Below are 71,097 nucleotides of genomic sequence, written 5' to 3'. Positions count from 1 at the left end.
GCTCTGTTCCCATACTCATCTACTTTATTCTTCCCTTCCTCTCCATATACCTTCCAGATGGGCAAAACAGCTCTGTCAACAACATCTAACTGGGGCAATTACAGTCTCTGCCACTACAGAGAAATGGGTTCGATTTTCCAGACCCTAAATCCAAAGTCCTAGGAAAACTCCACATGTGAACTGGAAGCCCCCTTGGGCCAATCAGTTGTAAGAAAGGAAGAAAAGGCATGTTGTACAAAATGGCTTCCTAAGTAGATATGGCAGAAAACATCTGGAAACTTCCAGAAGAAAGGCCAATACTTGATTTGACGGTCAATTCTACCCTCTCTCTCTCTCATGGGCAGCCCTTCCCAGGGGTCCTCTGGAGGCTCTGTTTCCCTTCCTGAATCCCTCCATTCTTTCCTTGAGGCTCTCTACTTTCTGGACCACACACATTCACGGCATGTTCTAGTCTACAGAGTGTTTCAAGCTAATCTTAACTCCTATTATTACAACATTACGGAAGGCATGGTAGGTTCCTTATAAATCTCACTATTCCTGAAAATATACAGCATTCAGTGAGATCACCATGCTATTGTTTGACAACTACTAAGAGTCATGCATAATCTGACCCTGTTCCTTGTAGTTTGCATTTAACCTCATCATGGTCCAGAGATTTTTGGTAGGTCATTCAGAGTCAATTCCTCGAGTGCTGTTACAGCCCAAAGCAGGTGGAACTGATGAGGCCCAGGCTTAGCTTGGATTAGTGATTATACACAACCTTCCCCTGGACGTATGGAGGCAAGCAAGAAGAGGACTATGAGTGGATTTAAAGGAATCTGTCACCACTACTGACACCCTAACCTAGAACAGAGATTCAATAGCGTTACCTTTCAATCCAAATTGTACACAGTGATTGACAGGCAAACTCTGAGGTTAGTTCTTTTTATCTAATCAATGAAGAACAAAATCTAATATATTGAATGACTTGGTTATATACAGTCAAATTCCATGAGAATTTGGGAAATTTTCTCTAACTTCATTAATGATTTGATCAGTCAAGACAGACTGGTTTATGGCACTGCCATTAAAAAGTCCCTAGGATTTCCCTGGCTTTAAATAGTGCATCTCACCTATACCCACAACCATTGTGGGTTGGCTGAAAATACAGGTTAATAGACACTCTGCCATCTGGATGTCCCAGGTTGCAGTTACGAGGGGAACAGAAAGCAGCAAACAGCACTTCGGCGGGTAAGACAGTCCATCTGCTGGTGGTGGATACCTGTAACCCCAGAACCTAGGAGACAGAGACAGAGGACTGGGAGTCCAAGTCTAACTTGATCTACATGAGACCCTGTCTGAAAACAAAGGTTCTGCACCCTTCATTTCTGCTCACAATGCTTCAGCCAAATGAGCTATGTGGGTGCACCAAGGGGGCATGGAGAAGAAGCCTACCATGATGGGATACTGTCACAAAGCCCTGACGATAACTGCAGCCCACTGTCTGACCCTCCAGTATTCAGCTGTTTTCATTCATTCTCTCCCCAAGAGAAGGACTTCAAAATCCCCCACCTAGTCATAGGTCAGGAACCTCTGGGTGATGGTCTTCAAATCTCCATTAGGACCTCATTGTTTGCAGTTTAACAGAAAACCACAGAGTATGTGGGTTAAAAAACAGAGAGATATCTCACAATTCTGGATGCTGCCTGTCCAGGATCAAGGTCTCTTAGGCTTAAATTTTTTTTCCCCCGTGGCCTCTCTCCTTAGCTTACAGATAGTCATTTTCTCCTTGTGTTCTCATGTGATGTGTAGTCTTTCCTCTGTTGCTTTTATCTTCTTATAAAGCCACCAGTCTTCTTGGACTAAGACCTAGACTTATGACTTCATGTAACCCTAACTACCCTTTTAAAGTCCCTGTTTCTAAATATGATACCACTGGGGGTTAAGGCTTCAAATTAAATCCTGAAGGCTGCAAAGCAGTCCTTACCAAGAAATGATAGCAAGAACTGGACCTGGATAGTCACCTATTGTTCTGGAGGCCATGAGTTAAAAAGACAAGTTATCTACCTTCTATATGTCCAGTCTACAGAAGTAGACTAAAGAATACATACCTCTGAGAAGCATTTTAATTTGAGAAGAGGGGAAGAAAGGGGTAGACAGCAACACTGGCTGTAAGCTTCTCTGAAAGTCCCTGAACAAACAATGACCTGGGGAAGGTCATCTGTCCTTAAATGTGCACAGTGGGGGAAGCCATGTTACCAGTCCTATAGTCTCCGGCTTGCTTTCCCATTATGCTCTGCGGCACATGCAAACTAGGTATCAGAGAACGCCCTTGGCCCACAGCTGCACAGCTGCCTTATCTCACTTCCTGCTCCAAACTGTTTCTGGTTTGGGGTCATTTTCGGTCTCTTCCACTTAGCCTTTCTTCATTCTGTCTGCTGGTTCCTTTGTAGGACACCTCTTGCAATGACTCCATCTGCTTTGTATCAGATGATGACAGTTCCTTGTGCTAACAACCACACCTACGATCATCTTCAAAGACCTCCTTGGCCTCTACTCTGGTCCACTTCAGTCCTTCATAGGTTTTGATAGTGATGAGGCAGCAAATGAAACATAATCAGGTGAGTGGTGTTTGAAGGTAGATGAACAGGCTGTGTGCCCTTTGGGACAAGCTCGGCTTTAATGTATTTTTATTGCCAAGAGGCTCTCCCAATTTTATCCCCTACTGTTGGGCACCTGGAGTCAGTCAGCCTTTCTGAAGATGTGAAGCTTCACACTTTCCATTCATTCCTGCTTGGAGCCCAGCTAATTCTTTTGTGAACTTGTGTCTTACAAACACCATGTCAAAGGCAACCAACAGAGAGCAAAACACATCACGACCATTGCATTTCCTCCTCTTTCCCTATGGCTATCAATTCATGGCCTTCTGAGTCACTGCGGGCAACTGTTTAACCAAGGTTGTGCTGCTCAGTCACCGGTCATCCTCCCAAACTCGGCAATGCTCTCTCCACAGTCTGCAGCTTGTCTTTCAAACCCATGACAAATCATGCTCCTCTAATTATGTTAGTACCCTGCTCCAACTAGCACTTTATGAACTGGTCAGAATAAAACTAAGTTCTGGAAAAATAAATAATGCTTTCTTTCTCCAGTGACATCCTCCTTATGAATTAGCTTGAGGTAGAAGGGAGCCGTCTTGGCTCCACGTCATCTTCACTTAGGGGTACGACCTAACAAAGCCCCTACTATGGCATAGCCCCTGCTATGGCCAGAAAACATGGCTGTAATTGGTGCATTAGAGCTTTCAGACTTCTGATGACTCTTTATTGGCCAACCTGAGTCACATGACCAGGTCTAATTTTGATAGGAGAACACATTCTTGTCCCAGGAAAGTACGGTATCTGAACAGCAATAAACAACCCTATGTCTCGCATTCTTTTGGATGGTTTGTTTTAGATTGGGGTACTTTGGAATAAATTCCAAATAAACGCTCCACATGCCTGTATCCAAAAAGGCCCACCCACCTTTGCCCATGCTTCTACACACGCCATTTCCCAGCATGATTTTAACACTGAAGTCCCACTAGATTTTTATGAAGATGGATATGAAGCAGGATAGTTTTTTCACTATAGATCCACTATAGATCTTCACTATAGATCCACTCAGGAGCACCCATGTAGCATCAAACACACTGTGGGGGGAGGGAGGAGAATGGCTGTCATCTTTAGTAAGTGAGTTCACTCTTGGTTCTGTTAACCTTTATTGCTCAGGAAATAATTCTTAACCTGGTTATTTTGAAAGATACGACCTATAGTATCTAAAGAATTATCAGTATCTGGAGAGATCCACTCTGCTTCTGTATTCCAAACTGTCCAGTGTGTGCTTCCTTCTCTGACGAAGGGAGGCAGTTTACAGTTGGTACAAAAATGCCTGATGTTTTCGTGTATATGATTAACCCACTGTGGATTCTTTCCATTCTCTGTTTGACTCACATCAGTTATTTTTCCCTTCTGCACAATGCTAAGGGTGCACTTTCAGGAAACCATTTCTCCCAAATATCACCTTTGTAATATGTATGGAGAGCATTTTACTCATTTAATAATAGAACACCAAGCCTATATTCCTTAACACTCAGTGTATGGCCCAAGCTCAACAAATGAACCCTATATTCATTGATACTAGAATAGGGTAATTTTAGTGCCCTTCTTGGTATAATACTGTGTCCTGGTTTTCCCTGTAGAGTACAGGAAGCCCTGTACATACTTGTACCTGGGTTAACCCCGTATTCATGACTTAAGAAACACAAGGTGGTCTCAGCTCTGTTGCTAAATGCAATATGAAAACTCAGTGCTTGTTACATCGTCCAGAACAACTTTTCTGTCTTATTTACTTCAACGACATTGGGCGCACACTCAAGAAAGATAATGCTCTGTGGTTATGTCTTCTCTGGGAGCTGCAAACAAGACCCAGCCAGCCTGCTGAGCACATGTAGATGGGATTCCAATGCGAACAGAAGCTGCGCTGCTCACTGAACAGAATGAACCGCAGCTGCTGGTTTAGTTCTGGCTCAAATCACAATTTGTGACTTCTGCCATCTCCACGGGCTGGTTAAAGCTCTGATTCATGCAAGAACCACTCAGGCCATATGGGGTAGGCAACTCTGCTCAGTCTGCAGCTTTCTAGTCCAATTTCATCAAGTGCAAGAAAACAGGCTCCTGTTACCACATCTATTTTCTGATGATTAGTTAGCAGCTGCGCTTAAACTCAAGTAGTTTTAATCTTCCAAAATAGAATGTGACTTACTCAGAGTAAAAGTTATGGTTATTAAAAACTACCATTCCGGTCATAGGCCTTAGGGTAGACCTGATATTGTTACTTTGCTAAATGGTCAGCTGACAGAATTTCCTTCTAAATATTTATGTTTACACCACAGACCTGAGCTGTTCACAACTTTGTTTGCAGAAGCTTCTTTTTGCACTGGGCAGCAGTCAGTAGGGAGAGGGGTGCATGAGTGGCCAACGGGCTGAGTGCTCTAGGTCACTTCTCACACACACCGAAGGTGGGGTAACATCTGTGAAGTAGAGGCAGCAAATATGCAGAGCGGGAAGCTGAAAAGAGTGCTGTCTCCTGAACATGAATCATGAATTCACAGCAGGAGAGTAGCCTGCATAAGACCTGCAAAAGATCAAGCCAGTCAAAAATCCTTGCAAGGTGGGGTAGATGATCTTTAAGCCCTCCCCTTCCTGAGGAGATGTTGGCAGCTGATAGTTACTGGAGGAAGAAGAATGACCTCTCTCTCTCTCTCTCTCTCTCTCTCTCTCTCTCTCTCTCTCTCTCTCTCAATAATGTGGCCACTGGGCAGCTTCTCATGCCCAAGCAAACAGTGTCACATCTATGCGTATATGGGCATATCTAAGTATATGGACTTAGAGGGTAGTAAAAAAATAAGAATTTTTTAAAAAATGGGAAAAGGAATGTTGAAGGGGATGTGGGAGAAGGTGTAGTGGGGAAACAGAGGTAGATATGATTATACCCCGTTGTGTGTATGGATAAACTTCTCAAGAAAAAGGATTAAAGAAAACAACTTTTTAAATAGCCCTGCCTGGCCAATGAGATGACTCATTAGTAAAGATACTTACCAGCAAACCTTGAATGAGCTCAGTTCAATTCCTGGGACCCACAAGGTGGCAAGAGAAACCAGGTCTCTGGCATCCGCGGGCACACGTGGCACTCACACCCTTTAATCAAAGGCTTAGACAGTTCCCTGCCTTGCCTCATAGACTTCCAAGAACAAGCCCTGACTCTGTGCTCTCAAACCTTCCCTCGGCAGGGTCCTGACAGCAGCTGGTGGCAGTGTCCAGTGGCAGACAGGAAGCTCTGCCAAGCATGCCTGTTGCTCTTTCCATTCCTGTTCTCTGTCTTATGTAATAAGTTTTGGACACACTCTGCTGATCGATAATCAGGGCTCTAATAAGATGGTGAATATTGGCTCAAGTGGACGTGTGCCACCCAGATCAGCAACAAAGTGTGCCCATTAACAAAGAATCTAGTATGAAAAAATCACAGTCCTCCAATGTTGTTTGCCTTTGAAAGGCAGATAGTAACTAACACATCAGACCTAGGCAGCCGTAGTCAACAAGGCTAGTTCTAGACAAGTCGAGAAACTGCAGTATAAAGGCAAGCATTGCTTCAGAAAGATAAAAGCAGGAGTCACTGGTCTCCAGGGAGGAGGTGGGTCCTCCTGAAACAGGCTTGCAGCTTCTCTCCAGTGCACATATTGGCAGGATCTATGGGGAAGCAGCGGGCAGAGCAGCAAAGTGTGTGCAATCTGAGTGGGCAACACCAGCCTAAGCAGGGGAGGTTAGGGGGAGGGGGAGCTGGGAAGCAACACAGAGTAGCTACCACACTTCCTCTCTGCCCCAACGCAGTTCCAGTTGATGCTCTAGGGAAAAAACAAACAAACAAACAAACGGTCATGACTTTCATTCCCTGGCTTTATATGACCCCACCAAGCAATTTAGAGATTTGACCAGCCACAGGTCTTGTCTATAACCAGTCAGGGAGACAAGACGCAAACACTGGGACCACCGACTTTCCTGCGCCAACGCAGTTTTCTATGACCTTGGACACACCCCATTCTCAGGCACCTGTTATTTAACATGAAGAAATTGGATCAAATCTTCTTAAAACTCGTTCCAATCTGTAATTCTTAGAGATCAATACAGAGAAGTTCACCTGTTACCAACATTGTTTTGTTGGAGAGGGGATTAACACATGAGATGCTGAGATTCAGAAGAAACAAAGGCTGGGTCGTGAAAGGTCAAAAGACCTGACAAAGAAGACAGGAGAAAGAAACAAACGCTAGAATAGTGCCATAGTAGAGGCAAGCGGCTATGTCCAGCACTCTGGAGGCAGGGCAGACAGAGCTATGCATAGCTGAGGCTAGCCCAGTCTACATACAAAGTTCCAGATCAACCAAGGCTACATAGTAAGAACCTGTCTCACAAAAGAAAACAAGAAGAGGAGGAAGAGGAGGAAGAAAACAAAGACGAAGAGGAATAGGAGTAGGAGAAGGAAATGGAGAAGGAACAGGAAAAGGAACAGGAGGAGGGGAAGGAGGAAGTGTAATAGAAGAAATTCAAAGATGCCAGAGAAACTATGGGTGTTTACAGGGAGGAAGCACACAGCAGGAGCCTGCCTGGCATCTCCGTTATTCTGACCATGCGTGACGGCTCCTTAATGGCTTCTAGTGGCTGGGACTTGGAAGCTCTGTGTATACTATAATTCCTGCGTAGGCTGGAGACAGAATGGGTGCCAGCCCACTTCAAGGAAAGCCAGCCGTCTGTAGGAACGAACTGGAGTCCTGGTGCAGAAACCTAATCTTCTCTTCCCCTCAGGGCTGTAAAAATGGAAGATGAGAGGCCTGTGCATATTGCCATCTGCCACAAAGCATTTCTTGACATCCGACTCCCTTCATATAGATGAAATACTTGGTGCTTCTTGGCAGAATGGTGTTATTTCAATGTGTACGTATAACTCACTCCCACGCTGTGGGACGAATTGCTTCTGACTGAATCACAGAAAAGGCAGGTGACAGTGCTATGACTGGACTATGTTTGTAGGGAGGACATCAAAACACTATCCCCCATAATTCTCCCTTGACTACGGTTACAAATCACCTGATAATTAAATATCTTCTTCAAGGTACCGTGGCCAATTTAATGAGGGCCAAACCCATCATAACAGATTGTTAATCTGAGCTGGAGGGTCTTTTTTTTCTCTTTGTTTCATTTCCAAAGATTTTTATTGCTATAAGATATTTGGTTATACTCTTTATTAGGCTGATAAGTTTTGAATTGCTTTTCATTTTATTATCACATTAGTTCCTTCTTAATGGTTTTACTGGAACTCAGACGTCTCCTGGGTTTTAATAACCTCTCTTTTTTCAGCACTTATAGTCATGGAATTAATTGTATAGAATCATGATCCTTCAGTGAATGTGTCACTGGGCCAAAAAAAGGGAAATTCAGTAAGAAGAATTGGACCTTGAAGAGTGATTAACGATTCATCCTGCTGCAGATTTCTTGCTTGCAGACTTCCATTTGCTTTGCAGAGGCAGAATTCCCCCTCACTCTACCTTAAGAATTTCACTCAGACTAAGTACTTCAGAATTCTCTGAAGTGGGGAACAGGACAATCAACTGTTTAGGCATCAGCTAAATTGTTTTTAACCTATGAAAGGTCTTCTCTTACCTACCGAAGAGTAACCTCTTTGTCGATTGCAGTGTTTAGTGGATGATAACATTAATACGTATGAGAGGAAATCACCGCGTTATCAGTAACCAAAGTTCTTTGCATCTTATTTTCCTGCTAATTTTCCTTGTTCCATGGCGTTCATGATTCTCCTAAGAATAAATACCTACTAATTAGAATACTGAGGTCAAGTCTTCTTTACTAAGTCACAATTTAATTAATATGAATTAATATGGAAAGAACAAATGTCAGCTGCAAAAGGCTCTAAAATAACATATAATTTACATAATTTCTTGGATATTGTCAAACAATGAGAGTATCAAGTGGAAATAGTCAAGTTTTCCAAAAAGAACAAATAATTGAACACCAGATTATGGAAATAAGAGTTGGGCAAATTAAAATGATAGCTACCAAATAAAATACCATTAAGCAAATAAATATTTTTAAAGAAACCTTTATTTTTGCCAGTATATAACTAGATATACAGACAGATAGATGGATGGATGGATGATAAATAGGTACTTCAGTTCACACCTCTCCAGCAGCAATAACTGAGAATATTACCTCATGCTAAAACCTCCCTTCTAAATCTAACCCATAATGGATGCTCAATAAATGTCTACCAAACGAGTGGGTTTGTTCAATTAATGGATTTAATCAGATAAAGGAACTGAGCCCATCAAAAATAACTCCTTGGTCTGACAAAGCTAAAAGTTTTTCAGGCAGTCAATTATTAACGAAGTTTATCTTCCAGGATCCGAGTTATCCCTAAAGGTGAGTAAGGAAAGTATTAAAATGAGAACCAAATTAAAACAGGATTATTAACATCTTCAAAAGTACATATAACCACAGAGCCTCACCAGTGGACTTTACAAAATGCTTAAGGAATCATTCACTTGAATGCCCTAAAATTTCTACAAAATAAACACCAAGAGTATCACAAAGGCCAGGTAGGGTGGCTTATCCCTGTAACCCCAATCCTGGGGAGGCTAAAGGCTGCAAAACTGACAACATACTGAGTTCCAGGAAAGCATGGGAAAGCATGTGTTTCATTAAACAAAACACAAGTCTATCAAGGAAGAGGAACCCTTTCCAAGCTCATTCTGAGTCCAGCACTACCCTAATGCCAAAAGGAGAGTCATCCTGAGACCAGAAAACTACATAGCAACATCCTTTATGACTACAATCACAAATCCTCAACTAAGCACTAGAATACAGAAACATGCAAAAATGCTCACCATAACCAAGTAGCATCTATCCTAAGAGCACAAGACTGATTCAACACATGAAGAACTACCAAAGTAATACAGCATAGAGACAGAAGGGGGAAACACACACACACACACACACACACACACACACACACACACACACACACTTACTCCACACTTTATTCTATAAACAAAAATTAACCCAAAGTAGATTACAGACATAAATGCAAAGCTAAAGGTATAAAACTTCTCAAATTAAATATACCAGAAGCCATGACCTTGACAAAGGTTTCTTAGACATAACAAACCTCAGTTCAATTATTTCAAAGATTTAATTAAATTTAACTATCAAAATTTAAAACTCCTGCTCTACCAAAAGACGGTGTTAAGTGACAAAGAGAAATATGGCAAAACACAATGGGGAGAAATATTGGCAAAACACAAGCTTGGTAAAGAGTTTCTCTTCTAATTAAAGACCTATCAAAGCTCAATTAGAAATAAATAATCCAAAGATTTAAAGATGCAAAAGCTTTGCACAGCTATTTCACTCAGGGCTGCAAAAGCATTTGAGATCTTTGACCGTGTATGTCACATCATGAGGTGTTCTATAGTGTATGGCTGAGAAGATGTTCCCTGGCTTGCATCACGAGGAGGCAGTAGAATATACTAGAAGGACGAGTCAGGAGGGCTGAGGCGGGAGCACTGGCCACTTTCCCAAGCTGCTAGACATAGTCTGCTGCTTTCCTCTAAAGCTGGCGTGTCCTGAGCAACCTTGCTCCCAGTCCTTTTATTTGTAATCATCAAAAAAAGCAAAAGGAAGGAAAAGTGAATCTCTTTCTACTGATGAATAAATAGGTCAGCAAAAGGAGCACATCCACAGTGGACCCTCCTAGGTAGCATGAAGGAATCTCAGATGTATGAGCCTCAGAAGGAGCCAGTTCAGAGAGCTCATCTCCGTGACATCACTCACAGGCAACTCGGACAAGGCAAAGCACGGGCACAGAAAGTGGACAGTGATTGCCAGGCAGGACCTGGGGACAGGAGCCATCTTCAAAAGGATATAAAGGGACCTTGTGAATAATGGATCCGTTCTGGGTCTTAATTGGGGTGCTGATCACATGACTCTGAATTGTCAAAACTCACAGTGCTGTGAACTAAACGGTGTGAATTTTTCCACATTGATTACAGCTGCAATGTTAAAGTGTATGGCTTTTATATTTTACCACAAACGCCTTCACACAGGGTTACATTTCTGTAGTGTTTGGGTGTGTTACCACTATCGGGCCATGCACAGAAGATATTCCAATTTCTTAGAACAGACTATTAGTTTTTCTGTATAAAGGACTGAAGACTGACAGGAAAATATCAAGCTTGCTCTGAAACCTCCTCCTGCTGTGAGAAAAAAGAATGTTCCAAAATTGCAAATCACTGTCCCTCCTCTCCCTTCACATGCAAGCCCTTCTTTCTTGTTTGTGTTCTGGCGATAGTTCATTTGCTTTATCCTAGTTCATCTGACTTGTTTCGTGCTTCCTGGCAGTTTGCAGGATCTGGCCAGTAGTCATATGGACGACGTGAAGTCTCTGCGGATTGATATCAGTCTGGACACAATCTACTGTGTTTGATAGCAGAGCGATGCTTTCTGCGTGAAATAAAAAAGCAGAGCCATCTGTTTTCCTAGAAACACTCCCTGTGCAGGATCAAATTTCGTGTCTTAAGTGGCACCAAATTTTTAAAAAGAAAAAAGAATTACACGAAGAAGTAAACAGCAAACAACCGAAGAAAGCACTACATCCCCACACATGAGCCAACTGGCCGAGCGGAGTAAAGCATCAATCTACTGCACACTTATGTCATCTGAAGAAGCGCTGAGCGCCCGAGCCACTCCCCTTTGCTTCTGAACACTAATGGGGGAAATGTTTTCCTTTCATTTACTGCAAACAACGGAGATGCTGTATCAGCAGACAGGCCACCACACAAAACACACACCAAAAAATAACAAAAAAAAACCAAGATTCTGCCTAGCACGTCGTGAGCAAAACAAAGAGGTTTCCTTAGGGCCTGATTTTTGCAATCTGAAGTTGAATCCTGAAAAAGTAAACTGTGGGAAGAAAGGGCCTCCCTCGAGGACAGAAAGAGTGTGCAGACAGACAGAGGACCAGAGGTCTAAGACACACACACACACACACACACACACACACACACACACACACACACACACACTGAAGCAACACCAGGCTGAAGTCAGGGAGAGGAAGATCAAAGCAGCCCTGCTTTCCACGAGCTGAAAAACTGTTAAGTAGAAGAGAATTAGTTACGTATACATAGAAGCAGGAACACAGCAAATCTAAAACTCATCCCTCTCTTGGAATATACTACCCCAGAGTGCATATTTCAATTAACAAGACAAAGGAAAAACGGTTAGTAGAAAAATTCTCCTAGCTAATCATTTGCTAAAAGTAAATTTTAATATAAAAATTACAAATCTCAGGTCAGCATGCTGCTCAAGCTGCCAGCCTGAATGTGACTGGGATCTACACAATGAAAGGTGAGAACCAGCTCCTGTAAGTTGTCCTCTGGCCTCCACGTGCTGACATGTATACAACACATAATGAACTAATTAACGGAATGTAACAATTATACATTCCTGGGGCTGGAGAGATGGCTCAGCAGTTAAGAACACTGGCTGCTTTTCCAGAGGTCCTGAGTTCAAATCCCAGCCACCACATAGTGGCTCACAACCATTTGTAATGGGATCTTGGCGCCCTCTTCTGGTGTGTCTAAAGACAGCAGCAATGTACTCACATACGTTAAATAAATTACGCATTCCTAATTTGAGTCCATTATCTCAGGAAGAAGCTAATGCTGCTAAAACTCTGTCTCAGTTAGGGTTTTATTGCTGTGAACAGACACCATGACCAAGGCAACTCCTACAATATAGATAACATTTAATTGGGACTGGCTTACAGGTTGTCCATTATCACCAAGGCAGGATCATGGCAGCATCCAGGCAGGCATGGTGCAGTAGGAGCTGAGAGTTCTACATCTTCACCTGAAGGACACTGGAAGAAGACTGACTTCCAGGCAGTCAGGATGAGGGTATTAAATAAAGCCCATGCCCAAAATGATAAACCTATTCCAACAAGGCCACACCTCCTAATAGTGCCACTCCCTGGGCCAATCATATACAAACCATCACAAACTCCATGGTAAAAGAAACATTTAAAAAGCCAAACAAGTAGTAAAATGTATTCCAACTGGGGATTCTTAACCCACAGAGGGACAACGCTGCTGTTACCTGGCCATGTGGATAAGGGCTCCCAAGTTCTGCCCACAGCTTGAGATGTACCCTGATCCTCTGAGCTGCATCTGCCTGTCTTGGAGAGTTAACCTGGGGCAACACTACCCTAGGCAATTGTGTTTGAGCAAGGATCCTCTGCGGTGCCATTCTCAGCTCAGGTTCTCTCCATTCAAATGAATTTGTATCCTCCCAAGTTCTAGGCTCTGAAGGGCAGATTCTTGACAACAAGAGATTTCTCCTATTGGCCCAGTGCAAAGTGAACTAATGTTTTCTCATTAATGGTGCTGTACTGTTTCTCATTAACAGTGCACAAGCTTACCGTTTTTCTATTGTTGTGATAAAATCATGACCAAGGTAAGTTATGGAAGGGAGGCTGCAAAGGGGTTTATGGCTACAGAAGGGTAAGGGTCCATTCTTATGTGTGCCATAAGAATGAGCTCATGGTAGAGAAGTGGCGGGCATGGAAGGAGGTTGGCACAGGATTCTCAGCACCAGCATCTTGAATGGCAAGCAGGACGCAGAGGGCAAACTCGGAATGTTTAAATTCTCAAAGCACTCCAACAACGTGCTTCTCCCAGCTAGGTCATACCTTGCAAACCTCTCAGACAGTGCCACCAACTAGGGGCTAAGTGTTCAAATGTCCAATAATGTGGGGACATTCTCATTCAATGTGGTGCTAGTCTCTCCAACAATAGCAGCTGACTTCTTATTTACCTTGTCCACAACTGTAAGCTTACTCAAACTCCTTCCTCGCCAACCTACACATCTCTCATTTTCAGCTCCACTTGTTGCTCCTTCTCTGTCAACCTGGATAAAGAAGTGAGCAAGTCACTCTGGAGCCTGGATGCTCTCCTGCCCCAAGATTTCCTCTGCTGAAAGAACTAGTCCATTGCTTTTGAATTTAGCCTTAGTTGGTTTCTTGAGACACAGGCAGCATTCAGCCAGGTTCTTTGTTGGAACAGAGCACAAATGGCTTGTCACTCCTTCCTGATGAGAGTCCTTATTTTCCTCTGAAACCTCTGAAATAATCATTTATTATTACATTATATTCAAGGCTTAGTCCATTATCATTATGGCGGGAAGCATGGCAGCATCCAGGTAGACATGGGGCCGAAGAAGGAGCTGAGAGTTTTGCATCTTGAGTCAAAGGCAACCAGGAGAAACTGGCGTCCTCAGGCAGCTAGGAGGAAGCTCTCTTCTAAAAAGGGTGGAGCCAGAGCATAGGAGACCTCCAAAGCCCACCCCCACAGTGACACACTTCTTCCAACAACGCCACACCTTCTAACAGTACCACTCCCTGTGGGTTAAGTATATTCAGAACACCACGTAAGTTAAAGGTGAATAAGGACTGGGAAATGCTTAACATGCTCAAGGTACAGTGTTGCTAGGCAAGCACGGGGACATGAGTTTGGACTCCTAACATCCAGCCAAAGACTAGACATGAAAGCTAACAGCTATAGTATTAGTACCAGGGAGCATGGGGAGGCCAGAGACAGGAGGACACCTGGGACTTGCTGCCAAATCTAGTCAAATCTGTAACTTAGGTTCAGGGAGAAACTTTGTCTCAAGAAATAAGCTGGAAGAGAGCCATAGAGGAACACACTCAACATGTCCTCTGACTTCTACAGGAACATGCACCTACTAGCCATAGGCATGCATATCCCAACATGTACATAACCTGGACACGCAGACAGACAGGGACACACATACACACATACACACACACACACACACACACACACACACACACACACACACACAGGAGTAAATTTAAATGGGGTTATTAGAGTGCATCCTAATCCAATCTGTCTGGTTTATGAGAGCAAACTGGGGTGAGGACCCAAAGGTAATTATCATAGCCAAGGAGAGAAGCCTCTGGAGAGACCATTCCTGTCCGTGCTTGGACTTCCGGCTCCAGCCTCCAGAGGCGAGGAGTATGTCTCTGTTGTTTAATCCCCAGTCTGTGTATATTGTCATGGCAGCTCCAGCTCACAGAGACACGATGCTGATTTTCTAATATGGGTGGTGTGTTTGCACCAGGGTGTCTGAGAGCGAGGGAAAACTCTAAAGCAATTCTGTTCTTAGAAGACACCGCTCCGCTAACCTTCTTTAAAGTGGGGAGAAGAAATCTGTTAGATCTGCAGCCTTATCCTTCAGGCATACGCCTTCAATCAAGGATCACCCTTTGCCTACCAAAGAGAAGGCTGATTCAAAGAGGCTTAGAACCCAAGCTTCGGAGCTACTCAGACGCTGTTAATATCTGAGCTCATGCAGTCAAAGGGATGGGCTCATAACAGCCCCATGGCCTGGCCCAGAAGTGCAAATTAGGAAAACATGTGTGTCTTTACTGTCAGCCAGCATCAAGAGATTAAATACTGCACGTGCCTTGCCAAATGTGTCACTGACTTCATGACTTCGTTTATCCAAAAGAGAAATGTCATGTCTACACTGCAGATTTCACATAATTCTTTCCCTGTATTTCCGAAACAAGGTCTCGTGTAATATAGGCTATCCTTGAATTTACTATGTAGTTGAGTATGACCTTGAACTCCTGACCTTCTACCTCTATCTCCTCAGTGTGGAATTACAGCTGTGTACCACTACATCTGTGAAATCCCCCTGTGGTGGACAGTTGGCATATGTCAGCGATCATTGCCAGTTTCTCAGCTACAGATTTCTCATCACTAACATGTTCAGGAAGAGAAACCCCACATGGGCCTTCTTTGCCCTTCTAAGCTGCCATGGGTACGCAGTGTGGTAAGCGGGGATTGCAGAAGAATGTAACATTTCTCCATTACAAATTAACTTTGTTCAGTCTTACCAAGATCAAATCTACATTAAAGAGATTCTTTGACAAGATGCAAACACCTTAGAAGACAGCAGTAAGTAATCTAACACTTAAGTGGATATGTGAACAAGAAGCCGTGTGATAAAATGATCTGTAGCACACTAGGGACCAGGCAGAGGCAGGGGACAGAGGCAAGATGACAAACAAGCGAGCTTTGCCTGCCTTGTGAATTTGCCAACTGCAACTTACAGGGATTTAGTCTAAGCCTTCTGCCACACTGTCGTTCTGTTAACTGTCACATCACACACACAAGCACACTCACATTCACACTCAAATGTGTGTACACACACTACAGAGCTGAATTTAAAGCAAACCCCACAAGACCCCACTACCTAACGTATCCAGCAAAATTACAGAGATGTGTGTGGTTTTCTGAGGCTGTTTTGGAGCTTGGTGTTTCATAACAACTTGGACCTGCTGCTTGTTTTCTATCCTGCAGTATGAAAGAAGAGAACTAACTCATCGTCTCCCTTCCACCCTTGGATTAAACCCGGAGATCAATGAGCCACTGTTTGATCAATCCTTCCTGGATAATGTTCACACCATAATATTAAATTAGAAAAATAAGACATCTCATTTCCCCACCTATAAAAGTTATATGGTCCTTTTGCTCATGTTCAATTTGCATCAGTTCATTGAGTCACAAGTATGCCGCTTCCAGGAGACTCATAATGTGTCATTATTACAGAGCACTTCAATCTAAAGGAAGGGGTTCTGCCTAAGAGGACTCTCAAACCACCAGAGGTTTCTAAGTTGAGAGACATTATTGCGTTATTTAGACGCAGCTGCCCTTTCCTTTGTACAAATATCCACCTTCCTATTTAAGTATATGGTCCACCCTGTCTTTAGGAATAATAGGTTCCCTGTGCTTAATACCTGTTTGGGCAAGTGCTATTTTCATTGGTTCTAAAAATTACCTACTTTATAAATGGTGTCCTTCCAGGAAGAGTTCACTTAGTCTTAGCAAGTAAGGGCAGACTGGGCTCTGTTCCCAAGGGCCTCTGGTCCTGTGGGCTGGCTCCTCCTACTTGGGACCATGACATACTCAGAAGTCTGTTAACTTGTCCTTCCAATGAGCACTGAATTCCCTCTGACCTTGACCTCTAGCCCTTAACTCTGATGTCTGTGCCCAGTCTTCATGTTCCCTAAGCTAACATGGAGTCCAAGTAGCTCCTCGCCCCTTTCTGCTAACAAACAGTCCATCAGCCAACAGTATGCACAGATTCAGATACTCAGTCTTGTTCCCATTGACAGAGGTTTGTGAGGATGTTGGGTCTCTATAAGATTATTCTCTTCACAAGGTTGGGAATGGACACCATTCCTTAAGGGAGGAAAGGGAACCATTAGTGAACTATACTGACAAGAGGATTCAAAAGCTGTGTCTATGGGCCAGCAAAAGGCTCAGTGAGTAAAGGCCCTTGTCACCCAGCCTAATGATCTGAGTGTGATCCCAGGACCCACATGGTAGGAGAGAACTGACTCCTACAAATTGTCCTCTGTCTGCCTCGTGTGTGTAATTCCCGACTCCCCCTGGTGCGCATGCACACACACGCACACACACACACTCACACACACACTCACACACACACACTCATGCACACACACACTCACACACACACTCACGCACACACACACTCACACACACACTCACGCACACACACACTCACACACACTCACTCACACACACACTCACACACACTCACTCACACACACACTCTCACACACACACACACTCACACACACACTCACACACACACTCACACACACACTCACACACACACTCACACACACAGTCACACACACACACTCACACACACACTCACACACACTCACACACACACACTCACACACACACTCACACACACACTCACACACACTCACACACACACTCACACACACACTCACTCACACACTCACACTCACACTCACACTCACACACTCACACACACACACTCACACACACTCACACACACTCACACACTCACTCACACTCACACTCACACACACTCTCTCACACACACACACTCTCTCACACACACACACTCACACACACACACTCTCACACACACACACTCACACTCACACACACACACACACACACACACACACACACTAATGTAAAAGGTGTTTTCTAAGTGAGCTTTATCCATTGTAGTTAAACCACTTCCCAAAGTTTAGAGCCCAGCATTCCTGAGCTTCACAGTTCATGGCTGTTCTGGTATAATTTAACCTCATTCGTCAGCATCCCAACATTGTCATCACTGTACTTTACAAAAATTTTAGTAAAAAAGAAAAAGAAAAATGGTCTTGAGAAACTTGCATTTGTGGGGATGGGAGGTTTGGTCAGAATTACACTCTACCTTATACTGACCTAGAGGTTTGTTCAAATGATTCAGGAGGCCCTATGAAGAGTGGGAAAAAACATCATTTCAGTTCATCTTGTGACTCCTACATGCTGCAAAGATTACTTCTGCAACATCCCCACCAAGTGGCTGTCCAGCTTCTGCTTTCTGTCTACAGAAAGAATTTTGAAGTCTAACTTGAGGTGACTTCACAGAGCGCATTTCTTTTTGGGTCTGGCCTCTATCTTAGTCAGGGTTTCTATACCTGCACAAACATCATGACCAAGAAGCAAATTGGGAAGGAAAGGGTTTATTCAGCTTAGACTTGCTATTCATCACCAAAAGAAGTCAGGACTGGAACTCAAGCAGGTCAGGAAGCAGGAGCTGATGCAGAGGCCATGGAGGGATGCTGCTTATTGGCTTGTTTCCCCTGGCTTGCTCAGCTTGATCTCTTATAGAACCCAAGACTACAAGCCCAGGGACCGCACCACCCACAATGGGCCCTCCCCACTTGATCCCTAATTGAGAAAATGCCTTACAGCTGGGTCTCATGGCAGCATTTCTCTGTGATAACTTCAGCTTGTGTCAAAATGACACACAAAACCAGCCAGTACAGCCTCCTTGTCTACATCTGCCCCAGGATCCTCGTCACTCTCCAAAGCCAATCAGTATAACCTAACTCAAGGGGAAGTGGATGAGCTCAGGCTCATTAGCAAGAACCCCTTGGCCCAAAACGTGTAAGAGTGGGGGGGTGACACTGGGCCTTGCACATGCCAGGCCAGGGCTCTCCCAAGAGCTTTTAGTTTCTTGAGCTTTGAATTTTATCAAGTTGTCACTGGTCCTTGATCCCAATCTGTTTTAGACATGAACCATATTTCTGACATTTAACATAGTAGCTAGCTCTCATGAACAAAATCAACCAGTGTCCTTAACCTAGCAACTGATAGAGAGAAGCCATGCCTCCTAGTACGGAAGCTCCTTGTCGCATTGTTTACTTAACAAAGCACCATCTTAAAGACTAGTTCACGACTTCAAGGAAGCTGGGCAGTACACTTCTATGGATCTCTGAGGTCACAGGACCTAGCACCCAGTGATTCTCACCATAGTAAAGGGGGAAGGGGAAGTTATGACTGCAGTTTGATGCCTTTTACAAACCCATCAGACACATACATAGAAACCTGTGAAATACCTCCAAGGTCCCAAAGACCCTACATCTCCTCACCACACATGTGTGGCAAGGAGCAGGACTGGCCCCTCTCAGTGTGTCTGGATTATTACAGCAGTGGCTGGAGCAGGAGGTGAGAGCAAGAGTTGGACAACAAAGTCTGTGCTCCCACCAAGACTGCCCATCCACACAGAACTGACTTCCCAGGAAAACCCAAGGCCAGGAGAGCTAAGGGGAGCAGTAGTCAACAAATGATTTAACGCCCACGCCTTCCATGTGCTCCTCACAAACATTCAAAGCTTCTATTTCTTCAGAGAGTCTCGCACACACTAAAAATTGCTGTGTGTTTTATATTCTACAGAAGTGCTGGGGTACATGGTTTCTCATCATGAACCTCAACAGACATTACACGTCATGAATGACTGATGAAATGAATGTATTCCCGGTTGGTCCTCACTTACAAGGAAAATATCAAATGTTCCTGTTTTCATCGGTTTAGCGAAATATTCAACCATCTTTTAAAATTAAAGTCCCATTAGGACATGTGGGATTTAGGTCCCAGATGTAAGAGTGGAGCTCCATTTTTTTCTCTGACAAGAGCAGATAAGTTGAGCTGCCACCATTCAATATTCATTTTTCAGATCTATGAAGCCTGTCTACTCACACTCAAAGATTTTCCTTAACTTGTCTTCTATCTAAATCAGTCTTTTCTCATAAGTGAGAAATGCTAAATAAATGGCTGTTCTCATAAAATAAGAGAAGTGAATAGCAGAAATAATTTGTGACTTCCCTGCATAACGTTCCCAGAATGTTGGCAGACCAAAGAGTGTGTGGTTAGGTTCAAAAACTGATCCCCAGACCCATGTCTAGTATGTCACTGTCCTGGTGCCAGACACTAAGGCTCAGACACAGTAGGTAAGTCACTGTCCCAGGCCTCCTCGGGGAACAGGAACTCAGCTCACATCCAAAAGCTCACTCACTACTTACCCTTACTAACCGCTACACAGATCCCAGCCAGAGCCACAGTCACTCACTGTTAAACCTTACTCTCTGCTCCCTGAACCAAGGATGTTCTCAAAAAGCCTCATCAAATCTAAGATAGTACCACGTAGATTATAGTAACACAATGACACTAAAACTGCCAGCACTGCCAATTAAAGCCATGTGCAATTTATCACAACCCCAATGTTGAAACATGTGCGTGTTACATAGTCCATTTACATTTACACACAGTTGTACAGGTACATATTCAATCAATGGAGTATAGTACACCACCAGCCTTAGGGTAAAACATTCCTTGTAAGAATTATAAAATCTAAATGTCACTCTCTGAATCTTACAGAAAATTAATTTAACTGCAAACTACACAAAGGAGATAAATCTCAGTCATGAACAAAACTACAGGAAATGCAGATGTTTGCATAAGTGCCCCGTCCTCTTCACCCAAGCCATCAAACCATGCTGCTGAGATGACAGTCTTCTTACCCACAGACTGTCACTTACTTTTATGTTCATGCACCCTAGTATATGCAAAGGTAGTGAGCCCATCCAGAATGTTCCACTAAAAGCACATTTTACTGGGGAGGTAAAAGTGGAAGGATCAGAAGTTCAAGGTCATCAGCAAACTCAAGGCCAACCCAGGCTGTGTGAAACTGCCCTTTAAAAAGCAGCAGAGTTTAAACTTAAATGTTTCTCTGAGCTTCTGTTCATTTTCTCAAGGAGAGCAGCGGTGACTTGTCATTCAGTGTCAAGGAGCTGGCTCTGCGTCTCAGATGAGGAAGCCCACAGTCCACTGTCTCTGCCAAGTTCTACTGGCCGAGCTGATCACAATCAGGCCCTCTTTCCTTGTGTTCTACAAGCACTCATGTCGTAGGCCCACACAGTGTCGATACCCTCTCCAGTGGTGTGGTCTGGAGTCCAGTGTGGGAAAGGGAACCGACAGGCAATAACTCTAGCACCATCCTCAAGTTCAAACTCAAGTTTCTTCTCCAGCTGTGGCATCTGTGGAAAATAACAGCCATTAGGTTCCCTGAACACTGACAGAGAAGACTTCAAAATGCCTTTCTGCACTTCAAAGGCCCTGAAAATATGACAAAACACATCACCTCAGGCACAAACACTTATCAAGCAATCCATTAACACAAGAAGACGTATTACCAGCAGTAACAGGGACATTTTCTAGTACAATCATAAAATAACCTATTTCAGCAAATACGTATCATAAATTTTGCTTTTCTGACAAAAATCATGACATGGCAATAATTAGAATACTATTTTAAATGGCTTACCTACTTACCTACTGCAATACAGCATGTGCCAGGTAGTTAAGACACATTTGTCTACACTTTTACCATCTCTAAACTGACATTACCTTACAATTACCAGAGCTGGGGTTTTCCCTCAACTGTTAACAGTACATCATAGCACCAACATTTAGAGTCTGTGAAATATTGTTTAATTAGACCATGAGAAAGTATACACATTCTATCATTAGAAATAATGTTAGAATGTTTATAACACACTGATGATGCATGTCTTCCCTTAGGGGTTTTTAGTTCTACAAAGTGCAGCCAGGACCTCCCATATGCTGGGCACCCCTTTCCCACTAAGCTAACTCTACACCCATAAGAGTGAATTTCTGAACAATATAGATTATATCAATTTTGAATTAATTTTATTACCCAACCTACCAATAAAGTGCTTTTAATATTTGCTGAAAGTATTGACATTTTAATTACATCACAAATTAGCAACTATTTAAAATTACCTGTATTTGTAAAAGTGTACTAACACCTTCATATTCTAACATTGTTTGTTTCACTTTCTACTTTTAACTGATTTTGAGATGGTGTAAAATCGTAGACAAGCTACAAGAACTGGAAAAGGGACCCATGAGCAGTCCACCTCGGGCAGAGTTCTACCCAGGGCAGGTTCATTGTTCACCACAGGCTTTTCCTCCCTGAACTCTGCCTCTGTGCCTTCTGAGAAGAAGCTGCACACAGCAATCCTGTTCCTTACATGCTCCCCATGAGGCTCACCTCAGGAAGCATGTCACTCTACCCACAGTAAGCCCATAACAATTCAGTGATGACTGCACCACCCAAGGAGCCAGCAGTGAGTAATGCTCTTGCTTAGCCATATGGGTTTTTAGTCTCCTAATTTTATTTTTGATTTTGTTTTGTCTTGTGGAACTAGTTGATGAACCTACGGTCTTGTGCATGCTGGCTAGGGGGTGTTTACCACTCAGCTATATGCCCACTTCAGTCCCTTCTGACATGGAACAGTTCCTATCTTTCTTAGTCTTTCATGGCAATGGATCAAATGACGCTCACCTCAGGTTCTTCTGACATTTACTCCTGATGGCTCAGTGCTTGGCGTGTGGGTCTATGGCAATGGCCTTGCTGCAAGCCTATGAACTGACCAGAGCTCCAGAAGCCCAGGCGGCCCTTCTGCCTGAATGGCTCTATCAGGCATCTGTTCAGGGTGAACCCTGTATCTCCGTAATGTACTCACGGTCTTCCCTTTACCCTTAGCGACCTGCTGTAGAGTACTGTAAGCACCTTTACTCACAGGTCACCTCTGCCCTAGAAGCAGCATGCACTGAGGATTCTGACTGAACTCAACTTTTACCATAAAGACTCAAAGTGATGGTAGGACAGTAATCCTCCTTCTGTCCTCTAGACGGAGGTCATATTTTGTTGCAAGGAGGAGCTTTCCCTTCTTGTGTCCCCGTCTCCGTGCCTGTAACATCTATCTATGGCAAGTAGGAATGTCCATGTTCTAATGGCCCTCCCAACGACTCAGAATCACTGCTGGTCTTCCTACACTAATGTTCAAAATGTCCAAATCTGCCCAAGGAGCATCTCCTACACCCAGCTTCTTCATCCTTTGGAAATAGTCCCATTAAAAATTCTGAGTACTTCCTTATGTTTTGGTTCAACAAAAGGTTTCAAGCTTTTGTACCTTCCTTTCTGAAACCCTAGATCAGCAATTCTCAAGGATTCCTGTAATGAAAAATGATACTTCGAAATGAAGATCTAAGCAAAAACCACTCCCTCTGAAAGTAACTACAGCCAGACAGAGAAACCAACAGGGCTCTTATGAAGGTTTTATTCTTGACTAGCATCTTACAAAAATGGCTTGGAAAAACCTCCATGATATGGACGGAACAAACCCAAATGCTAATGCATCGTTAGACTTGGTAACAAGAGAAAAAGTCCCCTTAAGGAGAGGAGATTTCTATTCTTCCAGTGGCTGGCAAAGATGTTAAAAAGGAATTATTCCTTGAGGGAAAATTAAATACACAAAAATAAGACAACATACATTTTTCAAAATATCAGGTTTCTTATGGTAATTTTGTTCATAAAAAGATAATTGTAAGCGTATTCACATTACTATTCTTTTCTCTTTTATAGTTTCTTTTATTTCAGGGTGACTGTCATATGCTAAGTCAAGATAAACCTAAAAATGAAAGAAGCCATTTCAATCATAAGAAATTAACTGACTAAATTACACATAAATATGCATCAATCTGTCCCGATATCACACACGAAGAGAAGCAGTGATGTGTTATGCCTGCCTAATAGAATTCAAAATTATTCATACAATTATGGGTTTCAAAGTGACACAAACTCATCATACTCTAATCATTCTTTAGCTAAAGGCATAAGACAGGCCTATGGCTGACAATGTGACCTGAGACCTGGCAGCCTCCTCCTTCTTCTTGGCTCCAAGAGTGAGGACATCTTTACCAGGAGGATCTCCGGAAGCCTTGGCTGGGTATGCCTACTTCTAAGACAAATCTTCGGCCTCGGGTGGCTCCTCCCTAAGGTCTGCCTGTCCCTGCACCTGAGCTTTAGACTCTGCTTTACCCAACACTTCCAATGTGACTTCAGGAGCCCACACTGAGCTGACAGAGGGCTCATCCTGTACCTCTCTTCCCCAGCTCAGCTCCTGATGACTCAAACACCCAGGAAGCAGAAGACAAAAAGGAACTGGCCTTGACTCTTCTGTCTCACCAATGCTGGACATGCCCACTACTGCTGCTGAGTTTCTCTTTGTAGAGCAGCTGGAATTTGACATCTTCTCACCAGCTAACCTACACAAAACTGAGCCTCAGTTCTGTCACCTGTATACCCAAAAGAGCACATAATGTGTCTCCCAAATTCTACTGTCGTGGGTCTGACCTCCATGAAGTTGTGATGGTCTTTTCTACCCTAACCAGTTCCTATGCCTTCTGCTTACCCTCAACAACTCCTTCCCATAAAAGGACAAGCATCCTTCATGTACCAGCTCTGTCCCCTGACTCATCTCAAATCTACATCACCCTTTCACCTATCCTTACTTACTGTTCTCCAACCAACCATTCACCATTCCAACTAACAAACCAGCACACACTATTCAGCACTGTCACTGCAGGTTCTCAGCCTGGATGACAACTCACAGATAGTATCCTTCCAGAGATACTGACCTTGCCATACCCCTTCCCTGCCTCCAATAACCCCTCAGAACATTTTTCTCCTCAAGTATATGGTGTATTCTACATGGGTGTCTCATTCGACATATAATCTTTCTGCTAGTGTAGAGGTATAGGTTGATGTCGTTATGCAGGTGAAGGCAGGTACAGGATAGAACAAGGCCTGTCATTGGACAAGAAGGAAGGATGGACGGGAGAAAAGTTTTAGAGAGGAGAGGAGAACGGAGCAAAGAGAGGAGCAGTCAAGAGAACATGGAGGTGGATGTTAAGATTTCTCTCTGCACATTTAAAGGTTGTTATAACTATTCTTAAGGGATGGATGTGTACAGGATTTTGTGTGTCTAGATAAGCAAACTGTATCTTCTCTAGGTGGGTGGTTTATATCCTTATCATTTGGTTGTAAGTTAATTATATGGATGTATTGTACATTGCATAATTAACATATAAATCTGGTTGTTGGGTTATAGTTTGTTGAGTCATGGCTTCACTGGGTTGTTGGGAGTGTGAGCAGAGTCCATAGCAGGAAGCCGTGCTAGGCTATAGAATGCTTAGGGCTAGCATGTTGCAGGGCCATGCTAGCACGGCCCTCGGAACACAATGTCATGTGTCAGGCATAACAACCCGCCAAGGGGGCAATGTGTGAACTGAGAAACAGTGGATCCTCTCAGAGTGGGAACTCACGGGAACCAGGTCATGTGCTTTTTTCAATTATACTGCAACATAGAGGAGCTGTCAGAACATGGTCCTCACATGTTTTTGCTATGTGTGACTGGGTCTTGTGACTGCATGTAGTGTGAACTCATGGGCACTTTGCTCATGTGGCCCTTCTTAACCCTTCAGAGTGTAAACTGTCTGGGGCTCTGGATAAAGTTGACCACTGCATGAGACTTCAGCTCGCCTCATCTGTTGGCTCTGTTCTGCCAGGTCCCACTGCCTCTATAGCAGTGACAAGGTACCTCAGGGTGTTTGTATTACTGAGGTAGTCAAGTGATAAGGAGACCCTGTCTCCTGTGCAGCAGCCATCCTTATTATATGAGCAAAGCCTTCAGGCACAGAGGGGCCCAGTGTACAATATTCAGTGAAGGACAGGATCAAGGTGCTGCACAGTAGAAAGTCAGGAGCATTAAGACCCACTTCAAGGGACCACTATGGACAGCTTCACAGAAGAAGGGGCAGACAGTCACTAACTAGGCCCAGAGCAGAGTGGGCCTGAGGTCAACAAGAATGGATGGCCCCAGACTCTGGAAGAGAGCGCAGCCAAGTCCATGAACAACTAATAGAGAAATGGCTAAGACAAAGTCACAAGTGGGCAGGGCCGCTCGACACCAGTCTTAGAGTCCCTCAGCAGGTTTGGACTTGTCTCTAAGAGAACAGGAAATCACAGGGGTTGTTGTTTGGGGTTTTGCTTTGGGGGTGTTTATTTGAGAGAAGATCTTATGTAACCCATGCTAACCTCAAACACATGATGGAGCCAAAGATGACCTTGAACTTCTTTCTAATCCTATGCCTCTACCTCCCATGTGTTGGGTTTACAGGCATGTGCCAGCACAACTGTTTTCTGTAGTACTGGGGGCTAAACCCAAGGCTTCGTGCACACTAGGTACACACTCTACCACCTGAACTACATCTCCAGTCTCGCAGAGAGTTTTAAACAAAGGCCCAATCAACTTGTTCCATGTTTTGAAAAGAAGCTCTTGTTTCATAAGCTTATGCTATGGTATTTGCAAGCTTCGTAGTATTTAGCAGGTCCAAATGGCATTTGTCATGCTACTTTGATACATGCTACATATTGAAGTGTTAGCACTAATTTCCACTTATAAGTGCCCTGTGCCATTAGGAATAATCCAGTTAGCATCAAAGGCATGGCTGAGGATTTACAACGCCAGCTGTCCTCCTCTGCACTTCCCTAAGGATCCGCCGTATCTCCACGTGCCTGTCAGTGCATCGGCTGCCCTGAGACACTTTCCATGGCATGCTGCGTTTACTTTCCGTGGCAGGAGTACTACTGACCAGTGCCCAAGAGAATAGGATGCAGTTTAACAGCATCCTCACACAGACAAGCAAGGACTTTTTCAGGGCCACACAACTATGAGAGGGCAAAGCTGGTCTCCAACTTCCCAGCCAGCATTGTCGCCTGCCCCTCACTACTTCCACTTGAGTAAAGTTTGATGTGGGATGAAAGTGGGGGTTCCATACATGAGACTCAGCCTTCCAGCTCAACAAAAGCCAAATGAGCATCCTGTGCCCCTCACCAACCCACCACATGGAGAACACAAGCTAGCCCAATCTCTTTTTAAGGGACACACTGCTCTGTGAATTCCCACTGCTCCTCTCTTTCCCTGGGAACAGCGAAATACTCAAATTACTTGGTTGAAAGCTGTCTGTATGTAGGGGAATAAGCAATAATTGCAAATGTATTTTTCAAAATAACAAGACTCACGCTGCTCCTGAGGAAAACAGCCCCTGACATAATGTGCAAAACAGCCCTGACTCAGGCAGCAGAGCAGCCTCAACCCAGCATCATAAAGGCCACTGCTGCCCCCAGCTGGGACAAGGCAGCAGGGCTTCAGAGCCTACATGTCAGCCTAGCACCTCTCCAGTATAGGATTCCCAGTAAATCTACTCTCTACACTCCTACATCCAATATGCTAACTATTACATCTTAGAAGGAAAAGGCTGAGCATTATAAGTAGTAAATCACCATGACAAATCCCTATCTAGTCTATGATCAAAAATTATGTTTATTTGTGGGGTGGGAGAGTTGAGACAGGGTCTCACTCTGTAGCCTAGGCTGGCCTCAAACTCACCATAGCCCTTCCTCCCTTGGCCTGCTGAGTGCTGGGATTGCAGGTGTGAGCCCAGGCCTGACCCAAGAAAGTTTTTAAATGACCAGGGAGCAAGTCTTCACACCTGCCTTCACTTTTAGAACAGAAGTACTCTCGGGTACTGTAACAGACATATAAACAACCACTTCTGTAATAGTGTCATTGCTGGTTTGCAAAAAGCAAAGACTGCACCATTACACTGAAAGTTCCAATGTGGGGATAAACTTCTCAAGCAGTTAAACTCTGACTACCCAGAGATACTCTAGCTCAAAAAGCAACAACAAAAATCTAAGGCATAAATATAAAAACAAAACAACAAAAACTAAATTTCCTTTTCTTTAATTAAAAACTGGATCCTCCATTTAGCAAACATCTAATTCTGCCAAGATTATTATGACTACAATTACAACTTTGAGAAGTAAAAGAGGGTTGCTATCTCTGGTCTTTAAGCCAAGAGTGACATAAAGCATCCTACCCTGAACGTCTCTGAAAAGCCCATTTTCAGTACAATAGTGGGGTATTCTCACTTTGAACATACCTAATCAAAGTTCAATATTCAGTTCTTTGGCAAATCTGCAAATTGGAGAAAATTGAAACCAGTCAATGCTCATCCACCCTGAAAATTATCTTCCAGAAAAATTGAAGGAATGATCAATTCAAAGGGAACATCCATTAACTTCCCCAAGTGATTGCAGCAGGGTGTGGGTGAGCAGTCATGAAAATCACCGACTACACTCACTGCTGGAACCTCATGAGCAGTTTCAAACTGCGTTGTTAAGGCTTTGGGAGATCATTGAGATTTTTTTCTCTTTAACTGAAGTTTTTAAATGTAGCTGAATTCTTAAAGATTAAACTTTGAAGATCTGTAAGTATTTTATTAAACCAAAGAACTGAAATCCAATGTTCCCTAAAAGTCACCGGGAAGCTCTCACTGCCTGTGTGTGAGAGGTGATGTGTTGCATATAGCTGGTAGTGCCAGCAACAAGCAGGTCACAGGGAATGGGTGCAGACTCACCATCTGGGGCACACCAAAAATAACGACATTCGAGTACTGTGCAAAGGTGACCTGAACAAGATGGAAAACAAAGGTGGGTTAATTCTATTCTAAGTCATGAATCTTGTTTCACAGGAGCCCACACTGCCAGAACAGCCTCAAGAGGCCAAGCAAAAAGAACACATTGCCACACGCACATTGACGCACACCAGTCAAATGCATCAGCTCTTCAGATGCATCCTGGGACTCATCCTCTCATCCTCACTGGGCCTCCTTCAGGGCAGGACTCTGCCCTGCTCCTGGTCATCACCTAGAGCCACCTGTTTCACACTGTGGCATCTTCACCTTTCTAATCATCTTCCTCTTCCCTAAAACAGTACATTTAAAGTACAATAAAATAGTTTTTACAGCAGTTGAAAAAAATGGGTTAAAAGTGCTTTGCCAGCCAAAATTCTTATTGCCCAATAAAAGTCCTATTTACTCTGTGGAGACCACTCAGCCATACAGAGCCTGAGAACAATACACAGTCCAAGTGCAGTGTCATAGCTGTCGAGGACAGTGTTACAAGTGGTAAATTCTTAGTTAGGAAAAGCACTTTGTGAAGCTTTCCTAACACAATAGATAGTTTGTGGTTTTATTAAGAGTACAGATAAAAGGATATGAAAGTGTAGTTCTCCACAATTGAGGGGCTCTGGTGGAGGTGCGGGTAAGAAAAGACTCAGTTTTTTTAAAGAGGCCGACCACTGGTGGTTTGACCATGCTCCAGTGAATATATAGGCAACACAAAATGGACTCATGGGGTTCTTTTTTCTTTTCTTTTCTTTTTTTGGGGGATGGAGGGGTAAGTTATAAGAGGGGAGGGCAGACCTGGGAGGACCGGGAGGTGTGATGGTGTGCATGATGTGAAATTCCCAAATAATAAAAATATTGAGAAAAAAAAGAAGACATAAATGTATTTAGAAAACCCTCATACTTATGAGGACAAGAAGGAATTACCATAGCGTAGTTCATAGACTCTTGGCTCTATCCTCCATCTTTGTCTGTCTCTTAACATGCAAACACACAGAGCAAAGCCAAATACTTATCAAGAATAAACTATGATTTCCAAGTAAAATGAAATATTTCATCATTTCATAAGAAAAAATGAAAATGCTTTAATTTGGTCAATAAATTCTTAGCATTCATATGACTTTTATCAAAACTTGAAGCTTCTACACTAAAGGATGGCCTATTGTAAAATCTATCAGTTTAAAATGCATATACATTTGTTATGCCAAAATATTCATGTGGACTGTACTTCTCTTGACACACTCTATCAGTCATGGTAATTACGAATGAATAAGGTCCACTAACTTCTGCAGCCCCATCCTCCAGGGTTGTTCATACCTTCCATAGATCTGAAATGTAAAACTTGGCAGAGCCATGCACGCCTTCCCTCCAAGCACGGTATCTGGAGTACCAAACCAGCCACGGATTCAGTTCATACCCGACGGCTGGGAAGCCTGCCTTTGCAGCTGCAATCACCTGACAGAGGCAAGAGGTTAGCAAAAGAAAGAAGTTATCTTGTATGAGAGTTCCCTATCTGTGATTTATAACCCTAAGCCGTCCTATTAAAAGATACTCCTTTAGGGCTATTGGGAAAGAGGCAGGGATCAGGGAGAGGAGAAATATGGTAGATTTATTGAGAACGGCCCCCCTCCCTCACCGTAGGCCATAGTTTAATACTTGGTCTCCAATTGGTGGAGAATTAGTAGGAGTGGCCTTACTCAAGGAAGTGTATCACTGGGGGCAGGCTTTGAGGTTCCTTCTCTGCCTTTTGCAAGTCAATAAGATGTGAGCTTTCATCTATTGCTCCGATACCCTACTGCTGCTGTGCTACCCACCATGATGGCCCTCTGTAACTGTAAGCCCACCAAAACTCTTCTTCTTTAAGTTGCTTTGGTCAAGGTGTCTTATCACAGCAATGGAACAGTAACTAAGACAGGAGCTACAAGAAGGGGTGGGGTGACAGGACCAAAGTTCATAGTGTACACGGACAAAATCTCACAATGAAACTCATTATTTCATGTAAATAATATAGGCTTTAAAATGGCTACTGCCCCTTTGATGAAGATGCCATATAAAAATCTTATATCTGAAGTTCTATCGTTCATAAACAAGACAATGGCCAACTCAAAGTTTTCTCCATTTTGTCAAAGATTTCACCTTGAGTATCGGGAAAGAGATACTCAGGGTTGTGTTGGACAAATGTATCCCTGATTCTGACTCAGCTAACCCTAAGAGGCTACAAACTGAAAATCTGCATGCCTCTGCACCAGTGGCTGGCAGAGCAGAGGGAAAAATGAAAATGCATGACAGATAATAAGCAGTAAAAATAACCTCCCCATGACCACAGCTTCATGAGCTCCCAGCAGCTGTGGCTGCCTGCACAAGATAAAGCCAGTCAGCCTTGTAGCCTAGAAGGAAGGGTGCTCACAAGCCCCATCCAAAGCCAGATGAAAGCATCTCAGGGATGGACAACTGAACCACAGGAATTACTTAATAGAACAGAACTAAAAATTGCTAAGGTGGGAAATATTAATGTTCAGATTTTGCCACAGTATAAGAAATGTTTTTAAAGCTACATAGAGAGCCTTTACTGTCTCTGTCATGGTTTCAGGTCTCCCCCACAAAGCCAGTGTCCACAGGACTAAGAAGGTAGTGCAGTCTGGCTGGTCTGTGCACACATGCTGCCAGAACACAAGCCTTTCCCACTGTCTCCACTCCTTCTCATCAGGACGTGGCCACCTGCCTCAGCTCACCCGCCAGTCAGTGAGTGACCTTTTCTTAGAGAGATTCAGGCTGGGATCATAAGTTGAAGCCACTAAAATTCGGAATTTCTTTTTTAGACAAGGCATCATGTAGCCCAAATTCTGTATATAGAAGAGGTTAGCCTTGAAGTCATAATCCTCCTGCCTCCATCCCCCAAGTACTAGGACCACAGCTACATGCAGTTAGTCCTATCTTGAAATCCTGTCTTTAATCAAGTAGGGACTCACCAAAAGTGAAGAGCTTCACTTCTCTTATTTAACTCTCTATCAACTCCTAGGAACCACCCCTTACCCATGTATCAATACAGAAAAATGTAAAGCAAGCATCTAAGCTCCAAGAGTAAAGACAATTAAACACCATGGTCAGCACGTTTCTTGTGATTATGCCACCTTTACTGGACCAAAATTTCTGATAGACTATTTTATAATTAGCAATTAACTGCTCCTTTCTCTCTGGCATGCTTACAGAGCTCTTTTCCTCCAGGGGAGAAAAAAAAATCAATCACAGTAAAATGAACTCTGAGCACATGCTGGTGGTACAACAGTTTAGCCAAACACAAAATAGAACACACTTTTAAAACTGTCATATTTGGCAAATCTTTGCAGAAACCTCATAATAAAAATAAAGCAGGAAATTTAACAACTCTGGCTCCAAACCTTAAAATGTTTTAGGATAACTCACAATCCGTCCATCACCACTGCCAATGTCCACCAGAGGTCCTCTTCTGTGTTGCAACATCTTGACAACATTTTCAACCTGCCTCGAAGTTGCAGGTACAAATGGTAAACAAACTTTCCGGAGGGCTGGAGCGATAAATGGCGTAGTCACAGCATACACTGTCACCAGGGCACCACCAATGACCCCAGTAATCAAGAACCCCCAATTGCTTGTCTTCAAACTGTCAGATTCCGGACTTGTAGGAAGAACACATCCCGACTGCCTTTCTTCCTCAGGCGTTTCTAGGTTGAGCCATCGAGAGAAATCAGAAACACATGGAGCACACACTAGAAAACAAAGGCTACATCTTCTCAACAACTCTTCTGACACTGATTCATGCTTTGTGTGTCTGTGTGTCTGTGTGTGTCTGTCTGTCTGTCTGTCTTCCCGAAGAGGCCAGAAGAGAGTATCAGATTCTCTGGAGCTGGAGTTTCAGGTGGTTGTGGCTTCCTGACATGGGTGATGGGAACCAACCTTGGGTCCTCTGTAAGAGCAGCAAGTACTCTTAACACCTGAGCAACCTTTCCAGCACCACTAATCTCTTTTAAAGGACAAATTCATTGAATACTGTATAAAATTCTAAATGACTTCTAAATCCCACTGTCAAAATTAATTTGGTAAATTTCTTCAATATTAAAGAAAATTAACATCTTCTATCAGTAGATTTAGTGTGTCTGGGACTCTAGTAATTAATGCATTATCTCAGTATCCATTACTGCAAGTTTTAATCATAAAACTTCACACTTTAATAGTCTGAACAAAGAAAGCCTCAGCTTAGAAACCCAGCGTTTTTAGACTTTACTAGGACAGAATTAATACAAATACAGTTTGTCCATTTAATGTGTACAATTCAACAGGTTTTAGTATAGGTGTGTGAAACCCTCACCAGTCAATTAGAGAAGATTTTTATTGCCCAAGAACCCTTTATCCTTCAGCTGTCATCTCCCCACCCACCCTAAGTAACCACTACTTTAGTCTCTACTTCCTCAACTTTGGACTTACAGAAGTAGCTTCAAAGGTAACTTATATCAACCAGCTTACAAAGGCCAGGGAGATGGCTCAGTGGGTAAAGTGTTTGCTTTTCAAGCAGATTCCCAGAACCCATGCAAAAGACAGGTACAAACACAGCACTGGAAAGTGAAGACAGACCCCAGTGACAGGCATCGAGCCAGCCTAGCAAAAACAGGCAAGTTCAGTGAGTGGAGTACAACAGAAATACCTACTTTAAACTGTGGCCTACGTGGTTACACATATGGAACTCCTGCACACACATGACCATGGACATATATAAATCTGCAAGCACACACACACACACACACACACACACACACACACAGTATTTGGTCTCTAACAAACTTACATTTAAAATGATGTCTTCTGGATTCATTCATGTTGCTCCTTATCAGTACCTGATTCATGTTTACAACTGAACATAAGTATTATTATTTAAATAACAAATATTTCTACCATACAGACAGATCACACTCTATCTATTTGGGCGATGACAGTTAAACACGTGTCAGATGGCCCAGGGTGTGCCTCACCTGTAGACACACGTACCATCTCACAAAGCCAGAAGGTAGACAGTGAGGCCCTGGTCTCCAGGGTCTCCGAGCTGGCCTCTGAGTTGTAGGAACCAACTGAGGCAAAGGATGCAGGAAGTGTCAGACTGTGTATGAGCATCTGAAGGAATACAGAGGAAATAAAGGGAACCTAAGCAGAGGATCTGAACTGAGGGCAAAAGCATCGAGCCACTGGACCAGTCCATGAAGAACAGAGTGGGAGTAGAGCAGAAGCCAAACAGGAAGGCAGTCTGTGATCCAAGTGGGAGTCTGCTTGCTCCGCAACCACATGGGACCCAGAAACTAAGCACAAGTCAGGTTCAGCAACAAGTGCCTTTGCTTGCCTGTGCAATCCATCAAGTGCTTCCTGACCCCAGCTCGATGCCACCGACAGAGGAATGGATACAGTGTATGTATATACATGGAGCTTTATTCAGTTTTAAACTAATGGCTCAGAACTATCATGTTTTCTCTGAGGTAGAATCCTGTTTGTATCTGAGTGTGTGTGTTGTGTGTGTGTCAGAGGAGGAAGGGGTCTGAAGGTGGAAAGGGAAATAAGTGAGGGCAGGAGACAAAATACTACATGTTTTCTAATGTGGAACCTAGACTTTATGATATAATATATGCATCTATGTGATAACTAGTTGGGGAACAATGAGGACCAAGTGGGAAGAGTGGAGAGGATAATGGGGACAGTTACTTATATGTCATGGCAAGGTACAACATAATGATTCATTCACACACACACACACACACACACACATATGACTAAGAACTATATATATGAAAATGTCATAATGAAACTTTAAAAAAAAAAAAAACTTGTCCTGAAATGTCAATCTGTGTCCTTTTGCTACATATCAACGATTGATACTAGGAGTTATCTTAGACAGCATTCAGACAAAAAAAATAAGATGCAGAGGACACCGTTAGAGATTTTCTATTCTTCTCAAATTAACAAGCAAAATGGATTGCAGAATCCACCATCTGAACTTTTTAAAGCCCAAAAAAGCATCACTGAGTCTAAGAGACAGAAAGCTATACATTAAGGCAAGATTAGCAAATCACCACCTGTATGACAATAGGCTGGCTTTCAGGTCTGCGCTGTTACATGCATTCTAATTTTGAGTACCTAATAAAAAACCGACAATACTTCAGGGACAGCTTCTATTCTGTGGGGTACGGGTGGAAACAGTGGAAACTCGTAACAAATAAACCTCAGCTTATAAATGAATCGTGATTTCTGGCAGATGTACAGAGCAATTACCCTTATGGGGTATCTTTCTAACAGCAAAACGCTGGGGGAAGAGACTCTGAGCACAAGGCCGTGCTACTTGTCTCCACCAAGCAGGACACCCGTGGGCAAGTCACATGATCTGTGTAACCTGGGAAGTTATGAACAAATACTGCGTGCCGACGACTAAGGACGTTCTCCCTGACGTCCAGCAACCTTGTGAAGTAGGTATTATTCTTATTACTGCTATCTTTGCAGTAACTCAATAACTCAAAGCAGCAGCTAGTTCGCGACAGGGAGAATTCTAACAGGCCTAGGATCGTATGCACGGAGGGGCGGAAAGCAGCCCCCAGCATGCACTGCGGTAGCCTCGACCCAGCCAAGAAAACACGGGCCGGCGAGGGGCGGAGAGCTCGGCAGCCACGCGCGCCCGCGGCCATACCAGCGGGTCGTGCTTCATGCGCGCCACAGACAACTCAGCAGCCCGCCTTCATGCCGGTCAAACCTCACCTCCTCTTTCCATCGCGCGAAATTTCCGGGGAGACCGGAAGTGGAATCTACCAACGTCTCAGAGGCGGGGTGGCAATAAAGGAAAAGAAAAATGTCTTAAGGAAATTAGCTCCCCGCTGCAACTCTGCATTCAGAAAAATTCAAAACCCAAATCCTTGAATCGGTGACTGGATTAGGTCTAGTATTTGCATTTGTGTTCTAGACGCTGCCTTCTAAGTTTGGAACACCCCCTCGGTTCAAGGAGGACAGACGTTTCCAATAGCGGCGGCTTCCAGAAGGTACTCTGTGGCGTAAAAAAAGTCACTGTTGAAAAGTAAATCTCGCGGTCCGCACTGCGCACGCGTGGGATTTTGCGTCCTCTCGCGAGAAGGAGGTGCTTCCTTTCTCTTCCCAAGTGGTCCCCGCCGGTTATTGGAGAGCGCTTGTTCCAGTTCGTCCACCATGGCGTCCGTGGGGACCCTCGCCTTCGATGAGTATGGGCGCCCCTTTCTTATTATCAAGGACCAAGATCGCAAGTCTCGTCTCATGGGGCTTGAGGCCCTCAAGGTAACGGCTCGGAACGCGAGGTAGCGGGATGAAGAGAGGCGGCCAGAGCGCTGCTGCGCCTGCGCTGGCGTGGGAGCAGTTCGGCCATGTGCTGGCCTGAAAGATCTAGAATCTCCGGTTCCGGGGAGTCCCTATGGGCTCTAGGTTCACACCCGCCCTCTGGGTGTGGAAGAGGGCATAGAAGCCTTAGTCCCAAGGTGGGGTAGAGAGCGCGGTCCGACTCTTCCGAGCTGGGTGGAGTCGCATCCCTCAGCTCACCAGAGGAGCAGGCCTGGGCCGTTGTATTTGTAAATGGCTTGTCCCTTAGACACGGTGCTGTCCCGTAAAGGAAGAAAATTAGCGAGAAGTGTGAAAAACGTGCACAGGACAGACCAAATGGCTACTTGTAGGAAGGATGAGAAATGACGGTGAAGGAAGCTCTTCCAACTTGGGATAGGAGGAACTACCAGATACACACACACTTGAAAGGTCTAGAGCAGTGTACTCAGAGGAGACCGTAAATTCCCTTAGTCCAGAAAACGCGTGGTAATCTTTGAAATTGAAGGAGACAATTTCGGTGGAGCACAGTTGGCTGCAAATTAGGATGGTTCCCAAAAGGGAAACAAAGAAGTTACCATGAGGGAAAGCAGAGCCGAAGTGTTAAGTAGGAAGGAATGTCTTAACAGAAGGAAAGAAATAAAAGGCAAGACCCAGTGCTAGATCCCAGGTAATAAAGGGATGACAGTCACAGGTGTTGCCATGAAACGCACAAAGAAAGGGAGCCCCATTTTAGGTTGTACTGTGCCAGTTGTGTCTCCAGGTTTGAGGTACCCTTGTTAACCTGATGTTAGGGAAATCTCACTGACTCCAGTTATTCGTCATCTCAGAATGAGGTTTCTGGGTGGGTTTCCTGTAATACCAAAGACTTAACCAAGTGTTTTGGAGTGACTGAGGGAGTGGACATAGCAATTGAGGCGTGGTAGATGCTTGGCTCTCTTTGCTCTCGGGTTATGCACATTATATATTCAATTCCACCTTTTTTTTTTTCTATTTCAGGAGACTTGCAAATAAAGTAAATTCCAACAGACAGACCAGTGTAATTCATGTAACAGTTCTGTTGTGTCTGCCATTTGTGTTAACTACAAGGACTATTGCATGTGGTCCTCACTTGGGGTGGGTCCTGTTTACAAAATTAGGTACTTGAGCGACAGTGTCATAAAGAAATTGCCAAAGATATCACAGCTACCCTAGAGAAGGGTCGTGGTTTAGTTCCACCTCCAATCAAGTCAAAGCTAGCAGTGCAGGCAGTGAAGTTAGCTTTGGCATTCAGACCAGATCATCTGTGGTTGGAGGCCTGTTCTGTGTGTAGTGTTGAGCTGTTTCCTTGGCCTGTGCTAGTACATACCAGTTTAGACAACCAAAAATAAGTCTGAGTATCCAGTGTCTTTGGGCAGCCCAAGAGACATTTCCCTCGGGTGGCTATTGAGAAACTCCGTTGAGAATGAGTACTTTCAGGTTGCATCTTATAAGAGAAACGGAGTTTGCAAAGGCCAAATGAACTTGATTTGTAGCCTGTCTTGGTGACAAAGTTAATGAATGTACTTGCACTGCTCTGAAACCACCCAATGTTTCTGTGCTTATAAAAGTTTATCCATCTGCATCTTGGGGGTGAGAAGATGAGTTGGAGACTCAGGGAAAGCCTGGAGTGCTCTGCAGAAAGGGTTTGAACTGGTATTAAAGCACAAGAGTGGCTTTAACCCTTTAGAGTTGTTACAGTCACTAGAAAATAGGAGCAGGCTGGGGATTTAGCTCAGTGGTAGAGCGCTTACCTAGGAAGCGCAAGGCCCTGGGTTCGGTCCCCAGCTCCGAAAAAAAAAAAAAAAGAAAAAAGAAAATAGGAGCAAATAGAAGAGAGCATCTGGTTTTGGAATCTTGTAGGATGATTTTGACCTGAGTTACAATGGTGATGGCAAAAGAACACAGCGTTGAAGGAAGTGAACCAGGAGGAGCAAGGAGGGTCCTTTCAGGCCTGGACCTCTACTATCTTGATAATAAGTGAAGTCTGTGGGGAGGTTCCCAAGAATGTCATAAAAGCTAATGAGCCGGGGTTGGGGATTTAGCTCAGTGGTAGAGCACTTGCCTAGGAAGCACAAGGCCCTGGGTCCCCAGCTCCAAAAAAAAAAAAAAAAAGCTAATGAGCCTGAGCAGTGTGCAGTGAAGCTGTGAGTTACATTCCCAGAGTGGGGTCAAGGTCATGGGACTACTAGGCTAGTAAGTAGCATGAGTATTGTTAAGTATCACGTGCTCTCGATCAGCCCCTTTGAAAATCGAGGTTCTTCTGTTTAGGGGCATGTAGTTGGCCCCAGTCTTAGCGAGCTTCTAGGTCTGAGGGAGCCAAGATGACCCAAAAAAAAAAAAAAAAACCGCTGGTAAAGGTGTCATGACCATATGCTTGCCATGGGAAGGTCACATGACCATAGTGCTTATGGTTAAAGTTCACACTTTTCTCCTGTCAAGTTTTACATAACTGAGGGTCTAAACCTAAATAAAAATAGGTAGGTAAACAGCAAACCTCTACTGAGAATAAATCATAAAGAACATTACTTCTAAACATTTGTCATACATGAATCTTTGCTATTTATTAAACATGAAGTCAGGTTTGCATAATAATGAGATGTGTGTGTTCTTTTTGGTTTGGAGGGGGTTTCTTAGATTTATGTGTGAATGTGAGTACCTTCATCCGTATGCATGCATTGTGGTGCCAGTGAAGGCTAAAAAGGGGCATTAGATCCCTAGAACTAGGGTATAAACCATTGAAAGCTTCGTTGTGGGTGCTGGAAACTGAACCTGTATCTTCAAGAACCGAAAATGTTACTAATGATCCGCCCACCTCGTGTGCATGCTAAGCAATCACTATCCCCTTATTCTAGTATCTCTCACAGCTAATTTTGGTCTGTCATTGTTACTAGGATTTCTGACAAGTACAAGATAAATTTTAGAACAGTGTAAAAGAGCGGTCTCCCAGTTCCACACCTCGATTACTAAATTCTTAGCCATTTTTCAAAACTTTCCTTTTGAAAATAGTGTTTGCTAAAAATGTTAACAAGGTGGGTTAATGTGGTTTGATATTTCTCTACAGTAAGCCTTGGTAAAACTGAAGGTGTTAAGAATTTGTAGTTGGATTTTGTGTTCTCGGAGTTCAAAATGGTGAGAACCTACACCTCCTTCCCTTGCTGAGAAGTGAGAGACATAATTTGCTTGATCCTAAAGCTTGTAGTTGTGAATGTTACTGCTCTAGTCAGCCCACCCTGTTGATGAAGACCTTTCTAGATTTTAGAAATTACATCCCAAATCTTTTTTTTTCCTGCAAATATGAGCTATGTGCCTTCAGCTGTTGGAAAGACATGTAACTGTGTCTTTGCTTTTTTGTTCCATTTAGTCTCACATCATGGCTGCCAAAGCTGTAGCAAACACAATGCGGACGTCACTGGGACCAAACGGTGAGAGAGAACCTTTACTAGTTTTACTAAAGGCTTGAAGTCACAGTGCCTCTTTAGAAATGCAGTGGATGGTCCACTCGGTCCAGCCAGGATGCTGAATGTCAGGCTCTTCTGTTACCGTGTGCTCAAAGTTTTGGTTAGAGGCTTTTCCTCACTTCATTACTGTGTTCCAGAGCGAGCCTGTATGTCTGGAGTTAGACTGTTTCCCATGTGGAGTTTGGGTTATCTAGTGGATATTTAGTTCATGTATGTTGGATTATTTTTTGCCTGTCAATTCCTGGTACTGGGTACACTTTATTTTGCTCAATTTTCCTTCTGAACTCTGAACTCTTGTCTTTTAGGGCTGGATAAGATGATGGTTGATAAGGATGGTGATGTGACTGTGACCAACGATGGTGCCACCATTCTAAGCATGATGGATGTTGATCATCAGATTGCCAAGCTGATGGTTGAACTGTCCAAATCCCAGGATGATGAAATTGGAGATGGGACCACAGGAGTGGTTGGTAAGAAACGAAACAGCCTTTCTAACTTAAGAGATTGTTTAAAAGTATCACAAGAGCTAATGTTTCTGCATTGCAGCATCATGAAGACAGTGAGTGGGGAACAGACTGAAGTTGGGGGACACATTATAGTAGTACAAGTGGGCCAGACTTTGAAAAGTGAATACTGAAGAGAAACAGGAGGCTGGGAGGGTTTCCAGTGAGATGGGACAGCCAGCTGTAATGTGTGCTTCCGATCTGTTTAAGTTGCAAACGTTGAGATAACTGTATGGTGGCATTTTTTAGATTGTGGATTGCACTGGGAGAATGCCCTGGTTCTCATACCAAAATATACAAGTGGGGTATGCCTTAACTTCTCCAACTAACTCTGAACCATGTGTGCTTGCTTGTGCATAGGTACAAAGAGGGCCTAATTTTTAACTGTTTTACAAATGAAAGGAAATGAACATATATTAATTTATGCATGGTTACATTTGCTGCAGCTAATTTAAAATCATTTATTCAACATTCTTTTGGAGTTGCCATGATTTCCCAAGCACTGCTCTAGTATATACTTGGAGCACAGTGGTTTTAAATTAGCAGAACTAAACTCAGTTCCATCGCAAAGAGGGAAAGGGAAAGGGTTGGTGGTGGGAACAGACAACTCATTAGCTCTCCAAAAGCCAGGCTTTCTTCACTGAGCAGAGGTCCCTGGCCACAGAAACCCAGTTTGCTGTTTTCCATTTAAAATGTTCTTGCATTATGGCCTATGTAGTAGCAGTTTTGGAATTTTAGTTACTTTAGAGAAAGTGTTTTCATTTTAATCACCAGGTGTGGGGATATGGGGTAGCTTCATACTGTTGATAGCAGTTGACTGATTGGCCTCTTCTAACAGAGGCGTGGTGGTTTTGTTTGTTTGTTTGTTTGTTTGTTTGTTTTTGTTTTCTTTTTTTTCGGAGCTGGGGACCGAACCCAGGGCCTTGTGCTTCCTAGGTAAGCGCTCTACCACTGAGCTAAATCCCCAGCCCCCAGAGGCGTGGTTTTGCCATCTTCAGATAGTTTCCCCAATTGTGTGATGTTTGAAATGCTGGTAACTTTTCAAGGGGTATATAAATACCAGAGCTCTGACTTTTGGGCGGGGTTTGGGGAGGAGTAGTAGATGGTCATTTAGGAGGGTTGTTTGCAGTTTATTAGTAGCCTTGATCAAAAAAGAAACGAAGTTTGTTTCAAGAATCTATTTCTTTCTCTCCATCTGGTGATAGGGGGTGGAAGGGAATGCATAAAGGATGGGAAAAAGAACCCACAAAGTAGCAAAGATTAGCTGCAGGCCTACATCTTTCTGTTTTAACATTTACGGGGAGGTCATACAGAGATCAGAATACAGCTTTTGGGAGGCAGTTTTCCTCTTGTGAATTCCAGGGCTGTCGATGTTGGCAGTAAGTGCTTTAACCATTGTACAAACACACACACACACCCCAATCTTAAGTTCTTGTTATCTAAGTCATCTTTAAAGGGCAGCCTGTTGGACCTTGACTGTGGTCAAAACTGAGAGGGTGGGGTCTCCCTCCAATAATAGCCTTGGATTGCATCCAGCCCAATTTTAGAATGTTGTGATTTTCAGGGTAACATGTAAAGATGTACTAAAAGGTGAATCTTAAATTGATGGGTCTGCTCTGTTGCAGTCTTGGCTGGTGCCCTGTTGGAAGAAGCTGAGCAGCTGCTGGACCGAGGCATCCATCCTATCAGAATTGCTGATGGCTACGAACAGGCCGCCCGAATTGCTATTCAGCACCTGGACAAAATCAGCGATAATGTGCTTGTTGACATAAACAACCCCGAACCTCTGATTCAGACTGCAAAAACCACACTGGGCTCCAAAGTGTGCGTGTCCTATCTGTAGTGTACTGTGGGTTACAAGCCTTCCCTTCAGAGGGCTGTTAGCCTGTCCTAAAATGCAGCAGTGTAAATTGCTCAAGTTTCTGTTGGTTTTGCTTGTTTCCCTGTGTTCTAGTTGGAGGCTGGATTTGCCAGTTAGGTTATTGGATCACCTGACTTGTAAGATTCTTGAAACCCACCCTTCTTCCCTTTACCTCGGCACTAGGAAGTCATTTTGGGGAAACGTTTGTATTTTTATTCAGTAAGCAAATGTACTGATCTAAAGATTTAATGTAATTAGAAGGGTGGTCTTAAAATTGACCTTCCTGTCTTAAAATTGCTGTCAACATTTCCTACTGTCTGCTCTCGCCCCTGAAGACTAGCAACCTCGAGCCAAAAATGCTCCTCTCTACAGTAGCATACTCCTCTCTTCCAGTCCGCTGCTATATACACATGAGCTCCTTTTAATCCTACATAGTAGGGTTCTAAGTGTTTCCTTGTATGTTGCTCCTGCTTGATATACCATTCTTTAAATTTTTTAATGTAAATATTCTACATATGAGAGAAATGAGGATGTTGTCGTTTCCTTTTTGCCATTTCAGTTCTCCCTTGTTATTCTGCTTACATTTATTTTCTCTGTGCATGTACAACTTGTGAAAGTCAGCTCTTTCCCATCATGTGGGTTTGGGAATCAAATTCAGATCACTAGGTTTGGCAGCTAGCACTTTTACCTACTGATCCAACTTACCAGCCTTATGGCCCTTTGTTAAATCGTTTAGTCCTGTGAGCTGTCGAATGTTTAACATGTTAGCTGGCAGTTTTAGCAGAAAGGAATTGTCTCCACACAGGGAAATACAGTGAGTGAGCCGAGAGGCACCTGAGGACTGCTCATTCAGTGTCTGAGAGAGCACGGGGCCAGAGAGAGATGAGGCTAAAGTATAGTTGAATAGGAAACTGAAGATCTGCCACCACCCGGGGATTCATGCATTTTTAAGGGGAAATCAATATGCACTTGGGTTTCAAGACTTGCAAGTTTAAATCATAAAGGGTTTGCACAGCTCAGATTTACTGCTTTGCCTAGACCATTATTGACCCCAGTCTACATTGAAAGTAGCACTGGTCTTTGTTGAGGTGCATGATATGGCTAGGGTGCTGCAGTCATATGAGGAATGTAAAAGTTGTGTGTTTCCATCAGGGTTAACAGCTGTCACCGACAAATGGCTGAGATTGCCGTCAATGCTGTCCTCACAGTGGCTGATATGGAGCGGAGAGATGTTGACTTTGAGCTCATCAAAGTGGAAGGCAAAGTAGGTGGGCGGCTGGAGGACACCAAACTTATAAAGGGTGTGATCGTTGATAAGGACTTCAGTCACCCACAGATGCCGAAAGTGAGTAAGTGCTCTTATACTCTTATACACTGCTTTTAATCTAAACCCACCATTTAAGATGATCTTCCTCTCCCCATAGGAAGTGTTGAATGCTAAGATTGCAATTCTCACGTGTCCATTTGAACCACCTAAACCAAAGACAAAGCACAAGTTGGATGTCACATCTGTGGAGGACTACAAAGCCCTGCAGAAGTACGAAAAGGAAAAGTTTGAAGAGATGATTGCGCAGGTGAGACCTGGAGTGCATCCTGAGCTGAGTCCACTCCTGGATCCCTAGATGCAGTATAACCTGGGTTTAGTGTCAGTCAAAAACGACCACAGCACAAAAACCCAAATGGCGTATGAGCAAAGAGTTGATTCTATTCTGGGCTACCCTGAGGGTTTTGCTGTGCCTTTCATTACGTTATCCTGGCCTTGAGTGGAACAAACAAGAACTGTGAAGTAATAGGAATTAAAGCATGGTTTGGAAAGCAAGGTGGTTCCCATTGGCACATCTTAGACTCGGAAGGAATGGATAAAGGCCTTCTCTGGCCTTCCTGTCCCTTTCATTGCACTGATATCACACAGCTGTGCATCTCCCCCTTTTTTTGGTCGTGTAACACAGATAAACACCTACTTATTATTGCTAAAATTGTAACATTTCTTTTCCCAGATAAAAGAAACTGGTGCTAACCTAGCTATTTGCCAGTGGGGCTTTGATGATGAAGCTAATCATTTACTTCTTCAGAACGGCCTGCCTGCAGTTCGCTGGGTAGGAGGACCTGAGATTGAGGTAGGAGGCCAGCACACACGCAGACCCCTGCCTAGGTGTGGGGTGAGCCTGAGATACATGTCTTCAGTATCACTTTAAGAGCCCTTGCCTGAAACAGTCACATCACACCAAAATGCAACAGCTTAAAGAAAGGAACTGTAGAACATTCTAGAATCATCTTTGTTAGAGTAAGTGTGCTTTATATTTCTGCTATTGTAGTCAACTCTCTGGGCTTCCCCATTGGCTTTCAGAGGCAAGAAAGCTTTGTCCTCCTGTGGCTTCAGAATAGGACCAATTCTACTAAACACTGCTCTGGACAAACTGTTCCTCCCTTTTCCTGATACAATCCATTGTGTAGGACATGTGAGCTGGATGGCAGACAGGGCTGCCCAGACAGTGAAAGACTGAGTTGTGAGTAATAGAGCTGGGTAGCACCAGCCGCCACCACCTAAGGTCCCATGTCCTCAGAGCCTGTCTTCTAACAAGATACTTTGCCAGAAACTTGAAAACTTTGCCTATCTGGTAAACCAAGTGATCCTAGATGAAATGTAAATGTAGTTCATTCATGGTTCCATTTTGGAAGTTCACTGGTATTGACCACATCTATCTGTCCTCTCTGATGCATCCTGATAGCTGATCGCCATTGCAACAGGAGGCCGGATTGTCCCAAGGTTCTCAGAGCTTACCTCTGAGAAGCTGGGCTTTGCCGGTGTGGTGCGGGAGATCTCATTTGGCACTACAAAAGACAAAATGCTGGTTATTGAGCAGTGTAAGAACTCTAGAGCTGTGACCATTTTCATCAGAGGAGGAAACAAGATGGTAAGAATTCCTGTCCTTGAGTTGGGGGAGATAGTACAGTGGGTCTGGGCACTTGTTCTGCCAGCAAGAACTGAGACATGATGGCCTTCTCCCCAGATCATTGAAGAAGCAAAACGATCTCTCCATGATGCCCTGTGTGTCATCCGGAACCTCATCCGTGATAACCGTGTTGTGTATGGAGGAGGGGCAGCTGAAATATCCTGCGCCCTGGCAGTCAGCCAAGAGGCAGACAAGGTAAGGGACAGAGTAGCAGTGAGAACTGCTGTCTGAGGTCTTGTGTGTTTATGTCCTCCCAGCTTCATTCTGTAGATGAAGTTTATTGAGCTTGCCCTGGTGAGTTTTCCATGTACAGCCGTTGGCTTGGCTATTGCTGCCGAGTGCACTGTCTGCCCGTGTCTTTCCAGTGCCCCACTCTGGAACAGTACGCCATGAGAGCTTTCGCAGACGCCTTGGAGGTCATCCCCATGGCCCTTTCAGAAAACAGTGGCATGAATCCCATCCAGACCATGACTGAAGTCCGAGCTAGACAAGTGAAGGAGTCTAACCCTGCCCTGGGGATTGACTGTCTGCACAAGGGCAGTAATGGTGAGTTGCTTGTTGGGGCTCTCTGAGTGGAACAAGCTTCTGTCAACTTGGAGGAGGAGGTGCCCTTGCCAGGCAGAGTGTGCATGCTACAGAACTGTCCTATGTGAGCTCTTTAGTGCACTTGGGACAGTTACGTTCTGAGTTTTAATTTAGTGTCTTAATTGATTGCTGTAGGACTTAGTATTAGTAACACAACTCATTTTAACCACAGTCCAAGGGCCTGTTGATGTGTTCACAGCTTGCAGCCTGGCTGTTGTCCCATGGCTATGGAGTGTTTGAAAAACGTTAACTCTGTAGCAGCTTGGCAGTCCTGCTCTTGAAAAGGTGGCAGCTTTGAAAATTTGCTACATTTCTGCACTGATGGACTGGCCTTACCTGAAATCCTGTGATGAATAGCTGCTCCAGCACCCAGCACAAAACCAGGATTCTGTCTACACAAGCATCCAAAACAAAATAGCAACTCTTAAATGGTCTATGTTGCTGTTCTGACACAAACTGTCTACTGATTTAGCATTGCAGAGAACTGTGTTTCACTACTGTTCCTCTGGGTGCTTTGAGATGTCCTATCGCTATCTAGCCTCCTTTTAGTCATGAGCTGCCATGAGCTCTACCCTGTTCCCACTAACACATCATCAGTACTTAGGAAATCCATCTGAATGTGATGTAGGGCATTGTGGCCAGTTTACTGCTACAGCTTCGGGGTTTTAGTTTAGGGTTTATTTGCTAAGATTTTTTGTGTATGTGTGTGTGTGTGTTTGTCTTGTACCTTTGGTAGCCAGAATCGTGTGGTGGATTCAGTGATTTAGCTGGATAGATATAAGCTGCCATGTAGATGTTAGGAGCTCAGGTCCTCTGTGAGAGCACTTGGTGCTCTCAATCAGTGAGTCATCTCCAGCCCCTTTTTTATAGATAAATATATTTTTAACTTCATTGTTTGACACTTCGATATATATGATGTATTGTGAGTATTCTTGCCTCGCATCCTGTTAACCTCCCTATAGGTTCTCTCCCACATTCTTATATTTTGTTCTGCATGATGAACTGCTGGGTTAACCAGGACTACCTCTGAACATGGGTTTGTAAAACTGCCTGTTGGAGCCTGGTGGGCTCAACTGTATACACAATTGAAGACAGATGACCTATAGCCCACCAGGGGCAAGTAGTTTAGCAGGGAGAAATGGGGTCCCATGAGTCACTCTCCACCCATGACTAATGGCACAGACTTAAACCATTTTTGTTTTCGAAATGAAATTTCACTATATTTCCCAGGCGGCCTCAGCTCCACCTTAACCTCCCCAGTAACTGAGAGCAGACTTGTGTACTGCAGCGGCTGTGTTTCCTTAGCTTTGTTGTGACTACTAGGTTGAAGCTGCTTGTTGATAAGTACATTTGTATGCTCTTGGACCACTGATTGCTGTGTTTTGTTTTTCAGATATGCAGTATCAGCATGTCATAGAAACCTTGATTGGTAAAAAGCAGCAGATCTCTCTTGCCACACAGATGGTTAGGATGATTCTGAAGATTGATGACATCCGTAAGCCTGGAGAATCTGAAGAATAAACTGTACCATTACCACTGTGATTAAATAAAGGGTGTGTAGTACTGCGTCTGCAGTTACTGCTCGTCCTCTCACAGCCTGTAGATGCTGGAATAAAAGCAGCTGTTTGGTAACTGGTTCCACTTACTCAGAGCTTGGAGAAGGATATGACTTCAGTTTCTGCATTCATTAGATGTCTTTAAGCATCCTTCATCTGCAGAGCTGTAATAAAGCAGAACAACTCTACAGATAATTTTTTAGCAGCTCAGGTGTCCTGTTGTCTGGTTTTACTTCACAGTTGACAGGAAGATAAGAGAGCCGAGGGGTAGCAATCCTGATTGTAGATGATGCCCTTGATGGTATTCCTGGGTTATACCAGCACCTGCATGGCTGATAAACTAGAGCTAGAGACTGTTCCTTCTGAGTTGCTGGACAATAGCCAGTTAGTTCAGGCGCCAGTTGGAACTGGCTTAGACAGTTCTGTGCCTCTGGCATATGCTCAGAGGGCCATTTTGGCTAGGTGTCATAATTTGAACCTTGGAGGTCAAAGCCCATGCAATCTAGCAGTTACCTGTCTTGGTATCCTGTGAAAAGCAAAGCATCCCTAATGAAATCTGGAGGCCCTTCCTTGCAGGTGCAGTCTGCTCCACCTCCACCAGCTTGAAGGACTTGGAGAGCCTAGTCTGGGACCCAGCAGGATGATAGTCTTACATTTTCTGTTCTGCAAGGTACTTCAGGGTGGGGTTGCCACCAAGTCCAATGACCATGATTCCTCAGACCCATGTGGTGAAAAAGATTGCCACAAGTTAAACTCTGACTTCCACATTTAAGGCATGTAGAAACAAGTGTTTGTTTAAAAGTGAAGCTACAAATTCACAAGTTTTAAAAATCACTTTATTAGGTTGAATAGTTAGAGTGGTGAGAACTGAATGTCAACACTGCTTACACTGAAGTGCAGAATTGAACTTCACTAGGGGAGATTGAATACACATAGAGACAACTCAAGATCTTCCTGGGTTTGTACATGTTAACAAATTACCAAGGTAAGGCCATATCTGAGAATCTAGCTGGTCCCTGAATGGCCCCAGGTTCCCCTAATAATTAGTTATGCTATCATTTAAGTCTTACAGATATTGATCATTTAGTTCCTACTGTATGTTTCAGGAGAATTTTAGGAGATGGTTAATTATTCGGGTCAATTTAATTATTCAAAATTTGTGCTTGAGTGCTGTTAAATATACTTGTTCAGCCATTCGATGAGATTCCTCCTCGCTTCCTCAATGTAGGGTTTGTCTGCAGGGGAGCAGTCTTCTCTCTTCCGATGCACAAAGCCATGAGTTTGCCCAGAAAATGTCTTAACTTGGTAATTAACTATGCAGTGTTCTTTAAGCTTCTGGATCAGTATAGAAACCTAATACACCAGGATGGGGGAAATACATGTACGTATGTGAGAATGGTGTGACCTTAACCCTTCAGTAGCATCTTCTAATCCTTTTGGGATTTTTGGTTCTATTTTGAGACAGGGTCTCTACCAAGCCCTGGCTGTCCCGGAACTTGCTCAACATGTAAATCAGGCTGGCTTCCAACCTTTCCTCCCAAGTGCTGGGATTAGTGGCATGCACCACCACAGCCAGCTAGAGTCTATTGGTCACACAGTGAGCTGGTTCCATAGCTATTGAGTTGTCTTAAACAGTCCTGGCCACTGAGGAGTTTCGGGGCAGCATAACGTTGCCTCCATACCAGTTCTAGGAGCTCCTGCATTTACACTGGAGCTGAGACCCAGTGTCCACTGTGAGTTGGTGCTGTAGGTCACAACTGCACCAGTCATGGTGGGTGCAGATTCTTAATCCCAGCAGCAGAGAGAAAGGCAGATCCCTGAGACCAGCATGGTCTATGTAAAGAGATCTGAAAAAACTTGAAGTGATCGGGTACATCCTTGCTGGGTTCAGTCCACAACAGCATAGGGCAGGGTGGGCATTCGATAGAACTGCCCTCCTGGCCATCCTAGCTTAGCCAAGGGTGTTAAAACCATTGCTTGTTTCCCTAATGACTATGGGGGCTATTGGGGAAATGGACTTTGCCCCAGCTATCAACATGAAACTACACACATGGGTCACTAGACCAGAAAAAGATCCAAATTCAAAGTTGGCCTGCTGTGTGTTAACTATTGCACATAGTAAAAGAAGCAAACCAAATGATTTTAAGTTGAGGACTGCTATAAAATATTTGTATTGAGACCTTAGTTAAGAGTTCTTAACAGTGCTTGCCTAGCAAGTGCAAGGCCCTGTGTTCGGTCCCCAACTCCGAAAAAAAAGGAAAAAAAAGTTCTTAACAGATGGCTGTTTTTTAACTTAAACTTTTTCCTAACCAACTGTGTGCTTAATAAATCCATCTCAGGCTATGCATAGGAACTAGTAGACAGAGTACCATGGAAACCATTCCCAGTGAACAGGCTGTATCAGGAACACATCCTTCAGCTGTCATTCTAAACAGGTCCATTCTGGGCTTAAGTTCATTAGTAAATTGTCACCATTGGGAAACTAACTGATAAATCAGTTTGAAACTTTCTCCAAAAAAGATGTCATGACATGCGATTAGATATGCAAATGGAAGGCTGCCTACTCACCTGCTCAAGTGGAATCACAGCATCATTTTCTGCAAAGATAAACAACGTTGGGTTCTTCAAATTATAAACATCTTCAGAATCTCTGATGATACCTGGAAAGAGTTGAGGGAGGTTGACTTCTGCCTGGATTTGGTGTGGTTTTGCAACATGAACCATGTGGTTAGACTGCTTTCATGTGCTGGGGGTGGAGATGGTATGCATGCTTTCATGGGGGTGACTGCATGGAGTCCTGTGCACATGTATATGTAAGTGTGGAGGCCAGGTATTCTTAATTCTTCATTTTGCCATAGGGTCTCACTGAGCCCAGAGCTCGGGGATTTCTATAGACCAGTGAGCTTGAAGAACCCATCTGTCTCCACCTGCCCAGTCCTGAGGTGGCAGACATGTGCAAAACCCACAACCCATCCCCCAAGCAGGTTTTTATGCAGATGCTAGGGATCACAACTCAGGTCTCCATGGATATGTGGCCAACACTTTATTGCCTTAACTATCTCCCCAGCTGTTTTTATTTTTAGCAATCCCACAGAAGCCTGGCCTATGGATTCTGTAAAAGTGCAACTGATTTAGCCAGGTCTTTCTACTCTGCATCCTGTTCAGCAGGAACCAGACCAATAAACTTGGTGCTGTTCTCTCTTGAGATGGCTTATACATCAGGTCATAATTTTCAAACCACCACTCTAGAATTTTCTACACAGGTCCCACATGTTCAGTGAACTGGACAGTTACATGAACAACAGCCATTGGACCAAGTTATTCAAACAAGACCCCAGAGACACAGGGAAGGTCTGCTCTACAGGTTATTGTATAAATTGTATTCTTCATGGACTGGACATCCTAAAGGTTAATTTGTGCAAAATATTGCTCTGCCAGGCTCAGGACAACCCACTGGTGCGCTTGGTTGGAAAAAAGCAAGTCCAGGTTGGGAGAATGAACAGGAAAGGACTAGTGAGATAGCTCACTTGCCACACAAGCCTAGGAACCTGCGATTGATCCCAGAATCCACATCAAGTTGTTCTCTGACTTCCACACAGGCATTGTAATGCACATGCACACATCATGCACGCATACACATAGGGATTTTTTAAAAGATGAAAGGAAAAACAACCTTTTCCCTGCTTCCTGCCACTGTGAGAGCAAAGCTAGGTAATACACAGTGTGTCTCCACTCTGTGTCTCCTCTTCAGAAAACAGCAAGCCACAGGCAGGATGGCAGTGCTCCCTGTACAACTCTGACAAAGCCAGGTCTGGACATTCCATAGATGTCTCTTACCCAGTTCCTGCCATAACCTGCCACTCACGTGCTGTACAACAGCAGCCAGCAGGTGGCGCCAAAAGGCATGCGTCTGGACCAACTTTTAATTCACCCAGAGATACTGTTGGCCTGAAAATTGGCTAGCCTCATACTAGTGATTTATTGCATTTGTTTGGTTGTGTGAGACTAGCTCTAATTATGTAGCTCGTGCTAGCCAGAAAATTTCAATCTTCCTGCTTCAGCCTCCCAAGTACTGGGGTTTCAAGAGTGTGTACATTCCTCACTTCTATTTCCTTTTGTGTAAGAAAATATTTTAGGGGTTGGGGATTTAGCTCAGTGGTAGAGCGCTTGCCTAGGAAGCGCAAGGCCCTGGGTTCGGTCCCCAGCTCCGAAAAAAAGAAAATATTTTATTTTTTTCCTTAGTGCTAATAGAAGATGAAATGCCATCTCAAGGAGTTCAAGCACCAGATTAAAAACAGCTTGTGAATGTGTAACTTTGAAATAGCAGTCAACTTTCTTATATTTGTTCTTGACATATTTTAATCTGGATGCTTTTAAATTGTACATTCAGTGTGCTTTCTGTCAACAGATAAAGGGTTCTTATCTCATAGTTCAAATAAGTTTTCTTTTGGCTAAAATGTAAATGTTGGGGCTAAAGCGATGGTTTATGAGGTAGGAGTACTGGCGCCTCTTCCAGAAGACCCAGATCAATTCCCAGCACCCACATGGTGATTCAAAATCATAACCACAGAAGGAATCTGACCACCTCTTCTGGCCTCTCTAACCACTAGGCACACGTGGGCATAGACATGCATGCAGGCAACATGCCCATACAATTTTTTAAAATCTGCTAATTTAAAAGAGAGTTAAAAGTTGCTGTTTGTACTGTTTGCTTTCTCGTGTGTGTGTGTGTGTGTGTGTGTGTGTGTGTGTGTGTGTGTGTGTGTGTGTGTGTGTACGCGCACAGATTTGCTGTTGCACAAGCACATAGATACATGAGAGGTCAGAAGACAACCTTGGATGTGTTCCTGGGGAGCCTTTCCACCTAGATTTTTGAGACAGGATCTAGAACTTATCAAGTAGGCTAGGCAAAGTGCCCAGTAAAGCCAAAAATAACACCTGTCTCCCTTAATATGAGTTCTGGGGACCAAATTCAGCATCTCATGCTTGCAAGCAAGACAAGAACAGTACTGACAGAGCCATCTTCCCCAGCTCTATTTTTAGATTCTGAAAACCATGCTAAGCTGGTTTACCTCACGCCATCGGGTTTTGTATTGCAGCTCGTGGGAGAAGCCTGTCACTCAACCATCCTGCTTTCCCTGAGTAAAACGTGCTAGGCACTTACCATAGACAGACACCCCCGCTCTGACTTCTGGATATGTCGTCATCACGTGGTGCACCACAATACCCCCCCAGCAGAAGCCCACAATGCCAATCTTCTGGGCATGACACTGTTGTTTCAGATACCTCAAGACAGCATCAACCTCTCTAGAACAGAAAAAAAAGGCATCGCAGACAGAGCTGACAAGGCTGACCCTCAGGGTTGCTGAAACTGCAATGTCTCAGTGAATAGTACTCAATGTTTGAGATTTCTTTGGTGGTGAGAACCAGAAATCCTAGAAAGAAGCTGAGACTTGAAGGCTGACTGACTGCTTAAAACTCAGTGGCTGTAAAAAGCTTGGGAAGTTGCAGGTCTAGAGCCTGATCCTGAGCTACCTTTAGCCTATTAGTGAGGCATTCTTTGTCCACCTCTGTATTGACTCTAACTCCTGTAACTAGCAGATAAAGTTGAACCTAACATCCTGATAAGTACATAAGAGGAAAGAAAACCTTTGGAATATATCAACTCAACAAAACCGCATACTCCACCAATCAAAGAGCTAAGAATGCTACCAGATATCATCTGGGTCCTACAGCTGAGATTTCTCTACTAGCTATAACTGCCTAATTAATGTGTCCACCAATGTATTTGGAAAGTGTCTTGATTTGGAATCTACCTTTGTTCTGTTACTATTAAAACAAACAACAACAAAAAAAAATCTTCATGATACTGCTTTCATGGTGGAATGTAGAATTTGGAGTGAACTAAATCTCTGTGGCTTATATTGGGCCAATCAGAGAAGAGCAGTCTCCTCATCAGAATGATGGGTTTTCAGGATAGACTACAGAATCAATGAGGATGGGGGAGGGGGTGATGCTCTCAGGTTGCTCAGAGAGAGGCGATGGGCCTTCCTGAGCATGAAGCCAGCATACAGGAAGTGAAGCTAAGCTGTGATGAACAAATGAGAGCAGGATCGATTCCTGCTTGAACCCCAAACTACTTTCTTTGGGTCTATAGACCAATAGCTCTTTTAACTGCTGATCCACTTGGGATAGGTGTTCTATCTATCACTTGCAACCAAGCACCTAGGTGGATACAGGCAGGACTTTGAGTTCATGATTTCTAAGGGAAGTGAGCAGGTATGCTCGCCAGGGCAGTGTGGCAAGTAATACATGTCAGCCTCTATCCTCAGCCCATATAGTGTGGTGGACCAAAACTCTTTCCCATAATGCTGTTGGAAGGACTCTGTCTAGAGCCAAGTGAAGTCATGCAGGGGGGAGGAGGAGAGGGGAGGGAGGGAAGAAATCCAATGAAGCTCAGCTTGTCTGTCCCTTCCCTGGGCTACAATAAATATAAAACCAAGCCTCTTGAAAACTTACCGGTTGATTTTTCTGGCATTTCTTGATTTCAACCACTCAGGGAAGGTGGACCAATCACCAGCCGGGTCCCATGGCTCTTGACCCACAAAGAAGTCTGGGACAATAGTTCTGTAAAATATGGGCATGAATCAACCTTTGAGTCACCTGGACTCAATGTCCTGGTTTATTAAATGCCTCGTCGGGTTGCCAATTCTAGGCAGAGGGAAGGAAAATCCTTGGCCACGAAGGCCACCCTTTATTGCAACAGAGATCATCTGCTGCGGGCCAGATTGCCTCAGATTCCACAACTACAAGTACACAGCTTCCAGCAGTTTGGTGTGACCCTGCTCTAGCAAGTGAGAGGGCCATTAGCAGGGATACTTCTCAAGAGCTATTCCAGTGCAGAAGGAAGGAAAACTGGACCTATGGGCAAAGGGTGTGTCCTGCCAAAGGTCCTTCCTGCCTCGATAGAGTTAGTTGATCCTCTCAGCCAGCCCAGGACTCTCAATGATCGCCAGTCACTGTGATAGAGTCATACTGCCCCAGACTCTGCACAGGCTGCCAGACAGTCTCCTGCCCCACGAGTAAGGTCCACAGCAGGTTCTAGAACAGGCAATGAGAAGAGTAAACAAAGTGAAGGCTAACATCTGAGGCTGTCCTCTGACTTCTAAATGCTCACAGTGGTGAGCATGAACCTTCAGTCAGACACACACATATATATCATTGTGTACACATACAAGTCATATGAAGGATCAAATGATACATCGCCCAGCCATAGGCAACTCAGAGTTGGGAAATCATGGACATTACTAATACTAGTTACTTTACATACCCTCAAGCAATCTGAGACTGGGCAGTGTAGCAGAGGGCCTGGTCCCTGAAACACAGCTGCAGGTAACTCTCTACCTTGGGAGACTGTGGCCCTAGCTCAATCCTGAGTTGGCTTCTAGAAGAACCATGGACTCCAATTCGCAATCCTGCCTCTCTCCTCCCAAGACAAGCCCCTCTGTTGTACAGGTAGGCAGAGCACTACAGCCTGGGTCTGACAGGCCAAGTTGAAGTCTTAGTACCACCTTGTACTGTAGAGAGAACTTGACAAGTAACTGGCCACTTTTATCCCTCACACTTTTAAAATATGTGTTTACTTTTATGAGTGTTTATCTGCATGTATTGTGTGTACTACGTACATACCGGGTGCCTGCTGAATCCAGAAGGTGGGTCAAATCCCCTGTACTTAGTTACATGTGGTTGTGAGCTGCCATGTGTGTTGTCTGAACCAAACCTGGGTTGTCTGCCAAGTCATGGAGTATTTGTAACTACTGAGCCATCTCTCTAGCCTCTGGGCTCCCATTCTTGACCAGACAGACAGAAGTGTGGACCATCTAGGCTCAGATGGCTTGAGGATAAGTAAATGAGTATCATGAATGGGTCAGAGCCTTGGAAGGCCTAGTTAGTTCTCTGCTTGTGCTATATATCCTCCCTGTACCTAAGGACTCTCCTACGACAACAGGCATTGTCCCATTCAAGCAGCCGCTTACTGTTCACCCAGAGCAACTGAGAACCTCTGGCTTCATGCCTTGACTTCCCAATCTGCAATATGGGGACAGTAATATTCATCCCTCCCAGGGCTGCTGGAAGAGTGTGGTTCCTGTCCATGTTAGCTATTATAGGTTTACTTAGAGGTTTCCCCAGAAAATGTCCCACTTTCCCCAAAGACGTCTTCTCATGCTTTGATAGGTTCTAATCTCAGTGGGGGAAAGAAGATGGGCTTGCCCTAGACTTCCAGCTTTCTTTGGACTAGGAACTCAAGTTTCTATAATAATAAGCTGCCTCACCCATGCAAAAGTCAGTGCTATGCGAGTGAACTGAGTGGGATGTCATCACTGTGGAGAGTTTGGAATGCTGCAGGTCCAGGACTCAGTTCTCTTGGGGTGTCTTCATCCCTCATAATCTGTTCATGACCACTCTGCGTTTGACCTACCTAACGCCTCCTGGCTATCACCTAAATCCTTTGGAATGCACTAACAGAGCAGTAGTATCCACCAACGTAAGAGCTAAGACTGTCATCAGCTGTCACGTGACACCTACAGCAGCAGGTTTCGATGACACTCATCTACTCTACCTGACTTTCTTTCGTTCTGAGTCACTGTCCCAGCAGACCTGTGAAAATCACCCCGAGGCTGGGATTCCTCAAGGTCCACAGGTGAGTGTGCATAGGGGTGCTGCCCTGTGCCTGGATGGAGCCCTTCACGGGGAGAGGACCCTCGGTTCAGCATGTCTGCAGGGCTGGGTACCCTGGGGACTTGATGTCCTGGGATTCTGTTGGGAAGAGTTGGCTCTACAAGGTTAGAGTTAAATCTCAAAGGACAGTTCCCACTTCCCATCACTGATCACCAAGGCTATGATAGATTATATAAATAAGAATATAACTCAAGCCACTTTGGGTTTTGGGTTTTTTTGTTGTTGTTGTTTTTTTTTTTCTTTCTGAAGTGAACAAAACAGACCACAGAAATTCACATAAACTTAAACAAAGAATAGAACTTCATACGTACGTGTATCCATTTCCAGCAATCATGTCAGCCATATACCTGGTGTTGGACAGCTGCCAGCCAAATATATCCTGGACAACAATCACAGCTTTGCCTGCATCCACAGGGGACCGGGTGACATATGCCTTGATGTGCTCAACCTGAACTTCCTGGCCCATGCCACCATAGTCTAGCCTGTGACCAATGTCACATGGGCAAGGGTTAGCTTCGTTAGCCATTGGGGTCTTGACGTCAGGCTACAGAGGGAATGAAATATTCATCACATGCTGAGTGGTTCATATCTAAGTGGTTCATAATCTGTGCTAAATAAACTATAAATAAACTCAGTAGTGTGGTGGCTAAGGTCAGTCAAACTGGAAATGTAGCTCTGTTGCTAGAGCACTCACCTCGTATGCCTGAAGCCTGGAATTAGATCCCTAGCACTTCATAAACCAGGTGTGGCGGTGCACACCTGTAAAACCAATGAAGTCAGGCAAGCATAGGGAATAGTTTAGCAACTTAGGACTCCACTTGGGTTGAGCTCTGCATATACCTCTCTCTCTCTCTCTCTCTCTCTCTCTCTCTCTCTCTCTCTCTCTCTTTAAAAAGATTTTTATTTATCTTATTATGTATAATAATAATACAATAGTACACACAAGAAGAGGGTATCTGATCCCATTACAGATGTTGTGAGCCATGTGGTTGCTGGGAATTGAACTCAGGACCTCTGGAAGAGCAGCCAGTGCTCTTAACCACTGAACCATCTCTCCAATCCCACACTCTCTTCTAATGACATACCTAGCAGCCTAGAAACCTTACCTGTAGATACTATGCATGCATACCCTCTCTGAACAATGCCCATAGCAACCTGTTAACACCTAGGACTCCCTTGGCATCAAACTATATATGCAACTCCTCAGAACAATGGAATATGTTTCCCCTCTCCTTAACAATCATCAAACTTCGAGTCTAGTCAATCATGCTCCAGTTGTGTTACAGTAGGAGGGGATGACCTGGTTTCAACTGGTTTGGGCGGGGGGAACGTTTGCAGTAAGGAAAACTGTATCCTCTAAATGAACTTAGAGAGAATCTTCTCTCTGACCTCTTGTGCCTATTCATGATTGAGCATACATGTAATTAAATCGGGAGCATTATGGGGAGGGACTTGCACAGTAAAGAAAAGATTATACAGCTTAATAGAGAAACTACAACAAAACAAACAAAAACAAAACACGGTTGCACAATCTTATCACTTGGGAGGCAGGGTAGGCAGATCTCTGCAAGTTCGAGGCCAGCCTGATCTACAAGGTTCTAGAAACAGCAAGTGCAATGCGATAAGACTCTGTTTCCAAAACAAAACACAAAATGAAAACCACCCAAACCATCCCCCTATTAACCAACCCCCCCCCCTTCTCGAACTCCACAAACAGAAGGCCCAAGCCGTAATCAGAACTCTGAGGTCCCTTTTCAGCCTTATGCCCCACTGTCATGCTTGGTGGTGGATCTGACCCATTCTGCTGCTTTGTGTTGTTTAAACAGCATTCCCTTGACACTTGGAAACTGTGTGAGTCTTGAGTAAGACACAGAGAGCCTGAAAAAAGCCAGGCCCTGGCCAGCATTTGGGTGTGAGATAGAGGCGGGAAGATGAGAAGTTTAAGGTTACCTTCAGTTACCTAGAAAATCTGAGGACAGCTTGGACTGTGAGAGAGACCCAGTCTCAAAGCTAACTAATAAACGCTCAAATGCTTTGCAAGTCAGTTACCAGGGAGACCGTACATTTAAAGGCCAGTGAGTCTCTGCAGAATGGATGGCAGAGAGCTCTCCATCTACACTGTGTATATTCAGGAGGACAGGGTAAAAGGGAGCTCAGCCTCAAGAAGAAGCAGACCTGTGAGCCCACTTACACTGCTGTAGCAAGACAACAGCTCAAAAGCAACCACAGAACACTGTCCAAAATGGCGGACAGAGAGGCCCAGAGAGTGGCAGAGCCACTAACTGCTGTCTGTAGCAGGAACTCTTTCTAACCCACAGATGTCACCTCCTCCCTGTCCCCTCATGTGGTAGGAGCAGAGAGACAGTTCTCATAAGATGCTAAGATGAGCTGGCCCTTGTGAGCATCCCCCCCCCCCTTCCCCAGGCACCACCTCCTGTTCGCACTGCTTTCAGAACCACGATCGGTTCTGTGAAGTTACTTTGGAAGCACATGTACATTCACACCTAAAACATCCTTCAAAGAGGTGAACAACAAAAGAAACTAACGACATTAAATTCTGACTCCTGGAAGAATTCTAAACTAGGTTCACATATAGCCAAGGTGTGACAGAAAGAGAGGAGATGGGGGGGAGAGGGAGAGGGAGAATAAACAGAAGGGTGCAAAGGAAAACAATGGAGGAGGAAGAGAAGTAGATTTAAAAAATATTTACCCTTATGAATATCGACGCAAAAATACTCAACAAAATTCTGGCAAACCGAATCCAAGAGCACATCAAAACAATCATCCACCATGACCAAGTAGGCTTCATCCCAGGCATGCAGGGATGGTTTAATATACGGAAAACCATCAACGTGATCCATTATATAAACAAACTGAAAGAACAAAACCACATGATCATTTCATTAGACGCTGAGAAAGCATTTGACAAAATTCAACACCCCTTCATGATAAAAGTCCTGGAAAGAATAGGAATTCAAGGCCCATACCTGAACATAGTAAAAGCCATATACAGCAAACTAGTAGCTAACATTGAACTAAATGGAGAGAAACTTGAAGCAATCCCACTAAAATCAGGGACTAGACAAGGCTGCCCACTCTCTCCCTACTTATTCAATATAGTTCTTGAAGTTCTAGCCAGAGCAATCAGACAACAAAAGGATGTCAAGGGGATACAGATCGGAAAAGAAGAAGTCAAAATATCACAATTTGCAGATGATATGATAGTATATTTAAGTGATCCCAAAAGTTCCACCAGAGAACTACTAAAGCTGATAGACAACTTCAGCAAAGTGGCTGGGTATAAAATTAACTCAAATAAATCAGTTGCCTTCCTCTATACAAAAGAGAAACAAGCCGAGAAAGAAATTAGGGAAACAACACCCTTCATAATAGACCCAAATAATATAAAGTACCTCGGTGTGACTTTAACAAAGCAAGTAAAAGATCTGTACAATAAGAACTTCAAGACACTGAAGAAGGAAATTGAAGAAGACCTCAGAAGATGGAAAGATCTCCCATGCTCATGGATTGGCAGGATTAATATAGTAAAAATGGCCATTTTACCAAAAGCAATCTACAGATTCAATGCAATCCCCATCAAAATACCAATCCAATTCTTCAAAGAGTTAGACAGAACAATTTGCAAATTAATCTGGAATAACAAAAAAACCAGGATAGCTAAAGCTATCCTCAACAATAAAAGGACTTCAGGGGGAATCACTATCCCTGAACTCAAGCAGTATTACAGAGCAATAGTGATAAAAACTGCATGGTATTGGTACAGAGACAGACAGATAGACCAATGGAATAGAATTGAAGACCCAGAAATGAACCCACACACCTATGGTCACTTGATTTTTGACAAAGGAGCCAAAACCATCAAATGGAAAAAAGATAGCATTTTCAGCAAATGGTGCTGGTTCAACTGGAGGGCAACATGTAGAAGAATGCAGATCGATCCATGCTTATCACCCTGTACAAAGCTTAAGTCCAAGTGGATCAAGGACCTCCACATCAAACCAGACACACTCAAACTAATAGAAGAAAAACTAGGGAAGCATCTGGAACACATGGGCACTGGAAAAAATTTCCTAAACAAAACACCAATGGCTTACGCTCTAAGATCAAGAATCGACAAATGGGATCTCATAAAACTGCAAAGCTTCTGTAAGGCAAAGGACACTGTGGTTAGGACAAAACGGCAACCAACAGATTGGGAAAAGATCTTTACCAATCCTACAACAGATAGAGGCCTTATATCCAAAATATACAAAGAACTCAAGAAGTTAGACCGCAGGGAAACAAATAACCCTATTAAAAAATGGAGTTCAGAGCTAAACAAAGAATTCACAGCTGAGGAATGCCAAATGGCTGAGAAACACCTAAAGAAATGTTCAACATCTTTAGTCATAAGGGAAATGCAAATCAAAACAACCCTGAGATTTCACCTCACACTAGTGAGAATGGCTATGAGCAAAAACTCAGGGGACAACAGATGCTGGCGAGGATGTAGAGAAAGAGGAACACTCCTCCATTGTTGGTGGGATTGCAAACTGGTACAACCATTCTGGAAATCAGTCTGGAGGTTCCTCAGAAAATTGGACATTGAACTGCCTGAGGATCCAGCTATACCTCTCTTGGGCATATACCCAAAAGATGCCCCAACATATAAAAAAGACACGTGCTCCACTATGTTCATTGCAGCCTTATTTATAATAGCCAGAAGCTGGAAAGAACTCAGATGCCCTTAAACAGAGGAATGGATACAGAAAATGTGGTACATCTACACAATGGAATATTACTCAGCTATCAAAAACAACGAGTTTATGAAATTCGTAGGCAAATGGTTGGAACTGGAAAATATCATCCTGAGTGAGCTAACCCAATCACAGAAAGACATACATGGTATGCACTCATTGATAAGTGGCTATTAGCCCAAATGCTTGAATTACCCTAGATACCTAGAACAAATGAAACTCAAGACGGATGATCAAAATGTGAATGCTTCACTCCTTCTTTAAAAGGGGAACAAGAATACCCTTGGCAGGGAATAGAGAGGCAAAGATTAAAACAGAGAATGAAGGAACACCCATTCAGAGCCTGCCCCACATGTGGCCCATACATATACAGCCACCCAATTAGACAAGATGGATGAAGCAAAGAAGTGCAGACCGACAGGAGCCGGATGTAGATCGCTCCTGAGAGACACAGCCAGAATACAGCAAATACAGAGGCGAATGCCAGCAGCAAACCACTGAACTGAGAATAGGACCCCCGTTGAAGGAATCAGAGAAAGAACTGGAAGAGCTTGAAGGGGCTCGAGACCCCATATGTACAACAATGCTAAGCAACCAGAGCTTCCAGGGACTAAGCCACTACCTAAAGACTATACATGGACTGACCCTGGACTCTGACCCCATAGGTAGCAATGAATATCCTAGTAAGAGCACCAGTGGAAGGGGAAGCCCTGGGTCCTGCTAAGACTGAACCCCCAGTGAACTAGACTGTTGGGGGGAGGGCGGCAATGGGGGGAGGGTTGGGAGGGGAACACCCATAAGGAAGGGGAGGGGGGAGGGGGATGTTTGCCCGGATACCGGGAAAGGGAATAACACTCGAAATGTATATAAGAAATACTCAAGTTAATAAAAAAAAATATTTAAAAGGTGTCCAGCACCTGAAGAATGCTACACAAGGTTGTCTTCTGGCCTCTCCATGCATGTATACACATATGTACATGTACCCCACACATAGGTACACCCATCCACAGACACACACATGCACAAAGAAATAAAAAATATAAGGTAAAAAAAACATAAAATATCTGAAATTCCATGGAACCAAGTGTGGAGGGGGGCGGGCACAGGAGAGAGCCAGATTTGGTGGTCCAAGAGGTAGAGGCAGGTGGATCTGTGTGAGTTTTAGGCTAGCCTGGTCTACAGAGCTCCAGTTCAAGTTCCAGGACAAGCAATGTTGTTACACAGAGAAAGCCTGTTTCAGAAAGCAAACAAAACCATCACACAGACAGGGACTGTGTTCCAAGGCAGACTGTGAGGGAGTAGAGTTTCTTCATTGTTAATAGAACTAAGAACTGTGTATCAGGGAGAACCTAAAACCAGGAGGGAAGATGTCCTACAACCCCGAGCCTTGTGCTTCCAGCAAGGTCCTGCAGTCAGGAGCAGGTTTCAGGTGGGCAGAAAGGCACAGCAGGATACTGTGAGGTCATCCTAGAGGCCAACAAGACAGGACACAGTTAACTAGTTGACCCACGTGGGAAGGATAGACTGCCCAAGGAAGGAGCAACAGAATCCACAGAGAAGCCCAGCTGAGAAAACAAGTCACATAGAGCCCCTCCCAGCCAAGCAGAGATCATATCCCAGGCCTGGAAACCCAAGTGGAGAATACAGAATTAGCCTGTTCCACACACATGCAGAAGAATACCTTTCCTTTAACGCTAAGCTACAATGGGGTCTCTTAAATGAGACTCCAAAATCAAAACATCAAGGAAAAGATTCATAAATTTCAATTACTTTAACCAATTGTTAAGGAAAAAGCAAAAAGCCAGGGATGGAGGGATGACTCAGCAGTTAAGCTCTTGCAGAGGACCTGAATTCAGTTCCCGGCACTTACATTATTAGATGGTCCAGTTCCAGGGGATTTGAAGTTCTCTCTGACCCTTGAAACACCAACACACATGCAGTGTACATAAACTTATGCAGGTGCACGTGCGTGTGCGCGCGCACACACACAGATATAAGGAATAATTTTGTTTTAGATTTATTTCTTTATTTTATATATAAGTACACTGTAGCTGTCTTCAGACACACCAGAAGAGGGCATCAGATCTCATTACAGATGGTCGTGAGCCACCATGTGGTTGCTGGGATTTGAACTCAGGTCTCTGGAAGAGCAATCAGTGCTCTTAACCACGGAGCCGGCTCTCCAGCCCCATAAGGAATAATTTTTAAGTGGGGGAAAAAGCCAAGGAATGGTGCTACACACTTTTAATTTTTAATCCGTGCACTTGGGATACAGAGGCAGGCAGATCTCTGTGAGTTCAGGCCAGCCTGGTCTACAGAACAAGTTCCAGGACAGCTCATGTTACACAGAGAAACCTTGTCTTAAATGAGAGAGAGAGAACACTACAGAAAATTCGAAAATTGAGTGGATATTTAAAGATGTGCAGACTACTATTAAGATGGGCCAGGAAGAGGGAAAGCTGCTATGTGGCAGAGTCCTGTCTTTCATAGACAAAAGACATCTGTACAGATGAAGTGACCAGATGTTTGGGACTCATCACCCAGTGTAGTGGGGCGAGACAGGGAGATGTTCTAAGTTTCATCAGAGTCTTCAGTGAGTTCACAGATGTCCTAATCTCTTATTTGGCTATCTTGAGCTTGTGCACAAGGTTTTAGGTGTTCAATATAAAGAAGACAATAAAGTTTCTAAAAAAATAATCAGAATGAATAACTCGGGAGGCACAATCAACTAGATATCTTGAGTTGGAGGCCAGCCTGGGCTACAGAGCAAGTCCCAGGCCAGTCTGAGCTGTATAGTAAGATGGTGTCTGAAAACAACTTTAAAGGCTCCATAAAAACTAGATATATGTCCTACAGAAAGTCACAGGAATGCGTGCACACTACCACACATTAGTGAAGAAACAACGTTCCAAATGGCACTAATGATAACAGCAATTGGACACAATGTAACTACACAAAAAACATGTTTGTTGTTTTTCCTTTTGTAGAAAAGTTTCTCCATGTACATCAGGCTGGCCTCAGCCTCAGGGATCTGCCTGTCTATGCCTCCAGAATGCTAGGATTAAGATAAGCACCATCGCACTGGGCTCAGTTGTGAGTATTTTTCATTGTAGTTTGAAACGTGTCCTTTCCAAATACAGGTATGTTCAATTCTTGATTTTAGTCTCTGAAAGTGACCTTAATTAAAACTATGGTCCTAGCAGATGCATCACACCAAGTGGGGCCAGGCCTAGCCAATGGTTGGTATCCTCACAAGAATACAGTGATCTGCACTTACATATAGACATTTGTGAGAGACCACATGAAGAGGCAGACCACTGGAAGCCACCAGGAGCTGAGAGAGACAGGGAAGGATTCTCTCCTACATGTTTCAGAGGGAAGATAGCTTTGTCGATGTTGGACTTCTCGCTTCAGAACTCCAGAAAATAAATATAGTAGTACCTGGGGGGGAAGACTAAGATTGCCCTAGATGGGCTTCGTCTTGGCCCAAGATGGCCTTAAATTCACTCTGTAGTCAAGGATGGCCTTGAACATCTGGTTTTCCTGTCTGTGATTCCCAACTGCTGGGATTGCAGGCACGCACCGCCAGGGTTGGCTCTAAAATCTTTCAATTTGTATGTAGCACAAAAAGGAAAGGGAGGAATAATGGCAAATGCCTTTAATCCCAGCACTCAGGAAGCAAAGGCAGGTGGATGCCTGTGACTGTGAGGCCAGCCCGGTCTGTACAGAGAGCTGTAGGACAAGCAGAGCTACATAATGGGACTCTGTCTAAAAGGGGGGTGCATTATACATCAATATTAAGCTATATATAAGTGGTTCTCAACCTTTCTAATGCTGCAACCTTTTAACATAGTTCATGATGTTGTGAGCCCCCATTGTTACTTCATAGCTGTCATTTTGCTACTGTTATTATAAATTGTAATGTAAATATCCATATGTAGGATATCTGATCTGCACTCCCCTATGGGGTCTTGACCCACAGGCTACCACCTCTGGCTTATATGTTGGGCTGATAAAGTGAGTGGATGTTAAATAATTTACTACATGCTGCTGAATAGTCTTAGTTTCAAGTTTGCAGAGGGAAAGGGAAAGTTTTAAGAGAAAAGAAATTAAGAAGTTATTCAGTCAAGCCAGGTAAGCGATTTGCTTGGTTGTTTTTATGAGCTACTTACAGAATGATTACCAGCTAGACATGTCACCAGAGACCAGCATCAAGACCCATGTCCATTGCTGCCCTGTGCGGAGAAGAGATTCCAAGGCCAGACATAGGGTGCATGGCTGTTATATCAGCTTTCTGCAGGCCAACACAGGATATGCTCCTTAGGGTTTTCGTTAACTTGATATAAGCCAAAGTTGTTTGACAGGAGGGAACTTCAGTTGAGAAAATGCCCCCATCGGACTGGCCTGTAGGCCAGTGTGCCAGACAGTTTCTTGACTGATTGGGGATGAAGGGCCATCTCTGGGTGTAATGACTGGTTTTGAGTCAACAACACAAGCTATAGTCATCAGAGAGGAAATGAGATCCAGCTGTGAGACATTTTCTCAGTTAGTGATCAATGGGCCAAGACCTGAGCCCATTGTGGGTGCTGTCAGGCCTGGGCCGGTGGGTGGGTTCTATAAGAAAGCAGGCTGAGTGTCTTAGTCAGGGTTTCTATTTCTGCACAAACATCATGACCAAGAAGCAAGTTGGGGAGGAAAGGTTTTATTCAGCTTACACTTCCACATTGCTGCTCATCACAAAAGGAAGTCAGGACTGGAACTCAAGCAGGCCAGGAAGCAGGAGCTGATGCTGAGGCCATGGAGGGATGTTACTTACTGGCTTGCTCAGCTTGCTTTCTTATAGAACCCAGGACTACCAGCCCAGGGATGGCACCACCCACGACAGGCTGGGTCCTCCTCCCTTGATCACTAATTGAGAAAATGCCTTACAGCTGGATCTCATGGAGGCATTTCCTCAAGGGAGGCTCCTTTCCCTCCGATAACTCCAGCTTGGGTCAAGTTGACACACAAAACCAACCAGTACTGAGCAAGCCAGAGGAAACAAACGGCAGCACCCATCCAAGGCTTCTGCTTCTGCTCAGCCTCCAGGATCCTCCCTGCCTTTTTGTCTCGGGGTTTTGTTGTAGCAATAGAAACCCTAAGACAATCGGGATCCTGGGGTGTAAAGAAAGCTGATCTTCCACTCACAAGCTTCCACCTGGCATCTGCAGTCCCTATCTGAGTCTTTCTCTGCTTTAGTCTTCCACAGAAGCAAAGGGCCTAAGCTTAGACACTTCAAGATGTCTAGTGTGCTTCCTTTCCTCTAAGGCTTGGATTCCATTATTGGGTTTAATGTTTCTCCTTGACCCCACGTTCCTACGAAAATATCTTAGAAAAACTTTCAAGGATGACCAGCCTGCTCTGTCCTTCGGCAGAAGCCGAAGTGGCCAGACTTGAGGTGGTCTTTATATGAACTGGAGTCAGGCAAAGGCTACCTGTACACTGCTCTGGGCAGAGAAGGAAAGTGAATCTTGCAAGAAAGAAACAAGCAAGCAAGCAGGAAAAGGCAAACAGAGCAAGCAGAACAGCATTCCTCCATGACTTCTGCTTTAGGTCCTGCTTTCCTGCTCTGACTTCCTCAGGGATAGATTAGGATATCAGAGTATAAGCCAAATAAATCCTCTGCTCTCTATCTAGTTTTTGATCCTGGTGTTTTAACCTAGCAATAGAAAGCAAACTAGGACAAAGATTACAAGTTGGCTTGGAAGCCAGCCTGGGTAAGAGATCGTGAGCAACCTATCTCAAAACAAAAGAAGAAAAAGAACGAAGTGGTTCCATGAGCTAGTCTCTTACCTGGACTCTGCTGGGAAGACCCAAAGGAATCTAGTCCCTTCGAAGGTGCTGGCAACAGGCTTTTCCGACTCGAGCTCCAATTACAAAAGGAATTTTTACATCCAGGAGAGCCAAGGTTTTTCTCCCACAGAATGGGGTAGAGCCAACATAGGCCCAAGAACGCCACATGTGGAAGGCTGGAGTCCTGCCCAGCTCTTTCACATGGTCTCAACCGCTGAGCCCAGTCTAAGAAGCAGGAGCCAAGTGTACTCTGGACAGGGCAAGCAGTTTCTACCCACGGACAGGCCTGTGGGGGTTCAGGCTAAGAATCAAGAATACATGCTTGACCCTTGGCAGCCCGTGTTTTCTGGGTCTGCCTCCAGGATTTTTGCTTTTCCCCATGATACATTTTCTAGAAGGCGAGCTTCAGGATAAAGCAAAGACCTCACTCCTATACAGACTAAAAATGATCCATGGGCCCTGTGGCCCCTGAGGCTAAGTCTCCAGGATCAAATGATCTGAGTGGGAACAAATCATGGGACTTCAGGTCTCCAAGCTCAAAGGAGTACAAAGCGCCCGCTCAAGATTACTAAAGCAAACAAAACATGAGGTGACATTTATGGTTAGCTTAAGCAAATAAAGGACAAGGAAAGGCCTCTGGTGCTATATCTTACCACCTTTAGTCATGCAAAAAGAGCCTAGAATATTCCTCCCAGGCCTTTCTTTTCCTTTCCTACAAACATAACGTGGACATGCCAGGACGTCCCTTCATGTCCTTGCTTTGGGGGTACATTTGCTTAGAATACTTTATGCAATTCTTTCTAGAAGTCCACCTGTGGGAAGAACATTCCGTACTCTGCCATAGCCGTAGTTCACAGTAAGTTCACACCTGGGGTGACAGGAGAGAAAGGGGGAGATGCTGCAACTGGCTGGAATACAAGCCCTCCAGAAGGTGAGATGAAGTTCACATGGATACAAAGTTTCTTCTCAATGGAAGCAGGAAGGAGATTAATTATAACAGGCAGGACATTGTTTGGAAATCTATCAGCCTACCAGTAGCCCATGACCTACAAAGAATTGCAAAATGCAAATACACGGAATAAGGCCGGAGAGTGAGCCACAGAGAAAGGGCACTCTGCATTGAGGCGTGGTTTCTTCTGCACAATATCAGGTCTTTCATAGGACTGGCAGGCTTTCTGTTCCTCTCAGGTTGGGGCAGGCTCATTAACTGTGTGTTTGAGGCTACATCCACCCTTAGAGCAGGTCCATAATCCCCACTGGCAGAGCCTCCTAAAGTCAGGGAGTTCGTTGTGGTACCATTGTCCTAAGAAGGACACCCTGATGATAATGTCTTCTGGCAAGGGTGTAATGGCTATTGACAGAGAATGCTAGATTTCCCCCATAATCGTTCATGGGAGATACTGCAAATATATAAATCACAGGCTTTCTCCTGTAGTAGGACATCTGTTGCTCCTACCAGCCTGCCTCTCACAGGCAAATCCCTATAAATTACAAGGCCAAGAACCAGGTGGGCTGGGGTCACTCTGCTGGAGGAGGGAGTGCTCATCTGGCATTCGTGAAACCCTGGGCTCAATCTCCAGACCCCCAAATAGGGCATGGAGAGATAGACCTGTAATCTGAACACTGAGAAGATGAAGGGTGAAAAGGTCAAGGCTGCCCCTGGCTGCACAGGGAGCTTGAGCACAGTCTAGGTTTTTCAAAATAAAACTCTGAGGATTCCTATTATAGGTGTGATGTGCAAATTTCAAGGGCTCCCTCAACCTCTCCAAGGATTTCCCATATCTCCTTTGTCATAGGCATCTCCCTGGGGTCTTCCCTTGCTGCACATAGGTCTGCACTTTCTGACAACTTTTTTTGAGTCAGCTAGGACATCCGTCCCCTCTGTCATGACTATCACAAACCCTCGGTTGTTTACACCTGGGTGAATGTTCATCTTTTGTGGAAAACAGTCTTTCAGGAGTAGAACTCTATCACTTTCCCTGCTCTCTGGAAGTCAGACACAGTCATAGAGCATGTCTCCAAGTATAGTTTTCCTGATTTGAAGCTCTGAGGATTTGCGTAGCTCAGAAGTCCGATCACACAATGAAGTTGTCCAAAAGAAATAGGAGAAGAAGAAAAAAAAAACCAAAAACAAAAAAGAAAAAATTAAAAAAAAAAAAACCTCAACAAGCTCAGGGCACAAACAGGATTGCAGCAGGAAGTACCTGCAAATAGGAATCATAGACCTGGGCTCAGAGTGCAAGGGCAAGTTTGATCCTGTAGAAAACTGGTGTTCGAGAGGGAGGGGCTGGCAGCTTGCCAGGTTAAAGGTTATAGAAACTTCACTGCACCTGATTTTGAGTCCTGCCCTGGGGAAGGCAGAGCCAACTCCTAGCCATGGGTGATTCTGCTGTCCCTCCTCCAGCTACTTAGTTTTCCTGACCATGTGTGCAATTTGCATAAGGTCCATGGTTTAGCACGCATTTCCACAGCATTAAGTAGGAAGCTAAATCTAAGGAGCACATAGAGACCTCTTTAAACATGTCAATCACTGCCATGCCTCTGGCCTGTTCTCTCTGTTGCAGGCCCAACAGGCTGTCCTGTGTGTGCACAGGGCTCCACTCTGACCACCTTGTTTTAAACTGTCTCTGAAAACAACAGGTGGCCTTTTCTGTCAGCAAGTGGATATAAACTGCATCGGCCAGTCTCTTTAGGGCCTGGGCCAGACCCAGTGGCCATGGGGCGTAAAACCACACTGTCTGTCTTGGCAAGATCGACCCACCATCTAGGATGTCATATTCTTATATGACAGCACCTCTCTGCTTCTACGCACCCAGAAGGGCTGCTGCCAGACATTACTGAATTTAATGCAAATATACTAAATCTGCTCAGTTTGTTCACAGCTCCATGTTCACAAACAAACAAACAAACAAACCAATACAATCAAAACGCCCAGCCTAAAAATAGTATTTAAGGGCAGGGAAGAACGGTTCTTCTCAAGAACACTATTTGACCACAAGCTCTTCGCTGTTTTAAAAAGCTAACATCTGAATAACTACAGAAAAATATACTCAGAAGTAAAGGTGGGTACCTAGGGCTGGCTCACATTGTGGCCCTTGCCTTTTTGCCAGGACAATATATATGGCAGTTCATTTTGGAAGATAGAATTTTAAGTGCCTCATGTCTGCACCTGCAAACGTCCTTTGCTTTCTTGCAAACCCACAAGCAAGGTCCAGCAGGCTTGTCTGTCCCCAGTGACCGGCACCTACCTTGTCTAATGGTGAAGAGCAAGTCAGCAGGAGGCAAACGCCCTGGAGCTGACCCGGTAGGGAGGGACATGCAGAAGGAGGGAGGAGTCTCAGTCTGCAGGGGAAGTGGACGCTGTGACAGTGTCCTGAATTCCCGGGAAAACCCGGGGGAGGGGCAGGTCCGCAAGGACTGAGAAGTGGCTGGCTCCGAGATGGAGGCAAGAGGGCAGGGTGGGAAGAGTGGTGATAGGAGGGAAACAAAGGCCCTGAGGAGGTAGAAAGGGAGCCTGGCACAATGCCCTGGGCCTGTCTACCCGGACACGTACTTCTCTGTGGTCAGTCGCAATCGGGCTATTTCAAGGAATAAGCTACTATATTTGTGTACTTACCTCTCCCCTACCCTCCAAACACACACACTCTTACATATTCTCTTCATGTGCCTCGGGTTGTTTGTCTGCGAGGAAGGAAAGAAAACCTTGAGAAAAGAAGATGGAAGGACAACAGCTTCCTTTTGTCCCAACCTTCCCCCAACACTCTCAGGCAAGGCCAGTGAAACCATCTTAATTTTCCGGTTCTGTCTCTTAAAGATGTGGGTGCTGGCTCGAGGCCTTGCTCTGGGCAGCGTTTGTCCTCAGGGCAAACCAATGGGGAAAAAAAAAAAAAAGTGTCTCCGCTGAGAAAGATGGATGGAATCCAAAGCCCATGAGCTCCTTTGAAAGTCTCTGGTGGACAGGATTGCTCTCCCTGTTTCTGAAACCGTCAAAAGATGTGTACAATGGAATAAGAGGGTGCCCTTCAGTGTTCCACAAAAGCAAACAAAACAAAACAGTTTCTCTAAGATGGAGGGTTTTTTTTAATGTTTTTTTATTTGTTTCGGTGTGTCTGAAGGGGGTTTAGTTGTGTTTTTGTTTTCATTTATTTATTTTTTAATTTTTAAAATTTATTTATTTCTAATTTATGTACATTGCTGTTCTGCCTGCATGTATGTTTGTTCGAGTGGAGACAGTTGTGAGATGCCATGTGGGTGCTGGGAATTGAATCCAGGTACTTTGGAAGAAGAGCCAATGCTCTTAACCACCAAGTCATCTCCCCAGTCCCTATTTTTTACTTTTTAAATTTTATGTTATGTGTATAGTCTTTTGCCTATATGTATGTCTGCATGCCTGGTGCCCCTTTGAGAACCAGAGAGGGCAGTGAACCCTGGGATTGGAGTTATAGATCGATCGTCCAGACTGACCATAGCTAGCAGAAAAGACTGGGCCATGAGAGGAGAGAAGAGAGGGAGCAAGGAGGGGCGGGACAAGAGAGGAAAAAGCCAAGAGAACCAAGGGAAGAGGGAAAGAACCAAGAGAGTGCGTGGCTGTAATGGTAGAGCTACACTGGAAAAGGAAGCTGGGGGGAGGGAAGCAGCCTCCATGCTGGAGAGCTTTAGGTAGTAGGTGGGGCGAGAAGAGGCAGAAGTAATAGCCAGCCATTTGTCCTGAGTTTCTTTGGGACCTGACACATGTATGATGTATGTATGTATGTATGTATGTATGTATGTATGCATGTATGTGTGATGTGGACCATGTGGTTGTCTGATGCCCTCCAAGGTCTGAAGAGGGTGTCAGATGCCCTGGACTGCAATTACAGACTCCAGTTGTGAGCTACCATGTGGGTTTTGGGAACCAAACTTGGAACCTCTGGAAGAGGAAGTGCTCTTAACCACTGAGCTGTTTTCCAGTCCTTCATTTTTCTTTTTTAAGAACCAGAAATAGATACAGTGTATGAAGAAGAAGGAGGAGGAAGAGGGGGGAGAGGG

The 71,097-nt window shown here is 44.1% G+C and overlaps 3 protein-coding genes across 36 annotated transcripts; 1 reads left to right on the top strand and 2 right to left on the bottom strand.

Moving 5' to 3' along the window:
- Nucleotides 1–20,240: 20,240 nt before the first annotated feature.
- Atpsckmt (ATP synthase c subunit lysine N-methyltransferase) lies at nt 20,241–35,443 on the bottom strand. 31 transcript variants are annotated; one of them, XM_087630386.1, is made up of 8 exons: nt 35,154–35,248; nt 34,549–34,609; nt 33,276–33,341; nt 31,880–32,157; nt 29,774–29,911; nt 28,409–28,459; nt 27,932–27,966; nt 20,241–21,093 (listed from the first exon to the last, which is right to left on the bottom strand). In XM_087630386.1, exons 4-7 carry the CDS (start codon nt 31,934–31,936, stop codon nt 27,943–27,945), a joined length of 270 nt encoding a protein of 89 aa, XP_087486512.1. In that variant the 5' UTR covers nt 31,937–32,157; nt 33,276–33,341; nt 34,549–34,609; nt 35,154–35,248; the 3' UTR covers nt 20,241–21,093; nt 27,932–27,942. The 31 variants fall into 31 exon arrangements, with proteins under 31 accessions (XP_087486512.1, XP_087486537.1, XP_087486489.1 ...); XM_087630411.1 differs by having other exon boundaries at nt 33,276–33,324; XM_087630363.1 differs by lacking the exon at nt 34,549–34,609 and adding an exon at nt 33,460–33,598.
- A 217-nt stretch (nt 35,444–35,660) lies between these two features.
- Nucleotides 35,661–46,817, top strand: Cct5 (chaperonin containing TCP1 subunit 5). The gene is made up of 11 exons (NM_001004078.1): nt 35,661–35,767; nt 39,186–39,246; nt 39,588–39,752; nt 41,411–41,609; nt 42,799–42,991; nt 43,071–43,220; nt 43,644–43,763; nt 44,376–44,561; nt 44,658–44,795; nt 44,966–45,146; nt 46,579–46,817. The coding sequence occupies exons 1-11, from the start codon at nt 35,663–35,665 to the stop codon at nt 46,704–46,706; spliced, it is 1,626 nt and encodes a 541-aa protein (NP_001004078.1). The 5' UTR covers nt 35,661–35,662; the 3' UTR covers nt 46,707–46,817.
- Nucleotides 46,818–47,559: 742 nt separating this feature from the next.
- Nucleotides 47,560–69,337, bottom strand: Cmbl (carboxymethylenebutenolidase homolog). Of its 4 annotated transcripts, none has more exons than XM_087621845.1 (7): nt 66,070–67,040; nt 58,191–58,353; nt 55,792–56,024; nt 53,261–53,368; nt 51,906–52,048; nt 49,310–49,401; nt 47,560–48,094 (listed from the first exon to the last, which is right to left on the bottom strand). In XM_087621845.1, exons 2-7 carry the CDS (start codon nt 58,326–58,328, stop codon nt 47,915–47,917), a joined length of 894 nt encoding a protein of 297 aa, XP_087477971.1. In that variant the 5' UTR covers nt 58,329–58,353; nt 66,070–67,040; the 3' UTR covers nt 47,560–47,914. The 4 variants fall into 4 exon arrangements, with proteins under 4 accessions (XP_087477971.1, XP_087477966.1, NP_001008770.1 ...); XM_087621840.1 differs by lacking the exon at nt 66,070–67,040 and adding an exon at nt 64,410–64,531; NM_001008770.3 differs by lacking the exons at nt 58,191–58,353; nt 66,070–67,040 and adding an exon at nt 69,318–69,337.
- Between the last annotated feature and the right edge of the window lie 1,760 nt (nt 69,338–71,097).

The sequence above is a fragment of the Rattus norvegicus genome, chromosome 2, assembly GCF_021556685.1.
Source record: "Rattus norvegicus strain SHRSP/BbbUtx chromosome 2, alternate assembly SHRSP_T2T, whole genome shotgun sequence".
Taxonomy (NCBI): domain Eukaryota; kingdom Metazoa; phylum Chordata; class Mammalia; order Rodentia; family Muridae; genus Rattus; species Rattus norvegicus.
The sequence above is the reverse complement of the archived record's forward strand: the minus strand, read 5'-3'. Positions and strand labels throughout refer to the sequence as shown.

Bases quoted from the DNA above. Each gene is read 5' to 3' on its own strand.
- Cct5 (NM_001004078.1), top strand. From the start codon at position 35,663: ATGGCGTCCGTGGGGACCCTCGCCTTCGATGAGTATGGGCGCCCCTTT. The intron at 39,753-41,410 runs GTAAGAAACGAA...GCTCTGTTGCAG, and splicing joins TGGGACCACAGGAGTGGTTG to TCTTGGCTGGTGCCCTGTTG. The intron at 42,992-43,070 runs GTGAGTAAGTGC...CTCTCCCCATAG, and splicing joins GTCACCCACAGATGCCGAAA to GAAGTGTTGAATGCTAAGAT.
- Cmbl (XM_087621845.1), bottom strand. From the start codon at position 58,328: ATGGTTTTCCGTATATTAAACCATCCCTGCATGCCTGGGATGAAGCCT. The intron at 56,025-58,190 runs GTAAATATTTTT...TTCCCTCTGTAG, and splicing joins TTGCGTCGATATTCATAAGG to CCTGACGTCAAGACCCCAAT. The intron at 53,369-55,791 runs GTACGTATGAAG...CATATTTTACAG, and splicing joins ATTGCTGGAAATGGATACAC to AACTATTGTCCCAGACTTCT.
- Atpsckmt (XM_087630231.1), bottom strand. The intron at 29,912-31,879 runs GTGAGTTATCCT...TGCCTCTGTCAG, and splicing joins GCAGTGGTGATGGACGGATT to GTGATTGCAGCTGCAAAGGC. The intron at 21,094-28,408 runs GTGAGTCTGCAC...TATTTTCCACAG, and splicing joins TTTTTGGTGTGCCCCAGATG to ATGCCACAGCTGGAGAAGAA.